General features: G+C 42.2%; 5 protein-coding genes across 14 annotated transcripts in view; all 5 read left to right on the top strand.

Annotated features, from left to right (window-relative positions):
• The first annotated feature begins 19907 nt into the window (after positions 1–19907).
• On the top strand, positions 19908–28799 carry LOC109865591 (zinc finger and SCAN domain-containing protein 2-like). Of its 2 annotated transcripts, none has more exons than XM_020453887.2 (3): positions 19908–20112; positions 21057–21263; positions 27321–28799. In XM_020453887.2, the coding sequence occupies exons 1-3, from the start codon at positions 20109–20111 to the stop codon at positions 28352–28354; spliced, it is 1245 nt and encodes a 414-aa protein (XP_020309476.1). In that variant the 5' UTR covers positions 19908–20108; the 3' UTR covers positions 28355–28799. The 2 variants fall into 2 exon arrangements, with proteins under 2 accessions (XP_020309476.1, XP_020309475.1); XM_020453886.2 differs by having other exon boundaries at positions 21054–21263; positions 27321–28791.
• Positions 28800–28873: 74 nt separating this feature from the next.
• Positions 28874–31526, top strand: LOC109865592 (zinc finger protein 135). Of its 3 annotated transcripts, XM_031799885.1 has the most exons (3): positions 28896–29141; positions 29242–29416; positions 29740–31526. In XM_031799885.1, exons 2-3 carry the CDS (start codon positions 29398–29400, stop codon positions 30690–30692), a joined length of 972 nt encoding a protein of 323 aa, XP_031655745.1. In that variant the 5' UTR covers positions 28896–29141; positions 29242–29397; the 3' UTR covers positions 30693–31526. The 3 variants fall into 3 exon arrangements, with proteins under 3 accessions (XP_020309477.1, XP_031655745.1, XP_020309478.1); XM_020453888.2 differs by having other exon boundaries at positions 28874–29416; XM_020453889.2 differs by having other exon boundaries at positions 28896–29416; positions 29767–31526.
• An 8196-nt stretch (positions 31527–39722) lies between these two features.
• On the top strand, positions 39723–44438 carry LOC109865593 (zinc finger protein 679-like). 2 transcript variants are annotated; one of them, XM_020453890.2, is made up of 3 exons: positions 39723–40880; positions 42779–42969; positions 43088–44438. In XM_020453890.2, exons 2-3 carry the CDS (start codon positions 42780–42782, stop codon positions 44029–44031), a joined length of 1134 nt encoding a protein of 377 aa, XP_020309479.1. In that variant the 5' UTR covers positions 39723–40880; position 42779; the 3' UTR covers positions 44032–44438. The 2 variants fall into 2 exon arrangements, with proteins under 2 accessions (XP_020309479.1, XP_020309480.1); XM_020453891.2 differs by having other exon boundaries at positions 40528–42969.
• Positions 44439–44917: 479 nt separating this feature from the next.
• On the top strand, positions 44918–59751 carry LOC109865594 (sesquipedalian-1). Of its 6 annotated transcripts, none has more exons than XM_031799886.1 (5): positions 44918–45054; positions 47197–47236; positions 47774–47895; positions 55665–55971; positions 56407–59751. In XM_031799886.1, exons 3-5 carry the CDS (start codon positions 47815–47817, stop codon positions 56835–56837), a joined length of 819 nt encoding a protein of 272 aa, XP_031655746.1. In that variant the 5' UTR covers positions 44918–45054; positions 47197–47236; positions 47774–47814; the 3' UTR covers positions 56838–59751. The 6 variants fall into 6 exon arrangements, with proteins under 6 accessions (XP_031655746.1, XP_031655747.1, XP_020309481.1 ...); XM_020453893.2 differs by lacking the exon at positions 44918–45054 and adding an exon at positions 46937–47075; XM_031799887.1 differs by lacking the exon at positions 47197–47236 and having other exon boundaries at positions 45007–45054.
• A 5638-nt stretch (positions 59752–65389) lies between these two features.
• The window catches only part of mylpfb (myosin light chain, phosphorylatable, fast skeletal muscle b), a 6310-nt gene continuing 557 nt past the window's right edge, over positions 65390–71142 (top strand). The window contains exons 1-5 of the mRNA XM_020453911.2: positions 65390–65492; positions 66386–66484; positions 68295–68475; positions 70633–70711; positions 70843–70891. Coding sequence (XP_020309500.1) covers positions 65490–65492; positions 66386–66484; positions 68295–68475; positions 70633–70711; positions 70843–70891 — 411 coding nt within the window. The 5' untranslated portion in view covers positions 65390–65489. The remainder of the gene's footprint in view (positions 65493–66385; positions 66485–68294; positions 68476–70632; positions 70712–70842; positions 70892–71142) is intronic.

A 71142-nucleotide genomic window follows, 5' to 3' on the forward strand; every position in this document is an offset into this window, starting at 1 on the left:
GTTTTCACATCATGAAGCTAAATACACCCCTAGAAAACATAGTGTAACAAGCCAAGTCTGGTCATGGAATCCCCCCCCCCCCAATTTTTATTTTTATTTTTTTGTCTTTGGGATGAATCAGACATATTTGTTCAATACCCTACCCCTGGTGGCCATGGAGTGCTCAGTAGCGTCCCCCACAGGTGCAATTTCTCCAAACTTTGATGATTTGTAAATCAACAATAGATGAACATATCCAAACATTATTTGACATGAAGTTCCTTAAGGGATCCTTTTAAAATTATGTCGGACCCACATTCCAAGCTTGAATATCAAGGACTGAAAAACACATTTCAAAAAGTGCACAACTTCAAACATTGAATTGGCATATGGTGATGCAGTACAACTTTATTTAGTTATTTAATGAATGTACATATCATTTTACATGTCAATTAGAATGAAATTGGTGAAGATATAATTGACATTCCTAACCCTAGGATTAGGTGGAAAACTACAAAATATGCCATATTTGTAGTTCACAACTTCTGGTATAGGAAACGTCTTTTTTGGTTTTTAAATAGGCTACATTATTTTATTTTTTTAACTAATATTGCATAAGCAAACGTATCAAAAAGTATAATACAAATTTGACAGGAAACATATGATACCTATAGGAAGTATCAATGTCAGGTCACACGACATAACCGTTCCGGAAGCACCAACTAGTGACCACTACAATGTATCTTTTTAAAATGTGATTTTTAACCTAACCCTACCCTTAACCACACTTCTAACCTCATGCTTAACTATAATCTTAAATTAGGATCACATTTTTGTTTTCATACATGTTTACCATGTATATATATACTGAACAATAATATAAACATAATATGTAAAGTGTTGGTCCTGGTCCCATGCTTCATGAGCTGAAATAAAAGATGTTGCATACGCACAAAAAGCAAATTTCACTCAAATTTTGGGAAAAATGTGTTTATCTTCCTGTTAGTGAGCATTTCTCATTTTTTCCAAGATAATCCATCTAAATGACAGGTGTGGCATATCAAGAAGCTGATTAAACAGCATGATCAATACACAGGTGCACCTTGTGCTGTGGACAATAAGTCCACTCTAAAATGTGCAGTTTTGTCACACAACACAATGCCACAGATTCATCAAGTTTTGAGGGAGAGTGTAATTGGCATGCTGACTGCAGGCGTGTTCAGAACTGTTGCCAGTGAATTGAATGTTAATTTCTCTACCATAAGTGTTGTTTAGAGAATTGGGCAGTACGTTCAACTGGCCTCACACCCGCAGACCCCGTGTAAACCACGCCAGCCCAGGCACTCCACATTCGGCTTTTTCACCATAGTCTGAGACCAGCCACCTGGACAGCTGATGAAACTGTGGGTCTGCAAAAACTGTCAGAAACCATCTCAGGGAAGCACACATCTCAATGAAGCTCATCTGTGTGCTTGTTGTCCTCATCAGGGTCTTGACCTGACTGCAGTTTGGCATCGTAACCATCTTCAATGGACAAATGCTCACCTTCGATGGCCACTGGCAAGACAGAGAGGTGTGCTCTTCACGGATTAATCCCAGTTTCAACTGTACCGGACACATCAAATCAAATCAAATCCAATCCAATTTTATTTGTCACATACACATGGTTAGCAGATGTTAATGCGAGTGTAGCGAAATGCTTGTGCTTCTAGTTCCGACAATGCAGTAATAACGAACAAGTAATCTAACTAACAATTCCAAAAAAACTACTGTCTTATACACAGTGTAAGGGGATAAGGAATATGTACATAAGGATATATGAATGAGTGATGGTACAAAGCAGCATAGGCAAGATACAGTAGATGATATCGAGTACAGTATAACATATGAGATGAGTATGTAAACAAAGTGGCATAGTTAAAGTGGCTAGTGATACATGTATTACATAAAGATGCAGTCGATGATATAGAGTACAGTATATACATATGCATATGAGATGAATAATGTAGGGTAAGTAACATTATATAAGGTAGCATTGTTTAAAGTGGCTAGTGATATATTTACATAATTTCCCATCAATTCCCATTATTAAAGTGGCTGGAGTTGAGTCAGTGTCATTGACAGTGTGTTGGCAGCAGCCACTCAATGTTAGTGGTGGCTGTTTAACAGTCTGATGGCCTTGAGATAGAAGCTGTTTTTCAGTCTCTCGGTCCCAGCTTTGATGCACCTGTACTGACCTCGCCTTCTGGATGACAGCGGGGTGAACAGGCAGTGGCTCGGGTGGTTGATGTCCTTGATGATCTTTATGGCCTTCCTGTAGCATCGGGTGGTGTAGGTGTCCTGGAGGGCAGGTAGTTTGCCCCCGGTGATGCGTTGTGCAGACCTCACTACCCTCTGGATAGCCTTACGGTTGAGGGCGGTGCAGTTGCCATACCAGGCGGTGATACACCCCGCCAGGATGCTCTCGATTGTGCATCTGTAGAAGTTTGTGAGTGCTTTTGGTGACAAGCCGAATTTCTTCAGCCTCCTGAGGTTGAAGAGGCGCTGCTGCGCCTTCTTCACGATGCTGTCTGTGTGAGTGGACCAATTCAGTTTGTCTGTGATGTGTATGCCAAGGAACTTAAAACTTGCTACCCTCTCCACTACTGTTCCATCGATGTGGATAGGGGGGTGTTCCCTCTGCTGTTTCCTGAAGTCCACAATCATCTCCTTAGTTTTGTTGACGTTGAGTGTGAGGTTATTTTCCTGACACCACACTCCGAGGGCCCTCACCTCCTCCCTGTAGGCCGTCTCGTCGTTGTTGGTAATCAAGCCTACCACTGTTGTGTCGTCCGCAAACTTGATGATTGAGTTGGAGGCGTGCGTGGCCACGCAGTCGTGGGTAAACAGGGAGTACAGGAGAGGGCTCAGAACGCACCCTTGTGGGGCCCCAGTGTTGAGGATCAGAGGGGTGGAGATGTTGTTGCCTACCCTCACCACCTGGGGGCGGCCCGTCAGGAAGTCCAGTACCCAGTTGCACAGGGCGGGGTCGAGACCCAGGGTCTCGAGCTTGATGACGAGCTTGGAGGGTACTATGGTGTTGAATGCCGAGCTGTAGTCGATGAACAGCATTCTCACATAGGTATTCCTCTTGTCCAGATGGGTTAGGGCAGTGTGCAGTGTGGTTGAGATTGCATCGTCTGTGGACCTATTTGGGCGGTAAGCAAATTGGAGTGGGTCTAGGGTGTCAGGTAGGGTGGAGGTGATATGGTCCTTGACTAGTCTCTCAAAGCACTTCATGATGACGGATGTGAGTGCTACGGGGCGGTAGTCGTTTAGCTCAGTTACCTTAGCCTTCTTGGGAACAGGAACAATGGTGGCCCTCTTGAAGCATGTGGGAACAGCAGACTGGTATAGGGATTGATTGAATATGTCCGTGAACACACCGGCCAGCTGGTCTGCGCATGCTCTGAGGGCGCGGCTGGGGATGCCGTCTGGGCCTGCAGCCTTGCGAGGGTTAACACGTTTAAATGTCTTACTCACCTCGGCTGCAGTGAAGGAGAGACCGCATGTTTTCGTTGCAGGCCGTGTCAGTGGCACAGTATTGTCCTCAAAGCAGGCAAAAAAGTTATTTAGTCTGCCTGGGAGCAAGACATCCTGGTCCGTGACTGGGCTGGATTTCTTCCTGTAGTCCGTGATTGACTGTAGACCCTGCCACATGCCTCTTGTGTCTGAGCCGTTGAATTGAGATTCTACTTTGTCTCTGTACTGGCGCTTAGCTTGTTTGATAGCCTTGCGGAGGGAATAGCTGCACTGTTTGTATTCGGTCATGTTACCAGACACCTTGCCCTGATTAAAAGCAGTGGTTCGCGCTTTCAGTTTCACACGAATGCTGCCATCAATCCACGGTTTCTGGTTAGGGAATGTTTTAATCGTTGCTATGGGAACGACATCTTCAACGCACGTTCTAATGAACTCGCACACCGAATCAGCGTATTCGTCAATGTTGTTATCTGACGCAATACGAAACATCTCCCAGTCCACGTGATGGAAGCAGTCTTGGAGTGTGGAGTCAGCTTGGTCGGACCAGCGTTGGACAGACCTCAGCGTGGGAGCCTCTTGTTTTAGTTTCTGTCTGTAGGCAGGGATCAACAAAATGGAGTCGTGGTCAGCTTTTCCGAAAGGGGGGCGGGGCAGGGCCTTATATGCGTCGCGGAAGTTAGAGTAACAATGATCCAAGGTCTTTCCACCCCTGGTTGTGCAATCGATATGCTGATAAAATTTAGGGAGTCTTTTTTTCAGATTAGCCTTGTTAAAATCCCCAGCTACAATGAATGCAGCCTCCGGATAAATTGTTTCCAGTTTGCAGAGAGTTAAATAAAGTTCGTTCAGAGCCATCGATGTGTCTGCTTGGGGGGGGATATATACGGCTGTGATTATAATCGAAGAGAATTCTCTTGGCAGATAATGCGGTCTACATTTGATTGTGAGGAATTCTAAATCAGGGGAACAGAAGGATTTGAGTTCCTGTATGTTTCTTTCATCACACCATGTCACGTTGGCCATAAGGCATACGCCCCCACCCCTCTTCTTACCAGAAAGATGTTTGTTTCTGTCGGCGCGATGCGTGGAGAAACCCGTTGGCTGCACCACTTCGGATAGCGTCTCTCCGGTGAGCCACGTTTCCGTGAAGCAAAGAACATTACAGTCTCTGATGTCCCTCTGGAATGCTACCCTTGCTCGGATTTCATCAACCTTGTTGTCAAGAGACTGGACATTGGCAAGAAGAATGCTAGGGAGTGGTGCACGGTGTGCCCGTCTCCGGAGTCTGACCAGAAGACCGCCTCGTTTCCCTCTCTTTCGGAGTCGTTTTTTTGGGTCGCTGCATAGGATCCGCTCCGTTGTACTGTTTGTAAGGCAGAACACAGGATCCGCGTCGCGAAAAACATATTCTTGGTCGTACTGATGGTGAGTTGACGCTGATCTTATATTCAGTAGTTCTTCTCGACTGTATGTAATGAAACCTAAGATGACCTGGGGTACTAATGTAAGAAATAACACGTAAAAAAACAAAAAACTGCATAGTTTCCTAGGAACGCGAAGCGAGGCGGCCATCTCTGTCGGCGCCGGAGATACATGTAGGATAATTTGAAAAGCAGATGTTGGCTGCGTTTCCTTTACTCTGCGGTCCAACTCATCCCAAACCATCTCAATTGGTTTGAGGTCGGGTGATTGTGATGGCCAAGTCATCTGATGCAGCACTCCATTACCTTGGTCAAATAGCCCTTACACAGTCTGGAGGTGTATTTTGGGTCCTGTTGAAAAACTAATTATAGTCTCACATTTAGCGCAAGCCAGATGGGATGGCGTATCGCTGCAGAATGCTGTGGTAGCCATGCTGGTTAAGTGTGCCTTGAATTCTAAATAAATCACAGACGGTGTCACCAGCAAAGCACCCCCACACCATCACACCTCCTCTTCCATGATTCAGGTGGGAACCACACATGCAGAGATTATCCATTTACTTACTCTGTGTCTCACAAAGACACAGCGGTTGGAACCAACAATCTCACATTTGGACTCATCAGACAAAAGGAAAGATTTCCACTGGTCTAATATCCATCGCTCGTGTTTCTTGGCCCAAGCAAGTCTCTTCTTGTTATTGGTGTCCTTTAGTAGTTGTTTTTTTGTTGCAGCAATTCGACCATGAAGGCCTGATTCACGCAGTCTCCTCTGAACAGTTGATGTTGAGATGTGTCTGTTACTCTGTGAAGCATTTATTTGGGCTGCAATTTCTGAGGCTGGTAACTCTAATAAACGTATCCTCTGCAGCAGAGATAACTCTGGGTCTTCCTTTTCCTCATGAGAGCCAGTTTCATCATAGCGCTTGATGGTTTTGCAACTGCACTTGAAGAGGCTTTCAAAGTGTCTTAAAGTAATGATAGACTGTCATTTTTCTTTGCTTATTTGAGCTGTTCTTGCCATAATATGGACTTGGTCTTTTACCAAATAGGGCTATCTTCTGTATACCACCTGTTAAAAAGAAAATTGTTATTGCAACCTCTTTGATTGCAAAGATTGATTGAGACCAAAAGCTCCAGAGAAGTTTCAAGTGTTTATTACCAAGGATGCTGTGAGCTGAGTGCATACATTTAGAAAGTTCACAACACATCTTATACTCTTCCCTCGTTTTGGTCACCACACTCTTGTAGGTGTCAGTTCCCCAGCTATACATTTTATGACCCCAATGAGTTTCCCATTTCTCCCCTGTGGAATGTCCATTGTCCTCTCTTTGTTTAGCTTGATGTTAATATTTTTTTTTTTAAATCACCTTTATTTTATTTAACCAGGTAAGCTAGTTGAGAACAAGTTCTCATTTACAACGTCAGAATCACACCCCGTCCATCTTCACTGTCCTGGGCCTGACCCTGCTCTCTGATCCTAGGCAATTTTCTCTTATCTGATTAGGTCAACCTTTCCAAATTAGCATACACACAGTTTCATGGCCTAAACTCCATTAATACTCACAATAATCATTCACTAATCAGGATACAAACAAACCACAGTTTAACTTGAAACATGTTACATTTTAACAGAATCCATCACACACTTACCTTGTCACAACACAACTGATTGGCTCAAACGCATTAAGAAATTCCACAAATGAACTTTTAACAGGGCACACCTGTTAATTGAAATGCATTCCAGGTGACTACCTCATGAAGCTGGTTGAGAGAATGCCAAGTGTGTGCAAAACTGTCATCAAGGCAAAGGGTGGCTACTTTAAAGGATCTCAAACAAAATATATCTTGATTTGTTTAACATTTTTTGGGTTACTACATGATTCCATGTGTTATTTAATAGTTTTGATGTCTTCACTATTATTCTACAATGTAGAAAATAGTACAAATAAAGAAATACCCTGGATTGAGTAGGCGTGTCCAAACTTTTGACTGGTTCTGTATATAGCCACATATGACACAGCCACAATGTCAAAATTGGCTATATTGCCAAAGACAACACCGAGATATCTGTTCGAAGTCCCTGTTTAACATTCTCCCTCTTCTATCATTCTCTCTCTCCCTTTATATGTCAGAGAGTTGGTTGTTGTTTTGATCATAACCTGTAAAATGTACAATTTATTTCCTCTAATTGAAATTGTAATAATAATACACGCAATTGCAAGCTGTCGTGGAAATTCAGTACCGAGAGAGATTTGGTCATTTCTTCAAACAAGCATCTTTATTTAATATCGATTAATTATTGCAATAATGAGGCTGATCGAGTACGTAGTAGCACTATGCAAATCAGAAGCCAAACGAACGGCTCTTTCACCGATGCTATTTGGCTCCCGACGTTAGAAAATATCCGTTCAAATAGAAGCGTTCGCGAACGACTCATCACTACGATGTGCGTCCCAGCCTCTGTTGAAGACCATTGTCCAGCCCAAGAACTACATGTACTTTTGTTTTTAAGTGTCTTTGAGCTTATCTGTATAATGAAAGGCGATATATAAAATAAATATAATATTAATATGCAAGGACGAACACCGAGCGCACAAACAGTTGTGTTCTGTGTGCAATTGTGCTACAAAAGTATAGGAAATTACCGAAAATGCGCTATGATTTCGATGCAAAAAGTCCTAACTTCTTCTTAATAAAAATAAGAAAATAATGTGCAACTTTTACAAGTTTTGAAAAACACAGAGTTCATATACATAACATTATATACGTAATGTTGTTGAAATTCAGCAGTTTTGTTTCCTGGGTCACGGAACAACACATTTTTGGTGGTTGGCCCTTTGACTACTATTGCGGCCTGCTCTAAATCTCCAACTCAATAGGTGGCAGTGAAACATTGGCTTTTTGCTACAATGTAGCAGCATAAAGACGATTGGCTTCAAGGCAGCAACATTAGTGTCCCTACAGCAACATTAAGACTTCCAGTTTTCCAATAAATAAAAAAAGTCTGTGGTAATACGATATTTGATCAACAACGAGGGCTGATGGGCTTACGTTGCGAAGTTATTTTGCTTGGCTAATCATTTGGACCGACGTCCAAGATGGTGACGGTGATTCCCCCAAGGTCATAAGGCGAGGGTAAGTGGAGGAGGGTGTGTCCTTTTTTTGGAACGCAGACACAAGATGGTATTATTTCTTGGATGACTGTGGTATAAATACCCAACAGCCCTTTCTACTCCACCCATTACATTGGTCCCAATGCAATACACTTTAGGCCTGTAAATTGCATGGTAGCTTATAGAGAAAAAACGATTCTATGTGCCAATGTAATGTAAAAGTTGGGTTTGGAATACTCAGTAGGGTCTGTAGAATGTATACAGTATCATTAAAATGTTTTGACACACCTACTCATTCAAGGGTTTTTCTTAATTTGTTGCTATTGTCTATATTGTAGAATAATAGTAAAGACATCAAAACTATGAAATAACACTAGGGATGTACGATATATCAGTAAGCATATCGGAATCGGATGATATTAGCTAAAAATGCTAACATCGGCATCATCCCGATGTCTAGTTTAATGCCGATGTGCAAAACCAATGTCAAAGCTGACGTGCATACCTATATAATGTAGGTAGATGACGTAATGACGCCACGAAAAATACAGTGCTACAGAGAACAAAAGCAGAAAAATACTAAGCGCACACTTCCAACAACTAAACAATTTCAGGTCGAGCATTCATTTGAAAGAGTAAGAAAATTTCAGGCAGACAACTCAAAGGTGAAATCCCTTAACACCAAGATAATGGAATTCATTGCCCTTGGCAGTCAACAGTTCTCTGTCATGGATGATGTTAGCTTTCACCGTTTGGTTGAGCACCCTGAGCACCGGTACACACTACCAAGTAGGCGCTATTTTTCAGATGTTGCCCTACTGGAGTTACACAGTATTGTTGAAACGCACATCCCTGAGATACTTGCTATGGGTGTCACTGCTATTAGATTCACGACTGACATTTGGACCAGCGATGTCAGCCCCATGAGCATGCCGAGTCTGACAGCACAGTGGGTCGACGAGGATTTCGTACTGAGGAAAGACATATTGCATGCTCAAGAATGTGCTGGTTCTCATACTGCTGCTGCCATTTCAATGGCATTTGAGAACATGTTTGAAACTTGGAAACATGAATATACTCCTAGCTCCATTCGAACAACTGACTTGAGAAATAAGATAATCAACTGCATCTGCAGCAGACGTGATACCTTCTGTCCTAGCATTGAAACGCCTGCACAACAAAACTGCCGACACAGACCGTGGGGTTAAAGCAAAAGTACTCTACAAGGGCAGTGAACAAGTGATTCGGAGGCATTCTTTCTGAGCTTCTTTACAGTGTCACTGTGCTAGGTACAGTGCTCAATGCTAGGTACAAGGACCGCTACTTCGATGCAGACAAACAGGGTTTACGTGAAATGTTACAGACACAGCTGGATAAGATGGAAACGGACACAGTGACAGTGCGCACAGAGGAAGAGAGGCCACGGACAGACAGAGCTGAAACTTCACTGCTTGACATGTATGATGAAATCCTCGTTGAGACTGAACAAATTAACAACGAAACAGCAAAGCAAGTATGTGAAAGAAATAGCTTTTGATTATGTTTTACTGTTAATGGGGACATACACTACCGTTCAAAAGTTTGGGGTCACTTAGAAATGTCCTTGTTTTAGAAAGAAAAGCTAAATGTTTTGTCCATTGAAATACCATCAAATTGATCAGAAATACAGTGTAGACGTTGTTAATGTTGTAAATAACTATTGTAGCTGGAAACGGCCAATTTTTGTTATGGAATGTCTACACAGGCGTACAGAGGCCCATTATCAGCAACATCACTCCTGTGTTCCAATGGCATGTTGTGTTAGCTAATCCAAGTTTATCATTTTAAAAGGCTAATTGATCATTAGAAAACCCTTTTGCAATTATGTTAGCACAGCTGAAAACTTTAGTTCTGATTAAATAAGCAATAAAACTGGCCTTCTTTAGACTAGATGAGTATCTGGAGCATCAGCATTTGTGGGTTCCATTACAGGCTCAAAATGGCCAGAAACAAAGACTTTCTTCTGAAATTTGTCAGTCTATTCTTGTTCTGAGAAATGAAAACTATTCAGTGCGAGATATTGCCAAGAAACTGAAGATGTCGTACAACGACGTGAACTACTTAAACTGTCACTAACCAGCTTAAACTGTCACTAATAGAAAGAGTGGGAGGCCCCGGTGCACAACTGAGCAAGAGGACAAGTACATTAGAGAGTCTAGTTTGAGAAAGACACCTCACAAGTCCTCAACTGGCAGATTCATGAAATAGTACCCACAAAACACCAGTCTCAACGTCAATAGTGAAGAGGCGACTCCGGGATGCTGGCCTTCTAGGCAGAGTTGCAAATAAAATGCCATATCTCAGACTGGCCAATAAAAATAAAAGATTAAGATGGGCAAAAGAACACAGACACTGGACAGAGGACCTCTGCCTAGAGGACAGATTTCCACCGGTCTAATGTCCATTGCTTGTGTTTCTTGGCTCAAGAAAGTCTCTTCTTGTTATTGGTGTCCATTAGTAGTGGTTTCTTTGCAGCAATGCGACCATGAAGGCCTGATTCACGCTGTCTCCTCTGAACAGTTGATGTTGACATGTGTCTGTTACTTGAACACTGTGAAACATTTATTTATTTATTTATCTGAGATGCAGTTTAACTCTAATGAACGTATCCTCTGCAGCAGAGGTAACTCTGGGTCTTCCTTTGCTGTGGCGGTCCTCATGAGAGCCAGTTTCATCATAGCGCTTGATGGTTTTTGCGACTGCACGTGAAGAAAATGTCAAAGTTCTTGAAATTTTCTGTATTGACTGACCTTCATGTCACTGTCATTTCTCTTTGCTTATTTGAGCTGTTCTTGCCAAAACATGGACTTGGTCCCCTACCCCTACCTTGTCACAACACAATTGTTTGACTCAAACGCATAAAGAAGGAAAGACATTTCACAAATGAACTTTTAACCTTTTCACATATGAGTTCCAAATATTTCTAACAGTCGCCCCAGCGTGAGTTGTTTTATGCAGGTGATGACAGAATGCACTCACTTGTCCAAAATGTGATTATTACGCAACAGGAGATTAACACGGACTACCTGCTAATTATCTATAGGCTATGTTTCAACTTGTCAATTTCTAATTATTTTCTATCAAGTTGTATTTTCTAACAACAGTTTGAATTGAGGTGTGTTCCGCCTCCTCATTAATTCATATAGAAGTAGTCCATTTCAGCGCTGCGGACAATTTATGTTTGAAGCTTTACCGAGCTGGGTAAACTTCTCTCTTCCAGGAGAAGCCACCACACTTCACTCATGTTTGCGAAGATCAAGTATGCAAATATTTGCACAGTCTTGCACGAATTGGAAAATGTTCTTGCTGGTGCTCACTTTGCCTTCCTTGTTGTTTTACTTACACATAATAACTTTGGACATGTGTACGTTCCTATCAAAGTAAGTTCCTTATTTTCTGTGTATCATGTTGTCATTTCTACTGTAGGCGCATACAGTATGTATGTATGTATGCATGCATGTATGGAGAATAATGTATTACAGTTTTATTCACATGTTTTCAATTGTTTGGTGACAAATAATGCATTCCGATTATTGCATATATTGTAATGGACACCTATGATGTGTGTAAAATATTTTTTGATGGTTGTACACTGATTATACTAAGCTATTTGCCAGCTATGTGTGGTGCCATGTTTGTTGATATTATACGATGTATTCTGGGTGTTACGTAATATGCCAGACCAAAGATGTTATAATGAGGTGAAGGAACGGTTCACTCATCTTTCGGGTAAACTTCCGGAAGTGAATGAAGGGAAGTGGATGATCGTATATGACACACCCCCTTCAACATGCATACTACAACCAGACCAAACTCATCTTGTCTCCTCTTATTATCTTTGGTTGATGGACAAGTATGGCGGTGCGCACAAACTACCCATCACCTGATTACTTTCGATTTCTAGAAAGTGTTTTACTCAATTATTTCGATCAATGGTGAGCTCACCCGTGATGTCATTAATTATAAATAGCAATTGCTATTAGATAAATCATATTGTAGTTTCTGTCAGCTGAGAGTTATAAAAATATGACCGCTTGTGTTATGTCAATCTTTCCTCAGTTAGTGCTAGGACAAATGTAGCCTACATTACTTGGGTTTGGATGATTGTGTTATGCTGTAGCTACTGCTGTGAATGTGTAAACATTGCATCCAAAAATAAACTGCTCACATTCTGGACATAACTTTGTAAGGACTGTGTTTGTGCAAAATGTTTCTGAAAAAACAGTGTGGCCAGCGCAAATGCTGATTGTGGCGTCATTCGAAACTGTACGTTCTAAATACGCATTCTAATCACACTGGTTTGGTCATACTCTACAGGGAACACTGTAGAATGAACACACTCGTGTGTTAGTACCTGGGAAAAGGTTAACAAGGCACACCTGTTAATTGAAATGCATTCCAGGTGACTACCTCATGAAGCTGGTTGAGAGAATGCTAAGAGTGTGCAAAGTTGTCATCAAGGCAAAGGGTGGCTCCTTTGAAGAATCTCAAATATAAAATATATTTAGATTTCTTTTACACTTTTTTGGTTACTACATGATTCCATATGTGTTATGTCATAGTTTTGAAGTCTTCACTATTCTACAATGTAGAAATTAGTACAAATAAAGAAAAACCCCGGAAGGAGTAGCTGTGTCCAGTCTTTTGACTGGTACTGTATATTGTATTATTTTATGGGGCTCTGAATAATACTGAGGGTTGTTGGCCTTTTACTCCACCCATTCCATTGGTCACAATGTGAATCACTATATGGAATATTGGCTTATAGAGCGAAAACTATTCTGGGTGCCACAGTAAAAGCATTGTAAGGAATACTCAGTAGCAGTGGAGGGTGCTCAGGGGAGGACGGCTCATAATAATGTCTGTAACGGAGCGAATGGAATGTCATCAAACAAATGGAAACCAAGTGTTTGCTGTATTTTATACTATTCCGCTCCAGCCATTACCACGAGCCTGTCCTCCCCAATTAAAGTGCCACCAACCTCCTGTGTTCAGTAGGGTCTGTAGAATGTATATATGGTGTCATTTCATGTGGCTCTGAATAATACAGAGTGTTTCTGGCCTTTTACTCCGCCCATTCCACAATGCAAATCAATCTATATGGAATACATTTTTGCTTATAGACCATTTATTAGACCATCAAACACATTTAAACCCACATTTAATGCAAATGTCACTTAAATATAAAACAATTGTAACCATTTTTTATGTTTAGACTGCCTTTACCATCAGTCCTATTAGCCAACGTACAATCATTGGATAACAAAATAGACGAACTACGATCACGTATATATCTTACCAACGGGACTTTAAAAACGGTAGTATCTTAAGTTTCACCGAGTCGTGGCTGAACGATGACATGAATAACATACAGCTGGTGGGTTTTACACTGCATCGGCAAGATAGAACAGCTGCCTCCAGTAAGACAAGAGGTGGCGGTCTGTTTAAATTTGTAAACAACAGCTGGTGCACGACATCTAATAGTAAGAAGGTCTCGAGGTTTTGCTCGCCTGAGGTAGAGTATCTCATGATAAGCTGTAGACCACACTATTTACCAAGAGAGTTTTCATCTATATTCTTCATTGCTGTCTATTTACCACCACAAACTGATGCTGGCACTAAGACCGCACTCAATGAGCTGAATATGGCCATCAGCAAACAGGAAAACGCTCATCCAGATGCGGCGCTCCTAGTGGCCGGGGACTTTAATGGAGGGAAACTTAAATCCGTTTTACGTCATTTCTACCAGCATGGTCAATGTGCAACCAGAGGGAAAGACAATCTAGACCATCCTTTACTCCACACACAGAGATGTGTACTAAGCTCTCGCTTGCCCTCCACTTGGTAAATCTGACCATAATTATATCCTCCTCATTCCTGCTTACAAGCAAAAACTAAAGCAGGAAGCACCAGTGACTCGGTCAATAAAGAAGTAATCAGATGACTTATATGATAAGCTACAGGACTGTTTTTTAGCACAGACTGGAATATGTGACTGAGCTAAAGGGTAGAGCTATCGCTTTCAAGGAGTGGGACTCTAACCCTGAAGCTTATAAGAAATCCTGCTATGCCCTCCAATGAACCATCAAACAGACAAAGCGTCAATACATGACTAAGATTGAATCGTACTACACCGGCTCCGATGCTCGTCGGATGTGGCAGGGCTTGCAAACTATTACGGACTACAAAGGGAAGCCCAGCTGCAAGCTGCCCATTGACACGAGCCTACCAGACGAGCTAAATTACCTCTATGCTCGCTTTGAGGCAAGCAACACTGAAGCATGCATGAAAGCATCAGCTGTTCCGGACGATTGTGTGATCACACTCTCCGTAGCCGATGTAAGACCTTTAAACAGATCAACATTCACAAGGCCGCAGGGCCAAACGGATTACCAGGACGTGTACTCCGAGCATGCGCTGACCAACTGGCAAGTGTCTTCACTGACATTTTCAATCTGTCCCTGACTGAGTCTGTAATACCAACATGTTTCAAGCAGACCACCATAGTCCCTGTGCCAAAGAACACTAAGGTAACCTGCCTAAATGACTACCAACTTGTAGCACTCACGTCTGTAGCCATGAAGTGCTTTGAAAGGCTGGCCATGGCTTACATCAACACCATAATCCCAGAAACCCTAGACCCACTCCAATTTGTATACTGCCCTAACAGATCCACAGATGATGCATTCTCTATTGCACTCCACACTGCCATTTTCCACCTGGACAAAAGGAACACCTAAGTGAGAATGCTACCACTCAGCGTTCAACACCATAGTGCCCTCAAAACTCATCACAGAGCTAAGGACCCTGGGACTAAACACCTCCCTCTGCAACTGGATCATGGACTTCCTGACGGGCCGCCCCCAGGTGGTAAGGGTAGATAACAATACATCCGCCATGCTGATCCTTAACACGGGGGCCCCTCGGGTGCGTGCCCTGTCCCCTCCTGTACTCCCTGTGCACTCATGACTGCATGGCCAGGCACGACTCCAACACCATCATTAAGTTTGCAGATGACACAACAGTGGTAGGCCTGATCAAATCAAATCAAATCAAATTGTATTTGTCACATACACATGGTTAGCAGATGTTAATGCGAGTGTAGCGAAATGCTTGTGCTTCTAGTTCCGACAATGCAGTAATAACGAACAAGTAATCTAACTAACAATTCAAAAAAAAAACTACTGTCTTATACACAGTGTAAGGGGATAAAGAATATGTACATAAGGATATATGAATGAGTGATGGTACAGAGCAGCATAGGCAAGATACAGTAGATGATATCGAGTACAGTATAACATATGAGATGAGTATGTAAACAAAGTGGCATAGTTAAAGTGGCTAGTGATACATGTATTACATAAGGATGCAGTCGATGATATAGCGTACAGTATATACGTATGCATATGAGATGAATAATGTAGGGTAAGTAACATTATATAAGGTAGCATTGTTTAAAGTGGCTAGTGATATATATTCATCATTTCCCATCAATTCCCATTATTAAAGTGGCTGGAGTTGAGTCAGTGTCATTGACAGTGTGTTGGCGGCAGCCACTCAATGTTAGTGGTGGCTGTTTAACAGTCTGATGGCCTTGAGATAGAAGCTGTTTTTCAGTCTCTCGGTCCCAGCTTTGATGCACCTGTACTGACCTCACCTTCTGGATGACAGCGGGGTGAACAGGCAGTGGCTCGGGTGGTTGATGTCCTTGATGATCTTTATGGCCTTCCTGTAGCATCGGGTGGTGTAGGTGTCCTGGAGGGCAGGTAGTTTGCCCCCGGTGATGCGTTGTGCAGACCTCACTACCCTCTGGAGAGCCTTACGGTTGAGGGCGGTGCAGTTGCCATACCAGGCGGTGATACAGCCCGCCAGGATGCTCTCGATTGTGCATCTGTAGAAGTTTGTGAGTGCTTTTGGTGACAAGCCGAACTTAAAACTTGCTACCCTCTCCACTACTGTTCCATCGATGTGGATAGGGGGGTGTTCCCTCTGCTGTTTCCTGAAGTCCACAATCATCTCCTTAGTTTTGTTGACGTTGAGTGTGAGGTTATTTTCCTGACACCATACTCCGAGGGCCCTCACCTCCTCCCTGTAGGCCGTCTCGTCGTTGTTGGTAATCAAGCCTACCACTGTTGTGTCGTCCGCAAACTTGATGATTTGAGTTGGAGGCGTGCGTGGCCACGCAGTCGTGGGTGAACAGGGAGTACAGGAGAGGGCTCAGAACGCACCCTTGTGGGGCCACAGTGTTGAGGATCAGCGGGGAGGAGATGTTGTTGCCTACCCTCACCACCTGGGGGCGGCCCGTCAGGAAGTCCAGTACCCAGTTGCACAGGGCGGGGTCGAGACCCAGGGTCTCGAGCTTGATGACGAGCTTGGAGGGTACTATGGTGTTGAATGCCGAGCTGTAGTCGATGAACAGCATTCTCACATAGGTATTCCTCTTGTCCAGATGGGTTAGGGCAGTGTGCAGTGTGGTTGAGATTGCATCGTCTGTGGACCTATTTGGGCGGTAAGCAAATTGGAGTGGGTCTAGGGTGTCAGGTAGGGTGGAGGTGATATGGTCCTTGACTAGTCTCTCAAAGCACTTCATGATGACGGATGTGAGTGCTACGGGGCGGTAGTCGTTTAGCTCAGTTACCTTAGCTTTCTTGGGAACAGGAACAATGGTGGCCCTCTTGAAGCATGTGGGAACAGCAGACTGGTATAGGGATTGATTGAATATGTCCGTAAACACACCGGCCAGCTGGTCTGCGCATGCTCTGAGGGCGCGGCTGGGGATGCCGTCTGGGCCTGCAGCCTTGCGAGGGTTAACACGTTTAAATATCTTACTCACCTCGGCTGCAGTGAAGGAGAGACCGCATGTTTTCGTTGCAGGCCGTGTCAGTGGCACTGTATTGTCCTCAAAGCGGGCAAAAAAGTTATTTAGTCTGCCTGGGAGCAAGACATCCTGGTCCGTGACTGGGCTGGATTTCTTCCTGTAGTCCGTGATTGACTGTAGACCCTGCCACATGCCTCTTGTGTCTGAGCCGTTGAATTGAGATTCTACTTTGTCTCTGTACTGGCGCTTAGCTTGTTTGATAGCCTTGCGGAGGGAATAGCTGCACTGTTTGTATTCGGTCATGTTACCAGACACCTTGCCCTGATTAAAAGCAGTGGTTTGCGCTTTCAGTTTCACACGAATGCTGCCATCAATCCACGGTTTCTGGTTAGGGAATGTTTTAATCGTTGCTATGGGAACGACATCTTCAACGCACGTTCTAATGAACTCGCACACCGAATCAGCGTATTCGTCAATCTTGTTATCTGACGCAATACGAAACATCTCCCAGTCCACGTGATGGAAGAAGTCTTGGAGTGTGGAGTCAGCTTGGTCGGACCAGCGTTGGACAGACCTCAGCGTGGGAGCCTCTTGTTTTAGTTTCTGTCTGTAGGCAGGGATCAACAAAATGGAGTCGTGGTCAGCTTTTCCGAAAGGGGGGCGTGGCAGGGCCTTATATGCGTCGCGGAAGTTAGAGTAACAATGATCCAAGGTCTTTCCACCCCTGGTTGCGCAATCGCTATGCTGATAAAATTTAGGGAGTCTTGTTTTCAGATTATCCCCAGCTACAATGAATGCAGCCTCCGGATAAATCATTTCCAGTTTGCAGAGAGTTAAATAAAGTTTGTTCAGAGCCATCGATGTGTCTGCTTGGGGTGGGATATATACGGCTGAGATTATAATCGAAGAGGATTCTCTTGGTAGATAATGCGGTCTACATTTGATTGTGAGGAATTCTAAATCAGGTGAACAGAAGGATTTGAGTTCCTGTATGTTTCTTTCATCACACCATGTCACGTTGGCCATAAGGCATACGCCCCCGCCCCTCTTCTTACCAGAAAGATGTTTGTTTCTGTCGGCGCGATGCGTGGAGAAACCCGTTGGCTGCACCGCTTCGGATAGCGTCTCTCCGGTGAGCCATGTTTCCGTGAGGCAAAGAACGTTACAGTCTCTGATGTCCCTCTGGAATGCTACCCTTGCTCGGATTTCATCAACCTTGTTGTCAAGAGACTGGACATTGGCAAGAAGAATGCTAGGGAGTGGTGCACGGTGTGCCCGTCTCCGGAGTCTGACCAGAAGACCGCCTCGTTTCCCTCTCTTTCGGAGTCGTTTTTTGGGGTCGCTGCATAGGATCCAATCCGTTGTCCTGTTTGTAAGGCAGAACACAGGATCCGCGTCGCGAAAAACATATTCTTGGTCGTACTGATGGTGAGTTGACGCTGATCTTATATTCAGTAGTTCTTCTCGACTGTATGTAATGAAACCTAAGATGACCTGGGGTACTAATGTAAGAAATAACACGTAAAAAAACAAAAAACTGCATAGTTTCCTAGGAACGCGAAGCGAGGCGGCCATCTCTGTTGGCGCCGGAAGTCATGATCACTGACAACAATGAGACAGCCTATAGGGAGGAGATCAGAGACCTGGCCGTGTGGTGCCAGGACAATAACCTCTCCCTCAACGTGATCAAGACAAAGGAGATGATTGTGGACTACAAGAAAAGGAGGACTGAGCACCATTCTTATCGACGGGGCTGTAGTGGAGCAGGTTGAGAGCATTAAGTTCCTGGGTGTCTACATCACCAACAAACTATCATGGTCCAAACACACCAAGACAGTCGTGAAGAGTGCAGGAGACTGAAAAGGTTTGGCATGGGTCCTCAGATCCTCAAAAGGTTCAATAGCTGCACCATCGAGAGCATCCTAACTCGTTGCATCACTGCCTGGTTTGGCAATTGCTCGGCCTCCAACCACAAGGCACTACAGAGGGTAGTGCGCACGGCCCAGTACATCACTGGGGCCAAGCTTCCTGTCATCCAGGACCTCTATACCAGGCGGTGTCAGAGGAAGGCCCTAAAAATGGTCAAAGACCCCAGCCACCCTAATCATAGACTGTTCTATCTGCTACCGCACGGCAAGCAGTACCGGAGCACCAAGTCTAGGTCCAAGAGGCTTCTTAACAGTTTCTACCCACAAGCCATAAGTCTCCTGAACATCTAATCAGATGGCTACCCATACTATTTGCATCCCCCCCCCCTTTACTCTGCTGCTATTCTCTGTTTATTATCTATGCATACTGTAGTCACTTACTGTAGTCACTAACTCTACCTACATGTACATGTTACCTCAATTACCTCGACTAACCTGTGCCCCCACACATTGACTCTGTACCGGTACCCCCTGTAAATAGCTTCGCTACTGTTATTTTACTGCTGCCCTTTAATTATTTGTTATTTTTTTACTTTGTCTTTGTCACGCCTTGGTCTTAGTATTTTGTGTTTTCTTTAATTATTTGTTCAGGCCAGGGTGTGACATGGGCTTATTGTGTTGTCGTATTGGGGGTTTTGTAGGCATTGGGATTGTGGCTGATTAGGGGTGTGTCTAGCATAGGCTTGGCTGCCTGAGGCGGTTCTCAATCAGAGTCAGGTGATTCTCGTGGTCTCTGATTGGGAACCATATTTAGGTAGCCGGGGTTTCACTGTGTATTTTGTGGGTGATTGTTCCTGTCTCTGTGTAGTTTCACCAGATAGGCTGTAATAGGTTTTCGCGTTCCGTTTGTTGTTTTGTTTATATATATAGTTATTTCATGTATCGCTATTCTTCATTAAAAAACATGAGTAACCACCACGCTGCATTTCGGTCCGACTCTCCTTCAACAGACGATGGCCGTTACAGTCTTAAAACTGCATTGTTGGTTAAGAGCTTGTAAAGTAAGCATTTCACTGTCAGGTGAAATTTTGATTTGAATATGTCGAAAGGGACTTTTATTTTGAACCTTTTTGAAATTCTATGACCCGGAAGTATTTCATTTTTGGTTCTGACGAGACGATGATCTGACAAATGTTGTTTATGTCCAATCTTTCTATAATCTGTTGTTAAATGTCCCCGTCTAGAGATATCGAATCAAGAATCTGGCGGACACCCCAGCACAAAAGTCTGTTTGTGATTAACTTGCATTTCAGGCGGATTCCATGCTCGAAGGAGTGAGAGGAGTCAAATGGGTAAGGTTCCATTAATAGTATTTATCCTTGGACGTTATCCGTCGTGAAAATGTAATGTAAATATCTGTCATTAACCACGTTTCCATCCACAGTTTTTATGCGAGGAAAGTCCCTTATTATAAAAAAAGTTTTGGTGTAATGTTATAAATGCCGACAAATATTTTGTTTGACATTGTATCTTTTTGTGTCGGTAAAATTCATTATGATGGAAATGGCGGTGGAAACGCCTTTATGCGCAAATGTTGATATAACCATCAAATCGAAGTACATTTGGAGGCACGCGATGATATGGTGTGTGGTCATCCCACTAGTACGACTCGGGAAACCATACAGTTTATTAAGATACATATGAAATACGTTACGATTAACTTCACATGGTGGTGAAAGTGCACTGTGTTGAGCTTGATGCTGCTATCCAATTAATATTGAGGGTATTAGTATAGGGACATGATGCTTGACAAATACAAATATTATCGCTCTTATCCATAATAATCTCATCATGTAGAATAGACAACCCGCACAGCCTACCCGCAAAGTATCTGCGAGCTGTTGGCTATAGAGCGCAGGTGCCAAGACCAGAGTAGGCACATTTGCTATTGTGACAAAACTATCGGTAGAGTTGAAAATGCGATTGAAACACATTGAACTTTAGATTATTATTCGGTACATGAAAATGTAAGTGTAAATGTTGTGTGTGTAAACGTCATCACGCACTGATTTAAAAAAAAATCCGCAATAAATCCATTTGGTGGGAAAATTGCCATATTTTCTAGAATATTCGCACGAAAATCTGTCGCCATTTGGATGAAAACCTAGCCACTGCCTTGGAAGTCTTGCACTCAATGCAGTTGCATTGTTTCATTCATGTGATACATTTTACACCACGTTTTAACTGTATTTCTAGTGCTGATTTTTAAGAGTTTTGCACCTCATCTATTAAGCAGATGGAAGCCTTCGAAAGATGTCTAAAATTGAGCGTCTGAACGCCCGTGTGGCGAAACTGCTGACGGTGGCGGTGCATGAGGTTCTGCAGGTGGTTAAAGAGACGGTGTCAGAGTATCAGGAGAACACGGCCAGAACTCAAAGAGAGAATGAGAGTCTGAGGAAAATTCTGCAGGAACTCCAGGATAAGATGAAGAGAGAGAACACAGGTGAGTCCGAGTAGTGAGTGTATGCTAGGCGATGTTCCCTTGCGCATTGTACTGTAAACTAGGTCTTCCACCTCAAAGCACAAGAGGATTTTGACACCCACCATCTCAGATTATGAAATTGTTTCTGTTGTTAAACAGATAATATTAGCATTCCTGCAACCATTATTTTGTTTAAATATACTTTTGCGCTCTTAGAAATTAAGCAAATTGATGGCACCCAAATTGTCCATTTAAATGTATAGGATTCATATTAGAGGTCGACTTATGATTTTTCAGCGCCGATTTCGATTATTGGAGGGCCAAAAATATCTGATACCAATTAATCAGCTGATTTATTTATTTGTAATAATGACAATTACAACAATACTGAATGAACACGTATTTTAACTTAATATAATACATCAATAAAATCAATTTAACCTCCAATAAATAATGAAACATGTTCAATTTGGTTTAAATAAGAAGAGAAGAAAGTAAAAGTGCAATATGTGCCATGTAAGAAAGCTAACATTTAAGTTCCTTGCTCAGAGCATGAGAACATATGAAAGCTGGTGGTTCCTTTTAACATGAGTCTTCAATATTCCCAGGTAGGAAGTGTTAGGTTGTAGTTATTATAGAAATTATAGGACTATTTCTCTCTATACCATTTGTATTTCATTAACCTTTGACTATTGGATGTTCTTATAGGCACTTTAGTATTGCCAGTGTAACAGTATAGCTTCTGTCCCTCTCCTCGCTCCTACCTGGGCTCGAACCAGGAACACATCGACAACAGCCACCCTCGAAGCAGCGTTACCCATGCAGAGCAAGGGGAACAACCACTCCAAGTCTCAGAGCGAGTGATGTTTGAAACGCTATTAGCGTGCACCCCGCTAACTAGGTAGCCATTTCACATCGGTTACACCAGCCTAATCTCGGGAGTTGATAGGCTTGAGGTCATAAACAGTGCAATGCTTGAAGCATTGCGAAGAGCAGCTGGCAAAACACTTACGAGCCTGCTGGTGCCTACCACTGCGCAGTCAGACTGCTCTATCAAATCATAGACTTAGTTATAACATAATAACACACAGAAGTATGAGCCTTAGGTCATTAATATGGTCGAATCCGGAAACTATCATCTCGAAAACTAGACGTTTATTCTTTCAGTGAAATACGGAATCGTTCCGTATTTTATCTAACGGGTGACATCCATAAGTCTAAATATTCCTGTACATTGCACAACCTTCAATGTTATGTCATAATTACGTAAAATTCTGGCAAATTAGGCGGCCCAAACGGTTGCATATACACTGACTCTGCGTGCAATTAACGCAAGAGAAGTGACACAATTTCACCTGGTTAATAATGCCTGCTAACCTGGATTTCTTTTAGCTAAATATGCAGGTTTAAAAATATATACTTCTGTGTATTGATTTAAAGAAAGGCAGTGATGTTTATAGTTAGGTACACATTGGAGCAACGATAGTCCTTTTTCACGTATACGCACCACATCGATTATATGCAACGCAGGACACGCTAGATAAACTAGTAATATCACCAACCATGTGTAGTTAACTAGTGATTATGATTGATAGTTTTTTTATAAGATAAGTTTAATGCTAGCTAGCAACTTACCTTGGCTTACTGCATTCGCGTAACAAGCAGGCTCCTCGTTGAGTGCAATGTAATCAGGTGGTTAGAGCGTTGGACTAGTTAACTGTAAGGTTGCAAGATTGAATCCCCGAGCTGACAAGGTAAAAATCTGTCGTTCTGCCCCTGAACAAGGCAGTAAACCCACCGTTCCTATGCCGTCATTGAAAATAAGAATGTGTTCTTAACTGACTTAAATAAAGGTGTAAAAAAAAAAAAAAAAACATCGGCCGAATCGGTGTCCAAAAATACAGATTTCCGATTGTTATGAAAACTTGAAATCGGCCCCAAATAATCGGCCATTCCGATTAATCGGTCGACCTCTAATTCATATAATATTCAATAAATATAGTACCTTGCATCTGATTTGGACATAATTTTTTATTTTACAGTGAGTAAGAAATCCCAAAAATGGTCAAGTCACCCATGGACCCTCAACACCCCACCCCAAGAACTAGTATATTGTATCAGTTCTGTCTGTCTGACATAGTATGAATTTGTTAGGTTTATGTCCCGTCCTACATCCTGATATTACAAGGTTCTAAACACTAGGTGCTATTAGGTGATAGCCGTGACACCTCCCGCAATGTTAAAGGGACAGTTCCACCAAATTTCAAAATGATGTTGGTTTCCTTAACCTGTAAGCAGTCTATGGACAATGTATGACAGAAATCATGCTTTGGTTTTGTTGTCAACTGTCTCAAATGCTAACTTTTTAGCACATCTAATGCAAGTCAATGGTACCTAATATTAGCATTTTTACTCTTAACACCTTAATCATCCTAAAAAAGTGTCTGCAATTTGATTGTGTAACTCAATGATGTTAGTTATAGATGATTTGGGTATGAAAATGCGAATATACAGTTGAAGTCGAAAGTTTACATATGCTTATGTTGGGAGATATTGAAACTCATTTTTCAACCACTCCACAAATTTCTTGTTAACAAACTATAGTTTTGGCAAGTCGGTTAGGACATCTACTTTGTGCATGACACAAGTAATTTTTCCAACAATTGTTTACAGATTATTTTACTTAAAATTCACTGTATCACAATTCCCGTAGGTCAGAAGTTTACATGCACTAAGTTGACTGTGCCTTTTAAACGGCTTGGAAAATTCCAGAAAATTATGTCATGGCTTTAGAAGCTTCTGATTGGCTATTTGAGTCAATTAGAGGTGTACCTGTGGATGTATTTCAAGGCCTACCTTCAAACGCAGTGCCTCAGCCAAGACTACAGAAAAGCAATTGTAGATCTCCACAAGTCTGGCTCATCCTTGGGAGAAATTTCCAAATGCCTGAAGGTACCACATTCATCTGTACAAACAACAGTATGCAAGTATAAACACCATAGGACCAAATCAATCCCAGAACAATAGCAAAATACCTTGTGAAGATGCTGTAGGAAACGGGTACAAAGTATCTATATCCACAGTAAAACAAGTCCTTTATCGACATAACCTGAAAGGCCGCTCAGCAAGGAAGAAGCCACTGCTCCAAAACCACCATTAAATAAAGCCAGACTCCGGTTTGCAACTGCGCATGGTGACAAAGATTGTAATTTTTTTCTTATCGTACTCTCTGGTCTGATGTAACAAAAATTGAACTGTTTGGCCAAAATGACCATTGTTATGTTTGGAGGAAAAAGGGGGAGGCTTGCAAGCCAAAGAACTCCATCCCAACCGTGAAGTACGGGGGTGGCAGCATCATGTTGTGGGGGTGCTTTGCTGCAGGAGGGACTGGTGCACTTCACAGGATGGAAAATTATGTGGATACATTGAAGCAACATCTCAAGACATGCTTGGTTGCAAATGGGTCTTCCAAATGGACAATGACCCCAAGCATACCTCAAAAGATGTTGTAAAATGGCTTAAGGACAACAAAGTCAAGGTATTGGAGTGGCCATCACAAAGCCCTGATCTCAATCCTTTAGAAAATGTGTGGGCAGAACTGATAAAGCGGGTGTGAGCAAGGAGGCCTACAAACCTGACTCAGTTATGCCAGCTCTGTCAGGAGGAATGGGACAGAATTCACCCAACTTATTATGGGAAGCTTGTGGAAGGCAACCTGAAACATTTGACCCAAGTTAAACAATTTAAAAACAATGCTACCAAATACTAATTGTAAACTTCTGACCCACTGGGAATGTGATGAAATAATTAAAGCTGAAATAAATAATTCTCTCTACTATTATTCTGACATTTCACATTCTTAATATAACGTGGTGGTCCTAACTGACCTAAGGCAGGGACTTTTTACTAGGATTAAATGTCAGGAATTGTGAAAAACTGAGTTTAAATGTATTTGGCTAAGGTGTATGTAAACGTCCGACTTCAACTGTAGGTACCATTTACTTGCATTTGAAATGGTGGCCAGGTAAACAACCAAAGCAAGGGTTGCTGTCATACTGTTATAAAACCCATATGTAATTTGGGTGAACTATCCATTTAACAAAAATCACAAAGCAGAAACAGCACTATCTAGTGGTTAGAACCTGGTAATATCAGGATGTAAAATGGGACATAAGCCTAACAATTTCAATTACTAATGTATCTGAATTGGGGCGGAAAAAAATCACCAAATTCACTGAGAATATATTACATAGAATGAAGAAACAATACTCCGAGCTGCAGTTCCATACTATTTGTCAGCCGTAGAGAACTGATACTGTAGACTCGTTTTGGGGGTGGGATTGGTGTGGTGTGACCGTGGGTGGCTTTTGACCATTTCTTTGCATTCCTCATGTCTTACTCATTGTTAGAAGAAAGTTGGGTCCAAATTGGACGTCAGGTACTATATTTATTGACTTTTTACAGTGTCTTCAGAAAGAATTCCCACACTCCTTGATTTATTACACATTGGGGAAAGGGGAATACAGCCTGAATTCAAATTGGATTAAATGCTTCTTTTTTTCTCTCACCCATCTACACACAATACCCTATAATGACAAAGTGAAAGCATGTTTTCAGAAAATGTTTCTTCATTTATTTCCAAATTAAATACAGAAATATTTCATTTAGATAAGTGTTCACACCCCTAAGTCAATACATGTTAGAGCTGTAATCTGCCAAAGTCTAAGAGCTTTGCGGACGTGGATTGTACAATATTGGCACATTATTATTAAAAAATTAACAAGGCCACTCAGGAACATTCAATGTCGTCTTGTTAAGCAACTCCAGTGTATATTTGGCCTTGTGTTTTAGGTTATTGCCCTGCTGAAATGTGAATTTGTCTCCCAGTGTCTGTTGGAAAGCAGACTGAACCAGGTTTCCCTCTAGGATTTTGCCTGTGCTTAGCTTTATTCAGTTTATTTTTATCCTGAAAAAACTCCATAGTCTTTGCTGATGACAAGCATACCAATAACATGATTTAGCCACCACCATGCTTGAAAATATGAAGAGTGGTCTCTGATGTTTTGTGTTGGATTTGCACCTAAACATAACACTTTTTGTATTCTGGATATTTTGTTGCGCACTTTTTTTTTGTAGTACTACTTTAGTGCCTTATTGCAAACAGGATGCATGTTTTGGAATATAAAAAAAAAAATCTGAACAGGCTTCCTTCTTTTCACTCTGTCATTTAGGTTAGTATTGTGGAGTGACTACAATGTTGTTGATCCATCCTCAGTTTTCTCCCATCACAGCCATTAATCTCTAACTGTTTTAAAATCACCTTTGGCCTCATGGTGAAATCCCTGAGTGGTTTCATTCCTCTCCGGCATCTGAATTATGAAGGACGCCTGTGTCTTTTATAGTGACTGGGTGTGTTGATACGCCCATCCCAAAGTGTAATTAATAACATCACCATGTTCAAAGGGATATTCAATGTCTACTTTTTTTTTACCCATCTACCAATAAGTGCCTTATCTTTGTGAAAGGCATTGGAAAACCTCCCAGCTCTTTGTGGTTGAATCTGTGTTTGAAATACACTGCTTGACTAAGGGACCTTACAATTATCTGTATGTGTTTGGGTACAGAGATGAGGTAGTCTTTCAAAAATCATGTTAAACACTATTATTGCACACAGTGAGTTCAAGCAACTTAGGTTACCTGTTCAGCAAATTTTATATTCATGAATGTATTTAGGGGTTGAATACTTATTTACTCGATTTCAGCTTTTCATTTTTTATGAATTTGTAAAAATGTCTAAAAACATAATTACACTTTGACATTATGGGGTATTTTGTGCAGGCCAGTTACACAATCTCTTGCTGAAATGACATGGAATGACCCAACCATAACAAGCTCCAGGGGCTAGCCTCTTGTTTGGTCTCCAGGAGATTGAGAACAAACTAAATACAGAAAGATACATTTACATTTCACAATGGACAAATAAAATATGATTGCTAATCACCACCATCAGCTACCCTCCCCCAGTCAATTGCCTATTTCCTTGCTATAAGCCAATATGCATCTTGTTCATGTTCACAGGTGCTGTGCCAACTGTGACTGTCCAACTTGAGCTGCAGAATTGTAAGCAGGAACTTTCCCTGGGGGAGGACACTGAACTCTTCCCGTCTGAAGAGGAGTTGACAGAGATTCTCTCTCCAGAGCCACATGATGGGCTTACCAGCGAAAAACCCTTTGGAGTCCAAACATTTGGCTTTCCTCCTATCAGTTTGAAAAAGAAGAGCAGGTCGTTCCACTCAGCGTGTGGCCCAAGGAGCTTGCTGGCCGAGGAACGACCAGAAACGACCACACAGAGCAGAGAGTTAGATCTTAAATCTGAGATAGGACATGATACACATGTAAAGGAACACCACACTCTGGTGGCTGATACTGCGCTGTCAGAAACACTATTGAGTCATATGAACTCTACTCACACTGTTTCAAACTCACTTTTCCCAAATGATTCCCCTCAGGCCTCTCAACCATTGCTGACTTTTGAGGAGATCAAACCAGAACCCGAAGTGGAAGCGTATGTCACATATTCAACACCAAAGCATTTTTATGACTGTGCAGGCTCAAGCCACATTTTACCCCAGACCCAACTCAATCGAGAGCCTCTTCAACCTAACTCAGGGTCTTATGAACTTGTGTACTTCCAGCCTAACCAAAATTGCTCAGGGGAATCATTTGCATTGGGAAACAATGCTGAATCTGCATTGGACAGATTTGAGGAACAGCACAATACCCTCCCGTTTAGGAAATCTTTTGGTGGAGCAGGAGGGTTGAGAATACTCCAGCGACATCTCGGTAGTGAGAAGCGCTACTGCTGTCCTCTGTGTGGCCGGTGCTTCAGTCACGCTGGTGATTTTAAAAAACACAAGAGGGTCCACACTGGTGAGAAGCCATACTGTTGTTCTGTGTGCGGAAAGCGTTTCAGTCAGTCAGGCTACCTAAAAATACACCAAAGGTACCACACTGGAGAGCGACCGTATGGCTGTACCCAGTGTGGGAAACGCTTCAGTCATTCTAGTAATTTCAAGAAGCACCAGCTTACTCACCTAGGATCAGTGCCATAATGTATGAGAACATAAGGGATCTTTGACTGACAACTATGGCATTCCGTTAATTTAGAGTTGGTCAGATTAAGTGTATGGGGGAAATGTTCAGGAAAGTGAAAGGATAATATCTAACAGGAGAGAATTGCTTACTTTGTGTTTGACTTGACATAATTACTAATCTTTGGTAGAGTTTTCTGATATGGACAATATTGTGAAAAGCTGGTATTGACATTTTCAGCACCAAATCTCACTGATAGAATTAATGCGCAAGACCACAAATTACTGTATTATTCCTGACAATGGTGGTGTGGGTCTGGGAATCTTCCTATTTGATATTTACTACTAGTAAATTTGATTAGAATGTGTAATTCTTGTCATTTTGAATAAACAAATATTTTTCTCCAAAACAAAATGTACGTACTATTACATGTATGTGTTAATAAAATATATTCCACTGTTGGGACTACATATAATGAAAATCACTGTCAAAGTGAAACACGAACTTAAGGGCGCGTCCGTTCTGGCAACCGCCCCTTTACGTGACTTGCGGAAGTGACGAGCCCTGTGCTACAACAAAACAGTTCAGCCGTTATCCACAAATGGATACAGGTGAGACATTTTATGTTGAACTTGCATGTTGATTGCTCAGACGACGACGAAGAAGAAAACATCGGAGCCAAAACAGACATTGATGCAGTCGGAAGCTAACGTTTGCATGTCAGAGCCTCTGCGTGTTAAGATCTGTAACCTTAGCAGCTAGTTAGCTTACAACAGCTACCATTGGACGGTCATCGATGGCTTCAAAGTAAGCCCTGCCTTTTTACATGAAACTTGGACGTTCTCACAGTCATTCACTGCACTTTGTAGTCCTGTAACCTAATTTGTAAATCATGTCGAAAATTGAGCGTCTGAACGCCCGTGTGGCGAAGCTGCTGACGGTGGCGGTGCATGAGGTTCTGGAGGTGGTGAAAGAGACTGTGTCTGAGTACCAGGAGAAAACAGCCAGAACTCAGAGAGAGAACTTGAGTCTGAGGAGGAGACTACAGGAACTTCAGGAAAAGATGAAGAGCGAGAACACAGGTGAGATTCAATGCTTGTTGTTGAAGTAATAGACCTAGTTGACTGTAAAAATGAGGAGGGCCTGACTCTGTTTCTGCTCTGAGTCTATTATGTTGGGTTGCTCAGATGAGACTGCTATCAAGTTGTTGGGGGTAGTTTTCCTCAAAAGCACATGTAGCAGAAACTAGGTCAATTCTGATGTTTAGATAGTCCTTTAGTTATTCATCTGTGGGGACAGATGAGAAACGCTGTTGTGATATGCCTGATCAAATTAATACAATCAACAATTGTTACCCTCTGTGGTGTTTGGTGTGGTTTTCTGATACCATCTTTGTCATTGGCAGCTCAACAGTCTGCCCCTGCTCCCACAGCCATTTCAGGTAAAACCGAGCAGGAGGAGGGAAGCGAGGGCAGCCCCTGGCCGCAGGACCCAGAGTCTACACAGTACGAGGACAAACCATTGCTCACCCAGAAACCGTGGAGGAGACTGGAGATCGAGTACAACAACTCACTGGAGCTAGACCACTTGGAGGACTCTGAGACTGAGTGTAATGTCACACTAACGTTAGCCGAGCGTAGCGGAGCGCCTCCCCAGAGGTTGTCACAGGTGACAGAGGCAGCCCTGACTGTACACATGCCTCATTCTCTGTGTGACGCCGACCTAGACTCCATGCACACTGGACATATGTCCTCCAACATGTTACCCCTAAGCCATCCCAGCTCTCCTCCTCACCCAGGTCTGTTCTCGGGTGAAATCAAAACCGAACCTGAGCACTTGGAATATTCCTCTGCCCCCCAAGAGACCCCAGACCAGAACCCATTTTTTGAGTGCGAAGACTCGAATAGTAGCGCAACACATAATCACAGTGCCCCGGAACCCATGCAGAACAACCCGGAAATGCACGGTGTAGTGCACTACATCAACGCAGAAGGTCTAAACACCTTTGTGGACACGTTTCCCTTCACATGTCACCCAGAGTTGGTCCAGGACGCCAGGCGACAAAATAGGCCTCTGCTTAGGCGTGAGGAGAGCCACAGCTGCATCCTGTGTGGGAAGACGTTCAGCCGGATTGGGAATCTTCGAATCCACCAGCGCTGTCACACAGGGGAGAAACCCTACTGCTGCCTGCACTGTGGGAGACGCTTCAGTCACGCTGGGAACCTGCAGAAACACAAGAGGGTTCACACTGGGGAAAGACCGTATGGCTGCCAACAGTGCGGCAAGACTTTCAGTCAGTCCAGTCACCTTAAGAAGCATCAGAGAATTCACGTTGTCAGGCATCTTAGTGTTGAATAAAGTTTCAGACTTTCAGATTTAATTGTCCTTGAATCAAAAGTGAAGTGCATTTGTTGAACTTTGGCCTGTTTGTATGGATGTTGGGGTGATTTTTGTGCTGCACCCCCAAAGCATAGTGTGCCACTTACTACATGGTCACAAGGTATAACGTAGACCACACTTTTTGAGAGTGAAATTGGAGCTAGTTTGTGTAACAGCGTTGTCTGTCTCTCTCCATGCTCGAACCAGGGACCCTCTGAACACAACTGTCTCCAAAGTATCATTAACTATTGCTCCACAAAAGCTGCAGACTGGTGCACGCCGCTAACTAGCTAGCCAAATTTTACATTGGCTGCACTCAACCTACTTTGACCTCCACTGGACAAAGCCCAGCTGTGTGATCCCGGTCAACAGCATTCATGTAACAGTGTTGCTTCCGTCCCTCTCCTTACTTGAACCAGGGACCCTATGAACACACCAACAAACTGTCATCCACAAAGCATTGTTACCGGTCACTCCATAAAAGCTCGGGCTTTTGCAGAGCAAGGGAAACCTCTACTTCAAAGTCTCAGAGCGGGTGACATCTACTAGCGCGCACCACTAACTAGCTAGCCATTTCACATCGGTTAAACTGGGATCAAACCAGCAACTGGCCTGTAGAGCCAACAACGTGACTGTGACTGCACTAACTGCATTCCCAATAGTCAACTCATGGAAGTGTTTGTAAGATCATTACAATGTGAGTTATCTTAATTGACATAATCAAGCATGGATCAATACACGCTATATGGACTGACGGTGTGTATGCAGCATGTGTTTCATAGATAAGCTGTTCAAATAAATGTGTAATTGGTTGATGTGTGACAGCATTTGATACTTACAGGCTCTTTGGATAGTTCACCCAAATGACGAAATCACATATTGGTTTCCTTACCCTGTAAGCATAATGTCCTGTGGTTTGTTTAATTGATTCTCCCCTTAAAATGACCCTAATTCATCGGGGTGGATCAGCTTGAGCAAAGTGAGGTGTAGAATCACTGATCTACATAGTAGATAATAGTATTCCTACCAAATAATAGGCTTTGTACAATTATGTTTTGTAGAGCTTTGCCTCCACTGGTTTAGGCGATCCCACAGCCAAACACACTCACACAGCCAGACATTGATTGATTGGACACTGTATGTCAACTAGAAAATGACGTTTTAGTAGAAACTTTGTGCACTTGCTCAGCTGGCTGAAAGTATTATTATTAATAGTGGAAAAAGTTTACATAGTGAGATAGGCTTATATAATTGAGAAAGCGTCCAAGAAAAGATGGGGGTGGCAGGTAGCCTAGTGGTTTGAGTGTTGGACTAGTAACCAAAAGGTTGCAAGATCGAATCCCCGAGCTGACAAGGTAAAAACCTGTTGTTCTGCCTCTGAACAAGGCAGTTAACCCACTCGGCTGTCACTGAAAATAAGAATTTGTTCTTAACTTACTTGCCTAGTTAAATAAAGGTTAATAATAAAAAAAATTAAACAATACCTTCAAATGCTTAGTTTAAAAATAGTTATCATTGAAGCAGCTAAAGTAAGAATGCATTGAAACCCATCTTAATTCATGCAAACCCTTCACATGTGGGAAATGGTCTACATGGATAGGGCTAAATGTACATGTTTGTTACAGAAGAAATACGAAAAGCAGATGCATAACCATGATTTTGGAGTTAATGGGGATATTATTAGACCAAAGGTGAGTACACAACAGTTCACCGGGCACAAGTCTTAATCCAAACATTACATTGATTTTAAATGTGTATTTTATATTTACTGTACTTTTCGCCGCATTTGTTGATAATGAAATCAGAAACTACTCTGGATACATTCAGCAACAAGACTATTGCTGGAAAATTGTGGAAGACAAAAATGACACTGGTGAAAGGACTAACTGGTCTCCAAGTGACCACACGCCTCTCAAGTGTCTACAGTTCCTAATCAATTTCAATGCACTTTTATGACTCAAAGAAGTCTTCAACTAGGTACATTTATTTTACCTATATGATCTGACAGTGTTAGGCTTTCACAAGGCAATTCAGAGAAACAGATTGTAATTTTGGTTCATATAGAAAGGAGTCACGAGTACATTCAGGTGCGTGTGCCACAGCAAATTTTCTTCCCCATAAACGAACAGGTTCATTGTGTTCAGAACAACCCAGTGTATGATGACATAACAGACAACAAAATTGCAGAAGTTGCCCAATTATTGGGAGGGATGGGGACAACTTCTTGTTGCGTGCGGTGCTCAAGTTCAGAATGTCTTGTCAGTCAAAACACACAATACTGTGTATAGCATGTTGCTGTACACTATGTTCCAATTTAGGTGATTATTAGTGTCCAAATATGCCATTTTCAACCCATACATATGGGTATGAGTGTGAAGGGCTACATGCTCACGGATTAGAAGGTATCAAAAAGCTGAATGTAAATATTGTTAGCATAGCTTTCACCTGGTTAGTCTGTCATGGAAAGAGCAGGTGTTCTTAATGTTTTGTATACTCAGTGTATGAACGCTATCTGCCTAAATGTAAATGTTTATTTATAACAATGACAAAAATAGTACAATAAATGTAAGTACCTGACGATAGACACAAGGAAGCACAATAGATGTACAGGACAACAGTATGTTGATGGCTGTAGGTTCGTGATTCGTCTGTTTTAACATGGGAATAACTGGGAGCTAATGTGACCATTACAATTAGAGCATGCTAGCTAACTCGCTCTTACAGCAATAACATACAAAACACATCCCAGGATGCATCAAATATCGAACAGGTACTGTTCAAAAGTTTGTGGTCACTTAGAAATGTCCTTGTTTTTGAAGGAAAAACACATTATTTGTCCATTTAAAATGACATCAAATTGATCAGAAATGCAGTGTAGACATTGTTAATGTTGTAAATGACTATTGTGCTGGAACCTGCAGAGAATTATTTATTTTTTAAAACATTTTTAAATGGAATATCTACATAGGTGTACAGAGGCCCATTATCAGCAACTATCACTCCTGTGTTCCAATGGCACGTTGTGTTAGCGAATCCAAGTTTGTAATTTTAAAAGGCTAATTGATCATTAGAAAACCCCTTTGCGATTATGTTAGCACAGCTGAAAACTGTTGTGTTGATTAAAGAAGCAATAAAACTGTCCTTCTTTAGACTAGTTGAGTATCTGGAGCATCAGCATTTGTGGGTTCAATTACAGGCTTACAATGGCCAGAAACAAAGAACTTTCTTCTGAAACTCGTCAGTCTATTCTTGTTCTGAGAAATGAAGGCTATTCCATGTGAGAAATTGCCAAGCAACGGAAGATCTCTTACAACACTGTGTACTACTCCCTTCACAGAACAGCGCAAACTGGCTTAAACCAGAATAGAAGAGGAGTGGAAAGCCCCGTTGTACAACTGAGCAAGAGGACAAGTAAATTAGTGTCTAGTTTGAGAAACAGGCGCCTCACAAGTCCTCAACTGGCAGCTTTATTAAACAGTAGCTGCAAAACACCAGTCTCAACGTCAATAGTGGAGGCGACTCCGGGATGCTGGCATTCTAGGAAGAGTTGCAAAGAAAAAGCCATGTCTCAGATTCACCAATAAAAGGAAAAGATTAAGATGGGCAAAAGAACACAGACACTGGACAGAGGAAGATTGGAAAAAAGTGTTATGGACAGACAAATATAAGTTTGAGGTGTTCGGATCATAAAGAACATTTGTGAGACGCAGAAAAAAATTCAAGATGCTGGAGGAATGCTTGACACCATCTGTCAAGCATGGTGGAGGCAATGTGATAGTCTGCTGGTGCTTTGGTGGTGGTAAAGTGGTAGATTTGTACAGGGTAAGAGGGATCTTGAGGAAGGAAGGCTATCACTCCATTTTGCAACGTCATGCCATACCCTGTGGACGGCGCGTAATTGGAGCCAATTTCCTCCTATAACAGGACAATGGCCCAAAGCAGAGCTCCAAACTGTGCAATAACTATTTAGGGAAGAAGCAGTCAGCTGGTATTCTGTCTAATGGTGTGGCCGGCACAGTCACCGGATCTCAACCCTATTGAGCTGTTGTGGGAGCAGCTTGACCGTATGGTTCAAATCAAATCAAATTTTGTAATTGCTGCAAATGGAGTATTCTTTGACAAAAGCAAAGTTTGAAGGACACAATTATTATTTCAATTAAAAATCATTATTGTTTTCATGGAAAGAAAAGTACATTTCTAAGTGACCCCAAACTTTTCAACAGTAGTGTATATCAGGACATGTACATAGTGAACTCGCACACATTGTAAATATGAAAAATAGAATACAGTATTTCAGAACATGACCTACCGCTTGAATGTCAATATCAGACTGGGAAGAATTTAAGTTTGCAATCTCCCCCCTATCTGCAAGCATGACCAATGTCATAATATTAATATGTAAATTCAACCAACCAATGGGAATACATAAACATCTAATACATATTTCTGCAGTGTCAAGTGGAAACATAACCAACCCTGTTACTCTAATTTCCTGTACTTGGACAGAATGTTTTACTACATTACACAACCTCACGTTTTGATCACATTGAATGAGGTTATTTGCACATCCTTTTGACCTCATTAGTGATGTTAGTATACACATTTATAGTCAACACAATGACACAAAATCGATTGCTTAAAACAGAGCAATATCATTGGTTTTGCACTGTTGATTTTATGGTATGCACTGGTGGTCTTCTACTTTAAATTTTTTTAACTCAAATGGCGTGGAAAATTTGAAAACTCCCTGTATAAAAGACGCTGGCCTCATACCAGTTCATGGATTTGAGAGTTAAACTATCACTCAAATAACAACCAATCCTTGTCACTGTTGATATCCTATGGCGGGCCGTATTTGTTGAAATTAAATAACAAAGCAACTGATTTGTTTCCTTCCCTGTTTTGGCAGCCTTCCAAAACTTCCATCCGACATTCTAGAACACGTGTCAAGCTCATTCCTCCAAAGGCCGAGAGTCTGTGGGTTAGTAAAGAACGAATTAGTAAGGAAATCCTCTCACCTGGTTGTCTTGGTCTTAATTGAAAGGAAAAAACAAAAACCGCAGACACTCGGCCCTCCTTGGAATTAGTTTAAAACCCCTGTTCTAGAATTTAGATTACTGTCTTTTAGCAAATTCTCTTCTAACCAAGTAAATTATTCTCAGATTCATTGTGGCCTTTGAATAGTGTTTTTTTAAACAGTGCATACACCCCAAACGTTTGCCCCCGCTCTACTGATTTCAAATTGATATCAATATGAGTGATTTACAAAATAGTGTTTGTTGCGTTTACCTTTCCACGTTGGCGACCCACTTGAAACAAAATGCAACAATCCAAACTGTAGCTGGCTGTCTTCTACAAGTCATCCTCTAACCAGTGATATACAAATTATTCCCAGATTCTGTGTTTTTTTTAGTAAGGTTAGTTTTAACCGGATGTAAGGTGGTGGCAGCATGATGTTGTGGTGGTGCTTTGCTGCAGGAGGGACTGGTGCACTTCACAAAATAGATGGCATCATGAGGGCGGAAAATTATGTGGATATATTGAAGCAACATCTCAAGACATTAGTCAGGAAGTTAAAGCTTGGTCGCAAATGGGTCTTCCAAATGGACAATGACCCCAAGCATACTTCTAAAGTTGTGGCAAAATGGCTTAAGGACAACAAAGTCAAGGTATTGGAGTGGCCATCACAAAGCCCTGACCTCAATCCTATAGAAAATTTGTGGGCAGAACTGAAAAAGTGTGTGCTAGCAAGGAGGCCTACAAACCTGACTCAGTTACACTAGCTCTGTCAGGAAGAATGGGACAAAATTCTCCCAACTTATTGTGGGAAGCTTGTGGAAGGCTAGCTGAAATGTTTGACCCAAATTAATCAATTTAAAGGCAATGCTACCAAATACTAATTGAGTGTATGTAAACTTCTGATCCACTAGGAAAGTGATTAAATAAATAAAAGCTGAAATAAATCCTTCTCTCTACTATTAATCTTACATTTCACATTCTTAAAATAAAGTGGTGATCCTAACTGACCTAAACAGGGAATTTTTACTTGGATTAAATGTCAGGAATTGTGAAAAACTGAGTTTAAATGTATTTGGCTAAGGTGTATATAAACTTCTGACTTCAACGGTATGTACAGTTTATCCACAACCATTGCAACTCTGTCACTCCGGCCCCCTGTGTTCTCGCATGACAGGATAGAGTACATTGCGTCTCTGGTTTATGTCATGGGGAAAGTGGTCATTCATCCCATAGTTGGTTCCTTTTAATTCTCTGCCCCTGGTTTTGACCATTCCCTTCTGTTTGAAATGTTTAAAGAGCGCAATAATTGCGTGAGGTATGGCTCTGAAGGGTTTCCCCATTCTATGCACCCTGGAGAAGGTGATTTTCTCCACGACATTGGAGGGCAGTTTCAGCTTTTCAGTCATAAATTCCTTCACATTATCATCTGGTTAGATATTGTCTATCTCAGGAATCCACGAAACATTCCTTGAGATTGTACATCAAGCAGTGACTCCTTCAGTGTTCTATTCTCCTGATGAATTGTCTCAACTGCATTCTAAATGTTATGTACAGCACCTTTCAAAGATTTGTTCTCCTTCTTCAGTTTGTCTTTTTTCCTTTTGGCTGAACTCCAAACTAGGTGTCTATTCTGAGATGCTCTGTTGGATTGTCTCTAGCATCTCCAGTTTCGTCAGCTTTTTGTTGATAGACTCCAGCAGTCCCTGACACGTCCATGGCCTCCATGCTGAAAGACTCTCCTTCACCAGTGGTTTTGGATGAAGAAGGCCTCGGTTGTTACTTTTTGCGCGGAGGTCATATGACGGAGCAAGCGCAGTTGCTGCCTTTGACATGTTTCATGTCCAACGGGGCATGGTAGTGGCGGTCTAAAAAGCATTCTAGCTCCTGCATTAACTCTGGCGCATTGTTTTTGCTTAAAATGTTCATTACTACACAGTGTATCCTTGTGAATGGAAATATACTGTATGCTCATACATACATCTATATTACTTAGATTGAGAAAACAAGTGTGTTCCAGGATTCATCCAATGGCATTGTGGAGTATACCACCTCAGTCACCAGCTTCCTCAAGTCCCCAAAGTGACCATATGTACAGATCCAAACCAGAAGTCATGGATTACAGGCAACATCCACACAGAGCTAAAGGCTAGAGCTGTCGCTTTCAAGGAGCGGGACACTAACCCGGACACTTATAATAAATTCTGCTATGCCCTCAGAAGAATCATCAAACAGGCAAGCGTGAATACAGGACTAAGGTTGAATCCTACTACACCGGCTCTGATGCTCGTCGGATGTGGCAGGGCTTGCAAACTATTACGGACTACAAAGGGAAACCCAGCCGTGAGCTGCCCAGTGACGCAAGCCTACCAGATGGGCTAAATGCCTTTAATGCTTGCTTCGAGGCAAGCAACACTGAAGCATACATGAGAGCACCAGCGGTTCCAGATTACTGTGTGATCACGTTCTCCGTAGCCAATGTGAGCAAGACCTTTAAACAGGTAAAAATTCACAAGGCCACTGGGCCAGGCGGATTACCATGTACTCGAAGCATGCGCGGACCAACTGGCAAGTGTCTTCACTGACATTTTCAACCTTTATCTGACCGAGTCTGTAATACCTACATGTTTCAAGCAGACCACCATAGTCCTTGTGCTCAAGAATGTGAAGGTAACTTGCCTAAATGACTACCGCCCCGTAGCACTCACGTCAGTAGCCATGAAGTGCTTTGAAAGGCTGGTCATGGCTCACATAAACAACATCCCGGAAACCCTAGACCCACTCCAATTCGCATACCGCCTGAACAGATCCACAGATGACAGAATCTCAATTGCACTCCACACTCCCCTTTCCCACTTGGACAAAAGGAACACCTATATGTTTGGGCTCCCGAGTGGCGTAGCAGTCTAAGGCACTGCATCTCAGTGCTAGAGGTGTCACTACAGACACCCTGGTTCGAATCCAGGCTGGAACGCAACCGGCTGTGATTGGGACTCCCATAGGGCAGCGCACAATTGGCCCAGTGTTGTCCGGGTTTGCCCACTGTAGGCTGTCATTGTAAATAAGAATTTGTTCTTATCTGACTTGCCTAGTGAAATAAAGTTTTTTTTTAAAGTTACTTGACTGTAGTCAGCGTTCAACACCATAGTGCACACAAAGCTCATCACTAAGCTAAGGATCCTGGGACGAAACCCAACCCTCTGCAACTGGATCCTGGACTTCCTGATTGGCTGCCCCCCAGATGGTAAGGGTAGACAACAACACTTCTGCAGGACTTGCAGCGTGCTGAGCGTCACAAATAGAACCAAGTTCTATTTTAGTGCCTGACCACGCTGATGCTTGCTAATACGTGCGAGCAACGTGGGTGCAATGATTGAATAACATGTATGTGTACACTTATTTTGCTATGCTCGCGCACGTGACATTTCCGGTCTGGTCGGCATGTAAGAGGTTCTCTGTTCTCTGCTGAGGCCAATAGGGAATGATCGGAATAACATGTGCTTCAGTATGGTTGGCTTCTTAGCGTTCATAACCATGGTTATCAACTGTAACACAGAAATGGAATGTAAATAACAGAAAATAGATGTTGTTGTGGCAGCAGCAGAGAAGTACTTGGGTGTATGATATTTTACTGCAGAGGAGTTACAAAGTGTGTTGAACGATAATGTCTCGTCCTCCCAGAATGCCGGCCTGGTGTAGGATCAGATAGGGTCAGATAGTGGAATAGTGGTGAGGTTTTATTGGTTGTAAGGTTAGATGGTAGGGGAATTTTTGTGTCACTTTTTGTGTCACAAAGTGTAATGAATTCACTTTCCAGAACAATAGACAAAACAGATGAATTGGGAGTCTGTGATCATCCTCACACTCCCGTACAGTAGGTGGTGGTGTATGCACCTTTCAGTTAGTTGCGATCCACCAATACAAATTTAAAGAAGAAGAAAATCTGTCACCTGGATTTGTGACGCTCGTTATTTGGTGCGACGCAGACAGGGTGGTGTGAGTGGTGAAACAGAAGAGTCATTGTCTGTCCTTTTGAGTTTTGATGTTGAGTCTTTGCCCGACAAAGTGATGTTAGGATATATAAGTTATCCCGTACAAGCTTTTGTGCCTAATACATTATGTTGTTACAGGTGTTAAGCTCATGGGCATTGTGGCAGCAGTCTGTAGGAGGGAGTTTCCTAGGTGTGAGAAGTGTGCAGAAGGGCATGAGACAAAAGAATGTGTAGCATTGGGGAAAGTAATGGTATATGTTAATTGTAGGGGTGCTCATGTGGCTGTGGATCAGAAATGTCCGGTGCGAGAGAGACAGGTTGAGGTTTCCAGGGTTAGAGTAGTGCAGAAGTTGTCATACGCTGAGCCAGTGAAGAAAGAAGAGGAAGATGGGTCAAGGGGAGGGATCCTGAGAGGAGTGGTGTGAGTAGTAGAGCTGAACCAGTACAGAGGGATAGGCCAAAAAAAGTTGTGTTTCAGTAAGATTGGATTTTTTTCCATTTATAGCAATGGTTATCAACTGTACTGCAGGGATGGAACGTCAGTTACAGAAAAATGGTGGTGACAGCTGCAGAGAGGTATTTGGGTGTGCGAAACGTGATGTCAGAAGAGTTACAGGGTGTATTGAGTGGTAGTGTCCCATCCTTTCAGGCTGTTGGCCTGGATAGATTTAAATAGTGGAGTGGGTTTTTAGTAAGTGTAGAGAATTTGTTTATTTTATTATTATTTTATTTTTTAAATAAACAAAGTTTAAGGGAGTTGTACTCCAGTCTAGTAGGTGGTGGTAATGCAACCTTTTTTGGATGACAACCGCTTTTCAACCTCATCGAAGAATATCCGTGACCTGGAAGTACTTCTTTATTCCTGCCTGCTTTACAGCGGGCGTCACACTTAGAGGCTGCTGCGTGTTTTTTTTCTACCAAAACATGAACCTTAGTTCAATTAGTTAACCTGTATTCATACAAGGATTTTTTTCGTTTACAATGTACATTTTATCAACATTACTTTAAAAAGTTGAAAGCCAAAGGTTGGACACGTTTTTTTTTCTGGCGACTGTGGTGTACTGTGCTAACTAACGCGTTAGCTGGCTAGCCCATTCCCCATACAAACTTGTCTGTTGTTTTGGACACCTAGTCGGCGGATAAGGGTCAACAAAGAGAGGTATCTATTGTTTGACTTTTTTTGTGTAAACTTGAGTGTCATACACAAAGTGTATTCCACTCACTGTCTGGGTTTCCAACACTAAGAGTGTGTTGTCACGATACCAGAATTTCTTTCGATACCAGGTCTAGTAACTCGATACCACGGCACTTGATCCAGACGGATAACTCCGCTAACGTTACTGCTCTGTTTTATCGTTGGATATCTTTTGAGTTCAATATCATTACATTTTAAATTTGATGTCAAAATTTTTCATAGACAGCAATGTATGCATCAATTAATAAATTGTACAATCATAATTAATTTGACTGTTTTTACCAATGTAACTGGTGTAATCATTTATTTGAATGGTAAATCTCTTTTGGTAAACATGGTAAATCAAGATGGCCTAGGCGGCCTATTCACAATACAGGTGTAAGCATATTCAATGAGTAAGTGCATACATTGAGTTATTGTGCTTGTTTTCACTATTCAAATCCAATTGTATTTGTCACATGTGCCGAATACACGTGTAGACCTTACAGTGAAATGCTTACTTACAAGCCCATAACCAACAATGCAGTTTTAAGAAAATACTTTAAAATTATTTAATGTGGCTACAGATGACAATCTGTTTTCCTCCCAATTGGGACTTATTTTATTGTACTGATCAAAATTTACAATCTCCTATTTTATAAAATCCATTAATGAAGTCATTCATGACAAGGCATATAGGCCATCTGTAAATAGCCCATCCATCTACCTCATCCCCATATTGTTATTTATTCATATTTTTGCTCCTTTGCACCCCAGTATCTCTACTTGCACATTAATCTACTGCACAGCTATCACTCCAGTGTTTAATTGCTAAATTGAAATTACTTTGCCACTATGGCCTATTTATTGCTTACCTCCCTAATCTTACCTCATTTGCACACACTGTATATAGATTTTTTCTCCTATTGTGTTATTGACTGTACGTTTGTTTATTCCATGTGCGACTCTGTTGTTTGTGTCGCACTGCTTTGCTTTATCTTGGCCAGGTCGCAATTGTAAATGAGAACTTGTTCTCACCTGGCCTACCTGGTTGAATAAAGGTGGAGAGAAAAAAGAGAAGAGAAAATGTCCATATAGTCTGTTGAGGGAGACGTTACAGAAGGTGGGAAAGTATCTTTGGATGTGATGCAGAGACGATTAAGTGAATTAATAATGTTTTTGGTGACACAGCTTTGAAATCAGCATATTTTGCATAATGATTTGCATTATATCACAAACAAAGTGCTAGGGTTGTGAATTGTTTGATGTTAGCTTCAGCTGTAAGCTAGCAACGAAAGTTAACCTACAATTACAACTGGAAGCTACCGGTATCATCTTGCATTGTATTAGGATTCTAGCCTGTATGGACATTGTTTTGTGAACAGTTTCAACATTTCTACATGCCGTGTTGCATTATTCAAGTGTGGTAACTTCTGTGCAGCATAAGTGGGGAACTGGCAATGAGTAAATGGAGCAGGTAAGAGGCATGAACGGTGCGCTCACTGCAGAAGGGGACATCGGCTGCGCTGATAGACTTCATCCTCTCAATCATTATACGATGTGAGACTCATTTGACAGAAGTACAGAAAGTAACAAATTCTAGTACCGAACCGTTTTTCCATGTTCTAGTATCAAAGTTTCAGTATACTGTGCAACACTACAGAGGTACAACCAAAGAGGGTGACCAACCAATGAGCATTCTCATTGGTTGAGCATTCTGTTCGAATTGGGTAAGCTACTCAATATGTCATTCAATAGCAGTCAATCCCTCCTATCAATATCTAGTGGCAGGTGAATTGACACTGCACTGTTTGCTTATCATGAAAGTAATGCAATAGTTTTTGGTCCAGACCAGCAGACTCCTCTGTTTATGTTCCTTTCAGGATGTCCAAAATTGAGCGTCTGAATGCCCGTGTGGCGAAGCTGCTGACGGTGGCAGTGCATGAGGTTCTGGAGGTGGTGAAAGAGACTGTGTCAGAATACCAGGAGAAAACAGCCAGAACTCAAAGAGAGAATGAGAGTCTGAGGAGAAGACTGCAGGAAATGCAGGACAAGATGAAGAGAGAGAACACTGGTGAGTCAGGATAGTGTCTCAGTGGTGGTGATGGGTGGCTGGCCAACATAATCAAATCAATAAGATGGCATTTTCTGCCGCTTGCTCAAGTTCACCCTTTCACTGTTTTGTTTTGCAGCTGCTCAACTTGCAACATTTCCTGCGACTGGTGGCCGTGGAAGAGCGGCCATCGAGAAACCGTCAGAGCAGGGTTGGAGCCCTAGTCTGAGGCAGGACAGCCCAGAGCCCACAAAGGTAGATGAGAAACCAGCGCTCACTTTCGAACAGACTGTGAGACTAAGGCAGGAGGAGGAGGAGTACAATGCACTGGAGCTGGATCAAACAGCACACTATGAGACAGAGTGTAACTTTACCTTAACCTTACCCGGGCATCACGAGGAGGTGGCACGGCAATCAGATGAAGCCGTCTCGGTCCACGTGCCCCAGGGTGTGAAAAATGACTCGCACTCAGACTTGAATAGCACTTCACAGGGAAACACCCAGCTTGGCATCAATCTGACTGTTATCAAGACGGAACCCGAGCCCACCGAGTGCTCAGCACCTGAACCTTTGACAATCCCGGAGACCTTTGATTGTGTCGATTTAAGCTGCAATTCCACACGCTACGACCCAACAACGAATGCTCACAAGTCTCATGTGAGCACTGGACCATATAACGAACTTGTATTCGTCCACTCGAGTCACAACAGCGTCGGGAGGAGGTTTGGGTTTGGGAAAAACAGCAGGGACGGGAGGAAACACCATAGGCAACACTTCAGGAGGGATGAGCCACACAGCTGCTTTGTGTGCGGCAAGACGTTCAGCCGGGTGGGGAACCTGCGTATCCACCAGCGCTGTCACACGGGCGAGAAACCCTACTGCTGCCTTCAGTGCGGCCGGTGTTTCAGTCAGGCCGGGGACCTCAAAAAGCACAAAAGGGTCCACACAGGGGAGAAGCCATACTATTGTGGCCAGTGCGGCAAGAGCTTCAGCCGTGGGGAGAACCTAAAGAGGCATCAGAAGATCCACATCGGAGAGACCTTACACCTGCAGCAGGCATGGAGAGATCAACAGTCAAACTAGGCGTTCAAAGCAATCTTTTGAGAAATAACTATATAAATGCACATGCAGTGCGTGGTACTGAAATTAACATGAGATCTGCAGTGCTGAAAAAGTAGTGACTGGGTCATACTCATGGGTGGATTGGCTGTATTATTCAGGTTATCGATTTAGTCAATGGGTAACATGTATTTTGACCATTAGTGGATGGCATACCTTTGATCCACTGGAGTGTTCATTATTCAATAGGCAAACCTCTTATCACTGGCTTTTGAATAAGAGAGTGCGGTGTAAGCAACAAAATAATGTTTTGTACACTGAAACATTTATCTCCTCTGTACACATACAGGAAAGACTTGGATGTTGTGTGACAAATCGAGCATTACAACATTGTGTTCATGATGATTAAAGAGAGAAGTGAGCAAACTGAGGACTTGGGTCAGGACTCTCTTTCTACCTGTCAGAACAAAGAAATATCATTAATTGAACAGGCTTGCAACCTCTAATGCAGAGGAGTAGGCAACCCCGGTCCAGTAGTGCCTAAGGCATGTCATATTTTTGTTATAACCTACCTGGAAGCCCGGAGTGGTATACCAAAATGTATGGATATACTGACATGTCTTTCCACCCTAACAATGGAAGTCGTTCACAAAGCAGCACGGTGGGCTGTCTAGCTCCTGCCTATCCTTTTGAATTGGTGGATACAGCTCATTATTGTAATCCATTTTTTAATATTCGATTTGGTTTGTTGACATCAACGGCCAGTATTCAATGGAGAGAGATGCTATGCTACTAGCCTCATGACATGAATATGCTTGATTAAAAACATGTCAGTATTATGAAACTTCTTGCTTGGTGGGCGAAAAAACAACTCCTGCTAGAGAGAGAGAGATTTTCCTCCGATTTGGGCGTCTCTTCCTCTTCGGATATAACTACGAATGAAGCTGGATCGACTCATGGTTTTCTTAAACTAGTCAGGGGTGTAATCATTACGCTGTTTCTGTTTTGCAAACGGAAAACTCAAGACTTCCTATTCAACCAATTCCGGTAGGTCCCGCCCCGTTTTGTTTGCTTCCGTTTGGTTCTTACGCTAGATGGTTTCCGTAATGACGGTGGATATTGATCGCCTGCCTACTGTTAACTCTAGACGGTTTATAACTGCGTGTGCATGTCGAACTCTTCATTGAGAATGCCGAATCAGATACATTTTCATTTGTGCCGAAATTAAATTAAGGTTAGCTTGCAAATTCAGCAGGCTTATGGTGTGAAAAGTCTTAGAAGTGCGGTCTTTATTTTATTATCGTTAATGCCGGTTTTGGTGTGCGTATTAATGCATGAGCACCTTTCCCCCCTCTCCTATCGATACAATGCGATACAATAATTGTATTCATTCATACAAAAGGTTCTAACGTGTGACATTTTAAATGCATTCTGTCATTACTACATTTGATAGGTATTAACATAACCATTTAACACAAACATTGGATTAGAATATTTAATCCGTCATTTTCCTCAAATGAAGGGGATGATGACGCAACCTTTCAGAATAAATTGCGTTCGCCTGACCCGGAGCAGGCTAGTATAGGGCTCAGGTGTGTTGAGTTGAGTCAATCATTGAACTGATCAATTAGCTCAGTTGGTCTGGTGGCTAGTTGGGACAAAACAGGAACAGGGTTATTTTAGTGTTCATCTCAGAATGTCATGCTCTAACGTTATAGTCGTCATAAAGATAGGCCTACCTCATGTTACAAAATAGCACTAGTCTTAGAGTGGGGAATTGTGCAACTCTTAGGCTGTGTTTACACAGGCAGCCCAATTCTGTTCTTTTGCTCAAATAGTGGAAAAAAATCAACATTGGACTGCCTGTGTAAACACAGCCTTATGGTGTTTGGTGTTCAGTCACTACTCAGACAATGAAATGGACACATGATAAGCATGTGCCTTTACTTTATTACAAACTCGTGAGGATAGTACATGGCAGTTAACACTGCATGGAATTAATTCCCATGACTGTTTCTGCAATCAACATTAACATAAGCAGTTTCATCTAAGTAACTTTAATTGTGTGCATTTGAGGCAATTGCAACACATTCAGAAACTATCACAAATCATTAACTTAATTGATCAGTTCAAAGAATAAACACCTAGTATGATTTCATAGGCTACAACAAGATTGTATGGGGGTTGATGAGATTTGCATAAACCAACAGAGAAGACAATGGGGTATACATCCCCATGACAAAGGAGTCCCTTATCAACATGACCTCAGATCTAGTGTGACCTGACATTGAATACAGTTCATTCAATCCAATGCTGGCTTCAGTGGAGAAAAAATTACCCAATGGTCATACTTGAGTGAAAGTAAAGATGCCTTAATAAAATCAAATTACTCAAGTAAAGTGAGTCACCCAGTAAAATACTACTTCAGTAAAAAGTATCTGGTTTTAAAATGTACTTATGTGTGGTGGTGGAAAAAGTACTCAATTGTCACACTTGAGTAAAAGTAATACATAAAATTTAAGCAAACCAGATTGCAACATTTTATTTTTTTACAGACAGATAAGGACACACTTCCAACACACACTTTACAAGCCCAATATTTGTGTTTAGTGATTGCGCCAGATCTGAAGCAGTAGGGATGACCGCATTATATTGATAGGTGTGTGAATTGGTCCATATTGCTGTCCTGCCAGAGCATTCCAAATGTAAGAGGTACTTTTGGGTAGAAGGGAAATTGTATGGGAGTAAAAGGTATATATTTTCGTTAGCAATGTAGTGGAGTAAAAGTTGTAAAAAAATACATATAGTAAAGTATAGATACCCCAAAGAACGATTTAAGAAGTACTTTAAAGTATTTTTACTTATTAAGAACTTTACACCACTGGCTTTATCAGCATACAGTTGAGGGGCGTGGGCCCATGTTACCTATGAGGCGCTGACGTGGACGATGTGCTCATTTGAGCGCTCACCTTAGTTACCAGGAAGTGTTTGACAACACCCAGGGAGCTGGTGGGACGGTTTTGTCTAGAAGGGATACCGTTTATGTCACAATGGACTTTTCGTAGCAGGTTAGGATAATTAACGTAACAGATTATGAGAGTTAGGTTAAGGTTAAGAAAAGAGTTAGGGTTAGCTAAAATGCAACATTTTATTTTTACATTAATTTGACAACACGTGTATCCTCTCTAGCCAATACCTGGTGAGCCTTCACACGTTATTCTACAGAGAGGTGAGTAAAAACAACCCCATTTACCCTATGCTCTTTTACTAGGCAGACACATGTGTACCTCTCGATGAAGAGAAGTAGCCTACGACTTTTTAGCCCAATTATATTACCAAACTTCCATTTGCCTTTATTTTACAAATGCGGAAGCAGATACGTTAAGGGGATTTCTCATGATGAACGCTACAGTAGCCTATGCGTTTTTGTTTTACGGATCCCCATAGCTGCAACAAAGCATTACAATTGTATATAATAATTACGGATTGTGAACGGTAGCTAAACAATCGACCGAATTAATTTGCGCATATTGAATAAGCCTAATATTTGTAAAGATGCGTAATTTCACCATCACAGCAATGAAGTATGCAAACGTTGTATTACTATCTCAAAGTTCAAACGCATATGGCGTTAAATCATTAGACAACCAAATCATTTGATAATTAAAAAACATTCGAATATTTTTTTCCAAGGTAAACTCCGCAGTGAGAGAATGTGCTTCAGTGATGTGGTGGGTGCCCTACTAACTTCCTTGTTCTTATTTAGCCCAACTCCAGCTACTCCTATGGTAAAAGCATGGTGTTGAGATGAAGATTACCGGGAAGATCCTCACTCATTTTCAGTCGTGCAGCTCACCCGTCGACAAAGAAGGATACCTGTATAAAAAGGTAACCCGATAACACGCCTTTCCTCATGTCTTGCAGACTAACTTGTATATTCTATAATTTCAGCTATCACAATCATTTGCTTGTCATCCTTGCCTTTTAATTGCAGATTGACTAAATGAGGTGTATCAAATGCCCATTCAAAGCCAATGGTGAAGTCAGGGCAAAACGAAGTGACTTAATTTATTTTAATTTTATTTAACCTTTATTTAACTGGGCAAGTCAGTTAAGAACAAATTCTTATTTACAATGACTGCCTACCAAAAGGCTAAAGGCCTCCTGTGGTGACGGGGCCTGGGATTAGAAAAAATAAATAAATACAATATAAATAGAGGACAAAACACACATCACGACAAGAGAGACAACACTACATAGAGACATAAGACAACAACATAGTAAGGCAGCAACACATTACAACAACATGGTTGCAACTTAACATGGTAGCAGCACAAAACATGGTACAAACATTATTGGGCACAGACAACAGCACAAAGACCAAGAAGGTAGAGACAACAATACATCACACAAAGCAGCCACAACTGTCAGTAAGAGTGTCCATGATTGAGTCTTTGAATGAAGAGATTGAGATAAAACGGTCCAGTTTGAGTGTTTGTTGCAGCTCGTTCCAGTCGCAGCTGCAGCAAACTGAAAAGAGGAGTGACCCAGGGATGTGTGCTTTGGGGACCTTTAACATAATGTGACTGGCAGAACGGGTTTATGTAGAGGATGAGGACTGCAGTAGCTATCTCAAATAGGGGGGAGTGATGCATAAGACGGTTTTATAAATAAGCATCAACCAGTGGGTCTTGCGACGGGTATACAGAGATGACCAGTTTACAGAGGAGTATAGAGTGCAGTGATGTGTCCTATAAGGAGTGGTGGCAAATCTGATGGCCGAATGGTAAAGAACATCTAGCCGCTCGAGAGCACCCTTACCTGCCCATCTATACATTTTGTCTCTGTAGTCTAGCATGGGTAGGATGGTCATCTGAATCAGGGTTAGTTTGTCAGCTGGGGTGATAGAGGAAACCAAGTCTAGATTTAACTTTAGGTAGCTGCCAAAAATAAAGGAAACGCCATGACTTAATATGGCGTTGGGCCAGCACGAGCCAGAAAATCTTCAATGCACCGTGGCATAGATTCCACAAGTGTCTCAAACTCTTACTCTTACATCATTTGGTGTTTTGTTGATGGTGGTGGAAACCGCGTCTCAGGCGCCACTCCAGAATCTCCCATAAGTGTTCAATTGGGTTGAGATCTGGTGACTGAGACGACCATGGCATATGGTTTACATCGCTTTCATGCTCATCAAACCATTCAGTGACCACTCAAGCCCTGTGGATAGGGGCATTTGGGAGCATAGCCATGGTAGCCAAAATAATGGCCTGCCCTGCATTTCTATACATGACCCTAAGCATGATGAAATGTTAGGGCAGGTGTGCTCAGAGATGGGGAAACAATGGAATATGATAGCACATCAGGAGAAGATGCAGCGTTCGTTGGCTTCTACCGGAAGGATCCAAGGATGTTACATGTAAAGAAGGTGGACTTTGTGATAAAAAATAAATAAATGTAACGGTGATCATTGGCACGGCTAAAGTGGAGGGAAAGTCCAAGAAGATGGACATTATTGGGGATGCAGCAGAGTGGTTCCTGGAACTAAAAGATTTATCAGGGAAGGAGTTAAATGAGATGCTTTCACAAGCAGTGATGCCAGAGAGGAAGAGGCGAAGCGAGAGGGATAACTGTGTCCACAATCTGTCTTCTCCAGCAGGTGGCTTTTTTTCACTCACGAAGCAAGGACTTTTTGTATGGAGGTCAGTGTCGAATTATATATACGTGTGGCTTATTTGATCAATTAGAAGTTTCGTAATGATTAGGTTGTTAAGAGTGTATTGATCTAAGTTGGACACGTGACATCCTGGTAACTTTGAGGAAAAACTACTTCATATCAGAGTTGTGCCTGGTCGTCACTAGTTGCCACAGTCATAAAGTCCACCTATTTCTACAATTTAACTTCTTAAAATGTGTTATGCCTAACCTTAACCTTTTAATTGAAACCAAAAAGCAAATTTAATTTGTTTTTTAAATAGATTTTTTTACAATATAGCCAATTTGGACTTTCTGGCTGTGGTAGCTAGTGGAAACCGTTGTGCCTGTTGTTCACACGTGTCTGCCCTCTCATGGGCTAGAATGGTCCCACCTGATCTTGCCTCCTCCCAACAACCTTCCATTTTTAAAGACAATTTATTTTCATTGTTAGTGGCCATTATTCACCTTTATTTAACCAAGTAGGCCAGTTGAGAACAAGTTATCATTTACAACTGTGACCTGGCTAAGATAAAGCAAAAGCAGTGCGACGACAACAACACAGAGTTACACATAAACAAATGCACAGTCAATAACACAATAGAAAAATCTATGTACAGTGTGTGCAGATGTAGGGAGGTAAGGCAATAAATAGGCCATAGAGGCAAAATAATTACAACTTAGCATTAACACTGGTGATCAATGTGCAGATGATGATGATCAAGTAGAGATACTGGGGTGCAAAAGAGCAAGAGTATAGATAACAATATGGGGATGAGGCAGTTGGCTGTGCTGTGTACAGGTGCAGTGATCGGTAAGCTGCTCTGGCAGCTGATGCTTAAAGTTAGAGAGGGCGATATAAGACTCCAGCTTCAGTGATTTTTGCAATTGGTTCCAGTCATTGGCAGCAGAGAACTGGAAGGAAAGGCGGCCAAAGGAAGTTTGGCTTTGGGGATGACCAGTGAAATATACCTGCTGGAGCGTATGCTACGTGTGGGTGTTGCTATTTGTACCAGTGATCTGAGGTAAGATGGGGTTTTACTTAGCATAGACTTATAGATGACCTGGAGCCAGTGGGTTTGGCAATGAGTATGTAGTGAGGGCCAGCCAACGAGAGCATACAGGTCACAGTGGTGGGTAGTGTATGGGGCTTACATTCCATTACAAATTACAAATTACATTGCCAAAGTCTAGGATCGGTAGGATAGTCAGTTTTATGAGGGTGTGTTTGGCAGCATGAGTGAAGGAGGCTTTGTTGCAAAATAGGAAGCCAATTCTAGATTTAATTTTGGATTGGAGATGCTTAATGTGAGTCTGAAAGGAGAGAGAACAGTCTAAGCGGACACCTAGGTATTTGTAGTTGTCCACATATTCTAAGTCAGAACCGTCCAAAGTAGTGATACTAGTCGGGTGGGAGGGTGCGGGCAGCAATCGGTTGAAGAGCATGCACTTAGTTTTACTTGCATTTAAAAGCAGTTGGAGGCCTCGGAAGGAGTGTTGTATGGCATTGAAGCTTGTTTGGAGGTTTGTTAGCACAGTGTCCAAAGAAGGGCCAGATGTATACAGAATGGTGTTGTTTGCGTAGAGGTGGATCAGAGAATCACCAGCAGCAAGAGCGACATCATTGGTATATACAGAGAAAAGAGTCTTCCCGAGAATTGAACCCTGTGGCACCCCCATAGACTGCCAGAGGTCCGGACAACGGGGCCCTCCGATTTGACACACTGAACTCTATCTGAGAAGTAGTTCGTGAACCAGGCGAGGCTGTCATTAGAGAAACCAAGGCTACTGAGTCTGCCGATAAGAATACAGTGATTGACAGAGTCGAAAGCCAGGTCGATGAAGACGGCAGCACAGTACACAGTCTTTTATCGATGGCGGTTATGATATCGTTTAGGACCTTGAGCGTGGCTGAGGTGCACCCATGACCAGCTCGGAAACCAGATTGCATAGTGGAGAAGATTGCATAGTGTACGGTGGGATTCGAAATGGTTGGTGATTTGTTTGTTAACTTGGCAGCGCAGGATGGAAATAGATCTAACAGTTTGGGTCTAGAGGGGGATGACCGCAGCAGCTTTCTAATCTTTGGGCATCTCAGACGATGCGAAAGAGAGGTTGAATAGGCTAGTAATAGGGGTTGCAACAATTTCAGCAGATACTTTTAGAGAGTCCAGATTGTCTAGCCCAGCTGATTTGTAGGGATCCAGAATTTGCAGCTCTTTCTGAACATCAGCTGTCTGGATTTGGATGATGGAGAAGCGGGGGGGCTTGGGCAAGTTACTGCAGGGGGTGTTGAGATGATGGCCGGGGTAGCCAGGTGGAAAGCATGGCCAGCCGTAGAAAAATGCTTATTGAAATGATTGATTATCGTAGATTTATCGGTGCTGACAATGTTTCCTATCCTCAGTGCAGTGGGAAGCTGGGAGGAGGTGCTCTTATTCTCTGTGGACTTTAGTGTCCCAGAACTTCTTGGAATTGGTGCTACAGGATGCAAATTTCTGTTTGAAAAAGCTAGCTTTAGCTGTCCTAACTGACAGAGTATTTTGGTTCCTGACTAACCTGAAAAGTTGCATATCGCCGGGGCTATTCAATGCTAATACAGAACGCCACAGGATGATTTTATGCTTGTCAAGGGCAGTCAAGTCTGGGGTGAACCAAGGGCTATATCTGTTCTTCAACATTTTTTTGAATGGAGCATGCTTATTTAAGATGGTGAGGAAAGCACTTTTTTAAAGAGCAACCAGGCATCCTCTACTGATGGGATGAGGTCAATATCCCTCCAGGATACCCAGGCCAGGTCGATTAGAAAGGCCTGCTCGCTGGAGTGTTTGACAGTGATGAGGGGTGGTTGTTTGACCGCGGACCCATTATGCACGCAGGCAATGATCGCTGAGATCCTGGTTGAAGACAGCAGAGGTGTATTTAGAGGGCAAGTTGGTCAGGATGATATCTAAGAGGGTGCCTGCACATGGTTATGGATTTAGGGTTGTACCTGGTAGGTTCCTTGATAATTTGCGTGAGATTGAGGGCTTCTAGCTTAGATTGTAGGACGGCCGGGGTATTAAGCATGTCCCAACTCTGAAGATAGATGGGAGGCAATCAATTCCCATATGGTGTCCAAGGCACAGCTGGGGGCTGAAGGGGATCTATAACAAGCAGCAACGGTGAGAGAATTGCTTCTGGAAAGGTGGATTTTTAAAAGTAGAAGCTTGAATTCTTTGGGCACAGACCTGGATAGTATGACAGAACTCTGCAGGCTCTCTCTGCAGTAGAGGAATGGAAAAGATGTGTGTTTTTGAACGATGCACCATTCTACCTGGCTGATAATGGGGCCATACTTGCAGACAAAAGCAACCATTTACATTTAAACAGTTTCTCCGGCTCAAAATGCATATCAGACAGGCCCATTAAACTTGCGGGGGGTGGATCTGACTCCACCAATAATATACCATGATGAATTTGATGGATAGGAAATGATTTCATAACAAACCCTTAATTCTGTGAGCGAACTTGTAACAAAGTACAGTCACATTTTAACATGGTAAATTCATAAGCACAAATATTTATTTTATAGAACATGAGATTTACGACTGTCTTCACGACTGTCTTGGTGTGTTTGGACCATAATAGTTTGTTGGTGACGAGGACACCAAGGAACTTGGTTGAAACATGTAGGTATTACAGACTCGGTCAGGGAGAGGTTGAAAATGTCAGTGAAGACATGTGCCAGTTGATCCGCACATGCTCTGAGTACGTGTCCTGCTAAGCCGTCTGGCCCCTCGGCCTTGTGAATGTTGACCGGTTTAAAGGTCTTGCTCACAACGGCTATGGACAGCGTGATCACAGTCGTCCGGCACAGCTGGTGCTCTCATGCATGCTTCAGTGTTGCTTGCCTCGAAGTGAGCATTAAAGGCATTTAGCTCGTCTGGTAAGCTCGCGTCACTGGGCAGCTCTTGGCCGGGTTTCCCTTTGTAGTCCGTGATAGTTTGCACGCCCTGTCATATCTGACGAGTGTCAGAGCCGGTGTAGTAGGTTCAATCTTAGTCCTGTATTGATGCATTGCCAGTTTGATGGTTCATCTGAGGGCATAGCAGGATTTCTTATTAGCATCTGGATTAGTGTCCCGCTTCTTGAAAGCGGCAGCTCTTTGACTTTTGCTCGGTGCAGATTTTTCCTGTAATCCATGGCTTCTGGTTTGGATCTGTACCTACGGTCACTGTGGGGACGACGTTGTCGATGCGCTTATTGTTGAAGCCGGTGACTGATATGATGTACTCCTCAATGCCATTGGATGAATCCCGGAACATATTCCAGTCTGGGCTAGCAAAACAGTCCTGTAGCGTAGCAACCGTGTCATCTGACCACTTCTGTATTGACCAAGTCACTGGTACTTCCTGCTCTAGTTTTTGCTTGTAAGCAAAAAGGAAGATAGAATTATGGTCAGATTTGCCAAATGGAAGGTTAGGGAGAGCTTTGTATGCATCTCTGTGTGTGGAGTAAAGGTGGTCTAGAGTTGTTTCTTTTGTTTTTTTCTCCCTTCTGGCTGCACATGTGACATTGATAGAAATTAGGTAAAAATGGATTTAAGTTTGACTGCATTAAAGTCCCGGGCTGCTAGGAGCGTAGCTTCTGGATGAGCATTTTCTTGTTTGCTTATGGCCTTATACAACTCGTAGAGTGCGGTCTTAGCATCATTTTTTGATGGTAAATAGACTGCTACAAAAAATATTGTTAACTCCTGGTGGATATTGTGGTCTACAGTTCATCATGAGGTACTATACCTCAAGTGAGGAATACCTTAATATTAGACATCCCGCACCAGCTGTTATTGTCAAATAGAAACACACTTGCACCCGTTTCTAAATATAGAGGGGGGGGAGGCAATTTACGTGCGTGGCTGACACGCATTTTGAGACGGAGAAACCGTTAAGTTAAATGGTTGCTTATGTTCTCAAGTATGGCCCCAACATGACCTGGCGGCACAGATTTATGTATTTATATAGAAAATATGACCGGGGCGGCAGGTAGCCAGCCTAGCGGTTAGAGAGATGAGCCGGCAACAGGACAGTTGCCAGTTCGAATCCTGGGTGTGCTTCTACACCTGCATTGCTTGCTGTTTGGGGTTTTAGGCTGGGTTTCTGTATAGCACTTTGAGATATCAGCTGATGTACGAAGGGCTATATAAATAAATTTGATTTGTGTGTCTGGAAAAATCTGTCTGGAAGTGAGCTGGCAACCAGAAGGCATTGGAAAACCTTCCTGGTTTTTGTGGTTGAATCTGTGTTTAAAATTCACTGCTTGACTGAGGTGCCTTACAATTATCTGTATGTGTGGGGTACAGAACTGAGGTAGTCATAGAAAAAAATCATGTTAAACACTATTATTACACACAGTGAGACCATGCAACTTATGTGATTTGTTAAGCACATTTTTACTCCTGACCTTCTTATGAGTAGGCCAGTGACACACAATCTCAATTTAATCCATTTAAAATTCAGGCTGTAACCCAACAAAATGTGGAAAAAGTGAGGTACTTTTCTGAAGTCACTGTTTTAGGAGCGGTGGGATAAAGTAGAAGTGCAATTTTTGACGGGCCATGACCCAGTGCACTCCGGTTCAGCCTAGTCGAAACCCCCTCAGTGACAATTGACCAATAAACTGCACAGGCGCACGTATTTGACTGTAGGCTGTAGGCTGAGCTTGCAACGGGAAGAGTGCAACGGGAAGAGTTTTTGGTATTTTTTATATGATAAAGATATTTTTTGATACAGTACTAATGCCAGATATGTAAAATGTTCTCTCCCGAGCACATCCATTTGTGCTAGATTTAAGGAAAATCATATTATGTACATATTTATTTTGAATTCAGAATGATTCAACTATTTGATACTGACATCAGACCTGTTGAACTGTGAACAACAGATTGTTTTTGACAAAACATCCCATTGTACCATTATATACAGGGTGAGAGAAACACTTCCTATCAGAAGCGCTGGTTCATGCTGAAGGCAAACCTGCTCTTCTACAAGGACCGGCCCAACCACCGCGACCTGCTTGGCGTCATTGTTTTGGAGGGCTGCTCAGTGCAGCTGTGCGAGTCTGAGGAGCAGTTTGCCTTTTCGCTGGTGTGGAGCGGTGAACCGGGCCTGCGCACCTACAAGCTAGCCGCAGAGGACCAGCCCAGCCAGGAGAGCTGGATCAGGGCCCTGCTGTCGGCCAACCACGGCTACCTGGCCACGCTGGTCATGGATCTGGAGAAACAGTACAAAGGTGAATGGGTGCAGGATTTTGTTCCATGCCAGCACTAGGCAAGCTAGATAATTGGGAGTAGATACATCAACAAGGTGTTTGCCTGGTCATGAGAGTAGCTGGAAAACAAGTGGTCAAGCTTGGTCGTTGAGAGCTAGTAGGTAAATAACCGGATTCAATTCGATTTAGTTCAAACAAGTGTTTTAGTGCTTGGCTGGAATAAAACTCTGCACGTCCTAAATATCTACAGGATCAGGATTGGTACCCGCGTTGAAATGTACTTATGAGTTAGTGGTTCCCTCTACTTATACACGTGATGGTTTTACATATGCAAAGCACCTTCATCAATGTTCAGCTGTGTTTGATGAAAAAGTGTCCATGAATGGTGTTTGATTAAAAAGTGTCCATGAATGTCCAAGCACCTTTTTTCTTAGTCACTCCTTCCTCCTTCCACAGAGGCCATGAAAGCATTTCCTGGTGACCCATCCCAGCAGTCTACACTTGCTGGCCCAAACACAGAGAGGCCAACTCAGTCGCTGATTTGGCTGAACTCTGGGACCGCGGCCCTTTCACAGTACCTAGGGCCAAGTGTGGGAGCCGGGCATAACTTTAGCACAAATGAAATGCTACAAGTTCCTCCCATTTCCTCTAAACCAACCAATAAGAGGTCTCCAAAACTCTGGCCCAAGAGAAATGCAAATGTTGTACCTATTAATGTCCCATCCCCGCCCCAAGGGGAGTGGTCAGTGACTGGGTCAGGACCCAAGGTGGAATTTAGCGAACTACACGAGGACTTTGGCAAGGAGGTGAAGGAGCTGATTGCTGATTGGTTGAGACGGGGACAGAAAGATGTAATTCAGGAAGAAGACTTAATTGATTTTGGTTGATTCAGCATGGTATGTCACTATAAGCATGTAAACAGTCCATACCAAAGGAGTCTGTACCAATTGCAATAATGGATGCCAACATGAATTAATATTTGTGAATGTAAGAAAATATATAATGATTATTTTAAAATAAATGTTTTTTAGACAGTTTTCCTCTTCCCCAATCATTTGAATTAATATCTATGATTTAAAAGGCAATCATTTATCAAGTTCTTCTCCCCATTAGAGCCAATAAGCTACAATATTATTACATGTAATGCTGTAATAATACAGCTATTGCATTCAATAGATAATACATGCAATTGATTTGTGAGTTTGAGTTGTCTTCACATTGGTTGAAATTCACTTAAGTCAGCATGATTCCAAAAATAGTCTAGTTTAGTCAACACAGCAACTCAACCCACACAAATTATGCAGAGGATATGAAACGCTGTTAGATGCAACCTAAAAATGAATACTGTATGGGAAATTCATTAATCTGGTGCCACTGATAACTGAGCACTCCAACACCCCGCTTGGATGTCCACAAATGTTCCTCTTTGGTGACATGAAATCACTTTTCGCTGGCACTGAGCCCCACGGGACATGTCTGATGTCAGTACTGCTAATGTGCCAAGCGAACTAAACGGTTTGGGGTACTAATTAATATGACCCCACCATCGAAAGCGCTCACGAACACGTAGGCTACATGTTGGTTGTTTTGCTCCACAACACAAGACTCGTCTGAAGGTAACCTGGTACCGGTTTAAAAATGTATTTAAGTATTTTATTGCTCCCCCCAAAAAGGGGTTAAATATGGGTAAAAACAACAGAATATCCAGGGCCTGTATCCACAAAGCATCTCAGAAAAGGTCCTAGGAATCTTGTTAAAACCTGTTTGAAGACTAGCCATAAGACTCGCTGTTTATTATCTATCTATTCATAGTCCTCTTTACCGCTATCTACATGTACAAATGACCTTGACTAAACTGTACCCCTGCACATTGACTCGGTACCGGTACCCCCTGTATATAGCCTCCACATTGACTCGGTACCGGTACCCCCTGTATATAGCCTCCACATTGACTCGGTACCGGTACCCCCTGTATATAGCCTCCACATTGACTCTGTACCGGTACCCCCTGTATATAGCCTCCACATAGACTCGGTACCGGTACCCCCTGTATATAGCCTCCACATTGACTCTGTACCGGTACCCCCTGTATATAGCCTCCACATTGACTCTGTACCGGTATCCCCTGTATATAGCCTCCACATTGACTCGGTACCGGTACCCCCTGTATATAGCCTCCACATTGACTCTGTACCGGTACCCCCTGTATATAGCCTCCACATTGACTCGGTACCGGTATCCCCTGTATAAAGCCTCCACATTGACTCTGTACCGGTACCCCCTGTATATAGCCTCCACATTGACTCGGTACCGGTACCCCCTGTATATAGCCTCCACATTGACTCTGTACCGGTACCCCCTGTATATAGCCTCCACATTGACTCTGTACCGGTACCCCCTGTATATAGCCTCGTTATTTTGTTTTATTTTTTACTTTACTTACAAGCCCATAACACTCTTCCTCGAACTGCATTGTTGGTTAAGAAAATATTTACTAAATTAAGTATTTCACAATAAGGTCTACACCTGTTGTATTTCCGAGTGGCGCAGCAGTCTAATGCATCACTAAAGACCATGGCTCATTCCCAGGCTTATGACTCTCATTGACATAGTTGCAAATAATGGGGAATAACTAATCATGGTCAATGTGACTGTACAACATCTGTTGCAATGGTAAAACATTTGATATAATTTTCGCCTGATATGATAATTTTGCCTACTCAATTATTGCCTAATATGTTGGCTTACATAACCTTTAAAATAAAATTCAATTCTGATAGTTTTTAAACTCACTCATCACTCACATTTAACAATTCTAAATCGCTTTGACACAGTAGGCATCAAGTCACTTTCCAGTAATGTTGCATACAGCGTTGCATCTAGTGTTTTGAATGGTCTATCATTTTCATCGAACACAATCGAAGTTAACATAATCCCAATTTAGGTATATTTTTTAACAATGTGATGTTTCGCTCCAAAGGGATAACTTGAAATAACATGATGTAGGTTATCAAATAATTGAAAGAAAATGTTTATTTATTAGCCTAGTGGTTATATGTATTTAGGCATATGTTAAATAGACCTGTGAAAGCATTGTCAAAAGCTCAAGAGATACTGTTGCATGTAAGTCTCTTGATTTATGGATTGATCATATCGAAATATCAAAACATAATTTGAACAACTCCAAAACAATTGCATGTGGTGTAGGAACCACTGACTCACTGCTTTTTTATAATTAATTATCAAGACACCTGCTTGTAATTCTTAACTGGTTAGGACAGCTCACGTGGTCTCTGTCGACTAGGTGGGTCTCTGAGTTAAGAGGCTTTGTGTATAGCTTACCCATAGCAGTAAGAGTAAAATGTCTGTTCTTACGACCAATTTTCTACTCTGAGAGGCTTTGTGCATGCAGGCTCTGAGCTTTCTTGTATATCTCAGATAAACTACATGATTAAAAGGATGTGGAGACCTGCTCGACGAACATCTCGTTCCAAAATCATGGGCATGAATATGGAGTTGGTCCCCCTTTTGCTGCTATTGCAGTCTCCACTCTACTGGGAAGGTTTTCCACTAGATGTCGGAACATTGCTGTAAGGACTTCTTGCTTCCATTCAGCCACAAGAGCAGGTGAGACCTGTCATTCATGCCAGTTTTGAGACTCACATTTTTAGCATAAAATATATATACATGCCTGTTCTGCATGTTATTTTGGTATTCGTACAAGTCACATTTAAGTTTGCAAATAATGTTTAAAAAAATATGTACAAATTATTGAGTTAATAAAGCCGCATAGAAACATGGTCTCTGTTTTGTTTTCTTGAGTAAGGCAGCTCCAAAATTCAGGTGTTTCAGCCTAGCTCAATGCTTTCTGTGGTGCAGGCGAGCCAGCAGAAAATAGGAGCGTTGTGCCGTGATTGGCTCAGTGTTCTGTCACACATGGGGAAACTGTCACCAGTCCTTAGTAATGGGAGACATCGAAAATTCCAATCCTCTGCGTCCTGCCATATAGTTACATTAGTAGTGCCCTTCCAAGAAGGCTCAAGGTCATTGGCCACAGATTAAATCACATTATACAGTTGAAGTCGGAAGTTTACATACACCTTAGTCAAATACAATTAAACTTTGTTTAAATTCCCTGTCTTAGGTCAGTTAGGATCACAACTTTATTTTAAGAATGTGAATTGTTAGAATAATAGTGTAGAGTGATTAATTTCAGCTTTTATTTCTTTCATCACATTCCCAGTGGGTCAGAAGTTTACATACACTCAATTAGTATTTGGTAGCATTGCCTTTTTAAATGGTTTAACTTAGGTCAAACGGTTCAGGTAGCCTTCCACAAGCTTCCCACAATAAGTTTTGTGAATTTTGGCCCATTCCTCCTGGCAGAGCTGGTGTAACTGAGTCAGGTTTTTAGGCCTCCTTGCTCTCGCACGATTTTTCAGTTCTGCTCACAAATTTTCTATAGGATTGAGGCCAGGGCTTTGTGATGGCCATTCCAATATCTTGACTTTGTTGTCCTTAAGCCATTTTGCCACAACTTTGGAAGTATGCTTGGTGTCATTGTCCACTTGGAAGACCCACTTGTGACAAAGCTTTAACTTCCTGACTGATGTCTTGAGATGTTGCTTCAATATATCCATAATTTTCTTGCCTTATGATGCCATCTATTTTGTGAAGTGCACCAGTCCCTCCTGCAGCAAAGCATGCCCACAACATGATGCTGCCACCCCCGTGCTTCACGATTGGGATGGTGTTCTTCAGCTTGCAAGCATCCCCCTTTTTCCTCCAAACATAACAATGGTAATTTTGTCCAGTTCTATTTTTGTTTCATCAGACCAGAGGACATTTCTCCATAAAGTACAATCTTTGTCCCCATGTGCAGTTGTAAACTGTAGTCTGGCTTTTTTTATGGCGGTTTTTGAGCAGTGGCTTCTTCCTTGCTGAGCAGCCTTTCAGGTTACGTCGACATAGGACTCGTTTTACTGTGGATATAGATACTTTTGTACCCATTTCCTCCAGCATCTTCACAAGGTCCTTTGCTGCTGTTCTGGGATTGATTTGCACATTTTGCACCAAAATACGTTAGTCTCTAGGAGACAGAACGCTTCTCCTTCCTGAGAGGTATGACGTGGTCCCATGGTGTTTATACTTGCGTACTATTGTTTGTACAGATGGACGTGGTACCTTAAGGCATTTGGAAATTGCTTCCAAGGATGAACCAGACTTGTGGAGTTCTACAATTTGTTTTTCCTGAGGTCTTGGCTGACTTTTTAAGGTAGGCCTTGAAATATATCCACAGGTACACCTCCAATTGACTCAGGCTAATTTACATCATTTATCAGAAGCCATGACATTTTCTGGAATTTTCCAAGCTGTTTAAAAGCACAGTCAATTTAGTGTATGTTCACTTCTGACCCACTGGAATTGTGATACAGTGAAATAATCTGTCTGTAAACAATTGTTGGAAAAATGATTTGTGTCATGCACAAAGTAGATGTCCTAACCGACTTGCAAAAACTATAGGTTGTTAACAAGAAATTTGTGGAGTGTTTGAAAAATGAATTTTAATGACCCCAACCTAAGTGTATGTAAACTTCCGACATCAACTGTATGAACAGTAGCTTTGATTGGACTGATCATGTCAACATCTTACTTTCAAAATCTTAGCTAGCAGTCATCATGAATCAAGTTGACAATCTACTGACAAATAATTTTTAATCGTTGTCATATGAAGAGAAATAATGAAGATTCATTGTAGATAAAAGATAAAATGTATCGGTGCTCATCGGTCATTGGACATAAACAGTACACAACAAGTTGGAAATTGCAAATTCAACAATGAGTGGTTTGGAAGGAATCGGTGACATTGGCTAACCGCAAGCATTACCACTTGCGAAGTCCGGAATAATCTAGCTCAGACTGGGAATACGTTTTGAACGGTCATCCAATTTGGAATTGTAAATCTTTCTCTTTCTTTGACAAAATTTGCCCCCGAAGGACCACCGCACCATCTTCCTGTTCAAGTGAGCACATCACAACAAGGTGAGTCCAAAAATGTCTTACATGATGCTGTATAAATGATGTAATATGCCAGGGAGATATGTATACTGTAGCTAAGAAAGTAATGCTAAGTGTATGCTTTGTAGTAAGCTGTTAGTAGCCCATGTGTCTCACCCTAATAATTTGGCCTTAATTTCGCCTAACGTTACTGTTCTGACTCGGTGGTGCACATGTAGCCTATGACCTGTTTTTGAGAAATGTCATCTAATATACACACAATACCCCATAATGACAATGCGAAAACAGGTTTTTAGTATTCAGACCCTTTGCTAGGAGACTTGAAATTGAGCTCCAGTGCATTCTGTTTCCATTGATCATCTTTGAGATGTTTTTACAACTTGATATGATTTACCTGTGGTAAATTCAATTGATTGGACATGATTTGAAAAGGCACACACCTGTCTATATGAGGTACCACAGTTGACAGTGTCAGAGAAATAAGAACAAGTCAAGAGGTCGAAGGAATTGTCCGTAGAGCTCAGAGACAGGATTGAGTCATGGCACAGATCTGGGGAAGGGTAAGAAAAAATGTCTGCAGCATTGAAGGTCCTCAAGAACACAATGGCCTCCATCATTCTTAAATGGAAGAAGTTTGGAACCACCAAGACTCTTCCTAGAACTGGCTGCCCAGCAAAACTGAGCAATCGGAGGAGAAGGGCCTAGGTCAGGGAGGTGACGAAGAACCCAATGGTCACTCTGACAGAGCTCCAGATTTCCTCTGTAGAGATGGTAGAACCTTCCAGAAGAACAACCATCTCTGCAGCACTCCACCAGTCAGGCCTTTATGGCTGAGTTGCCAGATGGAAGCCACTCTTCAGTAAAAGGCACATGGTAGCCAGCTTGGAGCATGCCAAAAGGCACTTAAAGGACTCTCAGACCATGAGAAACAAGATTATCTGGTCTGATGAAACCAAGACTGAGCTATTTGACCTGAATGCCAAGCGTCACGTCTCGAGGAAACCTGGCACCATCCCTACAGTAAAGCATGGTGATAGCAGCATCATGCTGTGGGGATGTTTTTCAGCGGCAGGGACTGGGAGACTAGTCAGGATCGATGTAAAGATGAATGGAGAAAAATACAGAGAGATCCTTGATGAAAACCTGCTCAGGACCTCAGACTGGGGTAAAGGTTTACCTTATAACAGGACAACGACCCTAAGCACACAACCAAGACAACGCAGGAGTGTTTTCGGGACAAGTCTCTGAATGTCCTTGAGTGGCCCAGCCAGAGCCCGGACTTGAACCCGATCGAACATCTCTGGAGAGACCTGAAAATAGCTGTCCAGGGATGCTCCCCATCCAACCTGACAGAGCTTGAGAAGATCTGCAGAGAATAATTGGGGAAACGCCCCAAATACAGGTGTGCCAAGCTTGTAGCATCCTACCCAGGAAGACTCGAGGCAGTAATCGCTGCCAAAGGTGCTTCAACAAAGTACTGAGTAAAGGGTCTGAATACTTATGTGATATTTGTTATAAATTTGCAAACATTATGAATAAAAACCTGTTTTTGCTTTCTCATTGTGTGTAGATTGATGGGGGAAAAAATGAGTTAATACATTTTAGAATAAGGCTGTAACGTAACAAAATGGGGAACACGACGAGGTCTGAATACTTGCACCTTAGGACAGACACTTCAAAACATACTTCCTTTTGATCTGCATTTATGAATGTTATTCAATGCATTTCTATGGGCTAATAGCATTAAGGCCAAATTCAATGTTTCATACAAATATTAGTAAATATTTGTTTATACCTACAGGGATCCTAAAATCAAATAGCTAAATGGGGCGGCAGGGTAGCCTAGTGGTTAGAGCGTTGGACTAGTAACCGGAAGGTTGTGAGTTCAAACCCCCGAGCTGACAAGGTACAAATCTGTCGTTCTGCCCCTGAACAGGCAGGTAACCCACTGTTCCCAGGCCGTCATTGAAAATAAGAATTTGTTCTTAACTGACTTGCCTGGTTAAATAAAGGTTAAAAAAAAACAATTCCATATGTTGGCTTAGTAGAAACCCAGCCCCTGGCCCTTAGACTCTAGTTAAAGGGAGAGCCAAAATGTCTCTGAGAACAGGGGGGGGCAGAGGCATTGCTATTTTTGGTCTATCCACAGCTGTTACGTGTGTATTATAATTTTTTTATTAATTTACACTCTTTCAAAGTGCTCCTATTTTTCCTCACTTGTCAACGAAGCCTATTACGTTACTTCCAACTGAAACTTCTCCACTGGTTCTTCTCGCAAGTAATGCAATGTGTATGAGGGAGAAAAGCAGAGACAGAAGAAAATATATCAACTGAGGGTGGACAGACTTTTGGAGAGAAGGCCCTTGAATATCGAAGAAAGAAACATTGTGCGGTAGTTTGAGGGGAGAGCGGTATCAGTTCTCACGGCCCCCTGAAACTCTAACTCTAATACGTCGCTCCACTGTACACTTCCATGGTAGACAGCCGACCATGGAGCCCCGAAATGGAGTTGAGTGGGTGGTCTGGTGGCCTGCTCGGTCAAGCACTGTCCTGGGCATCTCCAGGGACCAGGAGCAACCCAAATTAGAGCCTCCATGTTGGAAAACCACTTCTGTTTAGTCGTCAAATCAAAATCAAATCAAACAACAAAATGTGTGCTGTTGGGGGTAATAAAGGACTGGAGTTGCAGGAATGTATAGTATGTTTTGGTAATTATTTAGCAATTGCTGCTATATTCTGTTATGTCTCTTGAATATGTGTGACCTTGTCATTACTGGAATGTTACCAATCCCCCTCAGCCAACAGTTTCCACATGTCATTACTGTCATCCATTCAGTTGGCTTCTTCCACACTAGTAGGGGGTACGTACTGTATACACAGATCTCAACAGGTCAGTTAAACAAGTGGTGACTTTTAAAATATATTTTAAAGCCTGCGCTTGAAACACATACTTATCTGTTGTTTTATGGGCGGTATAAAGTGGTGTAACTGGAAGGACCTGCAACTGGTAACAGGCATGACATGGATACAATGGATATGCCACAATAGCCCATTGTGTTGTTTGCCGTCTTGGGGTGGATGGAATAAAAGAAAATGAAAAATAGCCACAACAAAGACCCTGAGCATGCTATGAATGAAGTGTTAAAGAGAGAAAGGAAGAGGAAGGGCGGTTCAATAGTCCCAAAGGCTGCAATAGAGGTTTGTCCATATTGGGTGTGTTAGTGTGACACTGACACCAAAGTAAGGTCTGAATGTTGTCCTCGAATTCACCAAGTTCCAAGACTCCCTGTGCCTATTTTGGAGTGCCGGAAAGGCGATACCCTGAGCACCCCCTTGCTCCTCCCTCTCTCTCTCTTACGTTCCTCAGCTCCCTCTTTTCTTGCCAAACTTGATGGTGCAGCTAAAGTTAGCCCCATTGAGGTAGTATATAAGGCAAGGGGCCAACACAAACATGTCAGTCACATCGACTTGGCATAGGCTTCTCTTCTTGACCAACCAAAACCCCCACAAATTCTAAAGAGATGGTGAGTGTGTTTGCGTTCCTCTCAATGGAGAACAGTTTCTAGGGTCTAGGATTGTCTTTGATAAACTGACAACTTAAAGCATAATTGATACCAATGCAAACTGGATAATGGCGATAAAATTAACTCTGAATTACATTTTAAAGGCTTCTAGAACAGTTTCGCAAACTGGAAGCTGGAAGCTGGTTCCTCCCTGGGCAAAAGAGCCAAGACCAAGTCTTGTGGCTTTTATACTCGGGTTTTGTTGAAGTGGCGCATCAAAAGGAAATACTTAAAGGATGTTTGGGGACCACTGCTCAAGAGGCCTCTAAGATATTACAGAATCTTAGCCAATTTTGACGCTACAATTGAACAGGCCGAGTGCCTTTTATGCAACTCACCTTTTTTTGAAAGCCTTATGCTGATGAAGTGCGACTTGAATTGGTACAACTTATTCAGACAAAAGCTAAAAGCACCCAGGCATCGAAATCTGAAGCAAAGCTAAGCATCACTCCCATTTTTTTAATATATTTTTTTAATTTGACCTTTATTTAACTAGGCAAGTCAATTACGAACAAATTCTTATTTTCAATGACGGCCTAGGAACTTGTGACTCATTGAAAGGCGGTTAACAGCTAAAATAGCAGAATGACACAGATCATCCCTAGAGGTCAATGACAATACCTAGTAAATTCCTAGAGGGGCTACTTCTGGCACAACTGATGTCACTGACAATGACAAGGAATCATTCTCAAAAAATATCTTAGGGATTTCCTCTTGCTACTGTGGAGGTCTAAGACCTTTTGGCCCAAATTGAGCCAGAGTGGCATGGATGGCCCAAACAGGCCGTTACAGTAAAATGTTGGTTGTGTTGACTGTGAGTTAAGTTACATGTCTCGGTCATCGTTTACCCCCAGGCACCCAAGAAAGCCAAGAAGAGACAGCAGCAGGGAGAGGGTGGATCCTCCAATGTGTTCTCCATGTTTGAGCAGAGCCAGATTCAGGAGTACAAGGAGGTGAGTTTTTTTTTGGGGGGGGGATTTTCTGCCACACTTAAACTATTTTCACTGGATATCAATGCTTGGTCAAGTAGCTGTAATAAGTCAGCCGACATAGTTCTTGGGATACATGCCATTGTAACATCTCCACACATCACATTGTGATCCCATTGAAAGAGGGTTGCAAAAGCCCAAAATAGACAAACAACCCAACGTCTTTGTAATAGGTAAGACAAGGACATCCTAAGGCAGGTGGTGTACTCATTGGTGGCGTTCACATTTTACTGTATCTATCACTGTGGGCGTGATGGAAGTGGTAGCTGTCAAAGAGCTGGACAGACAGACTTGATTCGATGAAGTTTTTTGCTCCATTTGACCATTTTTCAAAAATGTATTAGAGCCGCCAGCAGGAGACAGACGACAGCGGTCACCTGGGACAGGTCACTACCCAGCAAACCGGGAACATTTCCCAGAAAATTAGCTAAGAGACCCATTAAGTTCTAGTTAGGGTTTTATCTAACATTAGGATGACAACATCCTGTTTTTCAGATTTTTTTTTTTTTATATATATATATATACATCTCCTTGGAATCTTCTCCTAACATTCACTAAAATGTTGTGCACAACCTCTGTAACAACCACCACAGAACATTCCCTAAATGTTCTCTATTAGGTTTCCAGGTAATTTAATATAATCTACCTGTAAAGAATGAAATGTGTTCAGACAAAGGTTTTACACAGACATTGTATAATCATCAACACAACTGGACAGTTTTTGTATTTGGAGAACATTTGCTGAAACCTAAAATGTTCTGGGATCTTTCACAGAACCAATTTTGGTTTGCTGGGTAGTCCTCCCCAGCACCCCCTCTACGAACCTGTCCCTGTGACCCCCCCCCCCCCCCCTCCTCTCTAGGCCTCTATTTACAGAAAAGGCAATCAACCAACCTATTCCTCTGCTCAGCCTGAAAAGCTTTTGTGACACCTAGTCTTTGCTCTTTGACCTGGTGCGAAATGCCCTACGAGTTGTTAAAATCATGTGGGAATGTTCACATTGGAAGTGCTCTCAGTATTTAGGAGAGCACAACCTAATCAGCGAGGGAGACAAATTACAATCATTTGGGAAACTGATAACAATTTGTATTATTTTTAAGGGGAAAAATGGAAGTGTGTCAGAGTATATCCCTGTCTTTGTGTGATTGACTTGGCCAATTGGAGACAGGTGCGGATAAAAAAAAAAGAACAGGGGTTGGGAGCAGAGGGATTAATCTGGGAAGGGGCGAGGGGGGTAGGGAGGTGTGTTAGTGGTGTAATCAATACTGATTCCTTAAATGTCTTTAGGCTTGTCTGATGTCCCGACACCATTTTAACACCTTAAAAAGACAAGTGGTTGGACAGCTGCCAAGTCCACTGTGTGCTCTATAGCCTTCTTGGGTTTCACTGAGTGGCACATGCAGCTATGTGAGGAGAGAGACCTTTTCACATTTATCTTGATGGACTATCTTGGGGAAGATCTTGTGAATTGTGATGTAAATATTCCCGCAACTCAAATTTCACAATGCAGTGCACCCTAATTTTGTTCCTTACACAATGTCTATTATCATCGACTAGTCTAATGAATTTTTAAATGAGGAGACTGAGGTTATGGCAATGCATTTCAATAGGGTACTGGGTAGTGTGATAACATTAACTTATTTTCATATGCTTATAAGCAATAGAAACATTACATTTACTTAAGACCGGCATGTTAACGTGATCGATGTCATTTGGATTGCTTCACAGTGAATTATATGGTATCAACTCTCTCGTCTGCTTTGCTTCCTGCTAGGCTTTCACAATCATTGATCAGAACAGAGACGGAATCATCAGCAAGGATGATCTTAGGGACGTGCTGGCCACTATGGGTCAACTGAACGTGAAGAATGAGGAGCTGGAAGCCATGATCAAGGAGGCCAGCGGCCCCATCAACTTCACCGTCTTCCTCACCATGTTCGGTGAAAAGCTGAAGGGTAAGTCAACCTCTAGGAGCGACTTATACCTTTTTCACATTACTCAGCTGAACCAAGCCGAGCTGTACTAGCCTGGTAATGCATCCATCATACACGGAGTATACCAGACATTAAGAACACCTTCCTAATATTGAGTTGCACATGGACTCTACGAGGTGTTGAAAGCGCTCCACAGGGATGCTGGCCCATGTTGACTCCAAGGCTTCCCATAGTTGTGCCAAGTTGGCTGGATGTCCTTCAGGTGGTGGACCATTCTTGATACACACGGGAAACTGTTGAGCGTGAAAAACCCAGCAGCGTTGCAGTTCTTGACACAAACAAGTGCATCTGGCACCTACTACCGTACCCTGTTAACAAGTAACATAAATAAAGGGATCCTACTGTAGCTTTCACCTGGATTCCCCTGGTCAGTCTGTCAAGGAAAGAGCAGGTGTTCTAAATGTTTTGTATAAGCTACATAACTTACATTACTTTTTCTTAATGAGAGTGAGCAGTCAGATATTTTATGGCCTCTTTCTGTACTTTCTATACTTTCTGTATAGGGAATATAAACTAGTTGGATAGTTATATGTCTATATACTGAACAAAAAAATTCACTCAACATGCAACAATTTCAAAGATTTTACTGAGTTGAAAGAAATTCATTGGGCCCTAATCTATGTATTTCATATGACTGAGAATACAGATATGCATCTTTCGGTTACAGATACCTTAAGAAAAAGTTATGGAAGTTGATCAGAAAACCAGTCAGTATCTGGTGTGACCACCATTTACTTCATGCAGTGCAACACATTTCCTGTGCATAGAGTTGATCAGGCTGTTGATTGTGTCCAGTGGAATGTTGTCCCACTCCTCTTCAATGGCTGTGCGAAGTTGCTGGATATTGGCAGGAACTGAAACACGCTGTCGTACATGTCAATCCAGAGCATCCCAAACATGCTCAATGGGTGACATGTCTGGTGAGTATGCAGGCCATGGAGGAACTGGGACATTTTCAGCTTCCAGGAATTGTGTACAGATCCTTGTGACATGGGACCGTGCATTATCATACTGATGGCGGCGGATGAATGGCACGGCAATGTGCCTCAGGATCTTGTCACGTTGTCTCTGTACATTCAAATTGCCATTAATAAAATGCAATTGTGTTCCCTGCTTTTGCCTGCCCATACCATAACCCCACCGTCACCATGGGGCACAATGTTGACATCAGCAAACAACTCGCCCACACAACGCCATACACGCTATCTGCCATCTGTCCGGTACAGTTGAAACTGGGATTCATCTGTGAAGAGCACACTTCTACAGCTTACCAGTGGCCATCGATGGTGAACATTTGCCCACTGATGTCAGTTACTACGCTGATATGCAGTCAGGTCAAGACCCCGGTGAGGATGACGAGCATGCAGATGAGCTTCCCTGAGACGGTTTCTGACCGTATGAGACTGCTGGTCTCATACGATCCCCGCAGGTGAAGAAGCTGGATGTGGAGGTCCTGGGCTGGCGTGGTTACACGTGATTAGCAGTTGTGAGGCCGGTTGGACGTACTGCCAAATTCTCTAAAACAATGTTGGAGGCGGCTTACTGTAGAGAGATTAATATTACATTCTCTGGCAACAGCTCTGGTGGACATTCCTGCAGTCAGCATGCCAATTGCACTTTTCCTCAAAACTTTAGACCTCTGTGGCATTGTATTGTGTGACACAACTGCACATGTTTGAGTGGCCTTTTATTGTCCCACCTGTGTAATGATATTGCTGTTTAATCAGCTTCTTAATATGCCACACCTGCCAGGTAGATGGATTATCTTGGCAAAGGAGAAATGTTCACTAATAGGGATGTAACCAAATTTGTTCCCCAAATTTGAGAGAAATTATATTTTTGTGCAAATGGAACATTTCTGGGATCTTTTATTTCAGCTCATGAAACATGGGACCAACACTTTATGTTGCGTTTATATTTCTGTTCAGTATAAGTTTCTATATAATGTACATATATTTTACATAAAGTTTTGTTTGTTGATAATTAATACTTCTACTGCTTTTCTTTGTCCATCACTCTTATCCCATCACTTTTCTGAGTCCATCACTTCTTAGTCCATAACTGTGAGTTTGAGGTAACAGAGTTTAACTGAGGATCCTCTTCTTCCCTTCCTCTTAGGTGCTGATCCCGAGGATGTTATCGTGAGCGCTTTCAAGGTCCTGGACCCCGAGGCTACCGGCTTCATCAAGAAGGAATTGTAAGTTTTCACCCTGTACCCTTTCCTACCATTACTATCCTATAAATTCACTCACAACCTCTTTAGGTAGTCTTAATGTGTGCCCTGGTTAATAATTCTCTCTCTTTTCCTACCTCTTTCCTTTCCTCCAGAATTGAGGAGCTCCTGACCACCCAGTGCGACAGGTTCACCGCTGAGGAGGTGAGGGATCTGTCATTCCATCAGTCATTCAGTCATTTAGAGCGACATTTTCTTAGTGCACAATCACTGTTCAAATAGCAAGAAATACCATAAACCTCATTAGAATCTGTGATTTTAATTTGAAACGTTTCTTCAGCAATATGCGTAAAAAGGGGCGATTTAATACGTTTAGTAAACTGAGCAATACATAAACAATCGCCTTTATAATGAACATTGTTGAAACTTTTCAAAATTAAACCACACTGATTACA

Source organism: Oncorhynchus kisutch, linkage group LG20 (assembly GCF_002021735.2).
Source record: "Oncorhynchus kisutch isolate 150728-3 linkage group LG20, Okis_V2, whole genome shotgun sequence".
Taxonomy (NCBI): domain Eukaryota; kingdom Metazoa; phylum Chordata; class Actinopteri; order Salmoniformes; family Salmonidae; genus Oncorhynchus; species Oncorhynchus kisutch.

Bases quoted from the DNA above. Each gene is read 5' to 3' on its own strand.
- LOC109865591 (XM_020453886.2), top strand. The intron at 21,264-27,320 runs GTGAGTCCGAGT...TCATGTTCACAG, and splicing joins GATGAAGAGAGAGAACACAG to GTGCTGTGCCAACTGTGACT.
- LOC109865592 (XM_020453888.2), top strand. From the start codon at position 29,227: ATGTCGAAAATTGAGCGTCTGAACGCCCGTGTGGCGAAGCTGCTGACG. The intron at 29,417-29,739 runs GTGAGATTCAAT...TGTCATTGGCAG, and splicing joins GATGAAGAGCGAGAACACAG to CTCAACAGTCTGCCCCTGCT.
- LOC109865593 (XM_020453890.2), top strand. From the start codon at position 42,780: ATGTCCAAAATTGAGCGTCTGAATGCCCGTGTGGCGAAGCTGCTGACG. The intron at 42,970-43,087 runs GTGAGTCAGGAT...TTTGTTTTGCAG, and splicing joins GATGAAGAGAGAGAACACTG to CTGCTCAACTTGCAACATTT.
- LOC109865594 (XM_031799886.1), top strand. From the start codon at position 47,815: ATGAAGATTACCGGGAAGATCCTCACTCATTTTCAGTCGTGCAGCTCA. The intron at 47,896-55,664 runs GTAACCCGATAA...CATTATATACAG, and splicing joins AAGGATACCTGTATAAAAAG to GGTGAGAGAAACACTTCCTA. The intron at 55,972-56,406 runs GTGAATGGGTGC...CTCCTTCCACAG, and splicing joins TCTGGAGAAACAGTACAAAG to AGGCCATGAAAGCATTTCCT.